The sequence below is a fragment of the Polypterus senegalus genome, chromosome 10 (assembly GCF_016835505.1).
Source record: "Polypterus senegalus isolate Bchr_013 chromosome 10, ASM1683550v1, whole genome shotgun sequence".
Classification (NCBI taxonomy): Eukaryota; Metazoa; Chordata; class Cladistia; order Polypteriformes; family Polypteridae; genus Polypterus; species Polypterus senegalus.
Window position 1 is genome coordinate 7,646,093 of NC_053163.1, and position 72,089 is coordinate 7,718,181.

At 41.4% G+C, this 72,089-nt stretch overlaps 3 protein-coding genes across 6 annotated transcripts in view; 2 read left to right on the forward strand and 1 right to left on the reverse strand.

Annotated features, from left to right (window-relative positions):
• The first annotated feature begins 2,813 nt into the window (after positions 1–2,813).
• LOC120536653 (gap junction alpha-2 protein-like) lies at positions 2,814–12,660 on the forward strand. 4 transcript variants are annotated; one of them, XM_039765082.1, is made up of 3 exons: positions 2,814–2,898; positions 6,595–7,012; positions 11,526–12,660. In XM_039765082.1, the coding sequence occupies exons 2-3, from the start codon at positions 6,649–6,651 to the stop codon at positions 11,885–11,887; spliced, it is 726 nt and encodes a 241-aa protein (XP_039621016.1). In that variant the 5' UTR covers positions 2,814–2,898; positions 6,595–6,648; the 3' UTR covers positions 11,888–12,660. The 4 variants fall into 4 exon arrangements, with proteins under 4 accessions (XP_039621016.1, XP_039621017.1, XP_039621018.1 ...); XM_039765083.1 differs by lacking the exon at positions 2,814–2,898 and adding an exon at positions 4,698–4,950; XM_039765084.1 differs by lacking the exon at positions 2,814–2,898 and adding an exon at positions 4,953–5,027.
• Positions 12,661–24,374: 11,714 nt separating this feature from the next.
• Positions 24,375–42,781, forward strand: LOC120536654 (perforin-1-like). Its single transcript, XM_039765086.1, has 3 exons — positions 24,375–24,385; positions 32,121–32,668; positions 41,075–42,781. Exons 2-3 carry the CDS (start codon positions 32,130–32,132, stop codon positions 42,252–42,254), a joined length of 1,719 nt encoding a protein of 572 aa, XP_039621020.1. The 5' UTR covers positions 24,375–24,385; positions 32,121–32,129; the 3' UTR covers positions 42,255–42,781.
• A 21,361-nt stretch (positions 42,782–64,142) lies between these two features.
• Positions 64,143–72,089, reverse strand: part of LOC120536175 (cardiotrophin-2-like) — a 9,791-nt gene continuing 1,844 nt past the window's right edge. Inside the window, exon 3 of the mRNA XM_039764501.1 lies at positions 64,143–67,187. Coding sequence (XP_039620435.1) covers positions 66,726–67,187 — 462 coding nt within the window. The 3' untranslated portion in view covers positions 64,143–66,725. The remainder of the gene's footprint in view (positions 67,188–72,089) is intronic.

A 72,089-nucleotide genomic window follows, 5' to 3' on the forward strand; every position in this document is an offset into this window, starting at 1 on the left:
CATAGCAGCAGGCCACGTCACTTACAGTTGAGAAGTGACTCTGTACAAATGGGGTGTATTGATGAGGGGGCTGAGACAGAGGAGAGGAGTCAGGTGGAGAACTTTGAGAACTGTCTGCAACTCAGCATGAGCAAATCCAAAGAACTGGTCATTGACTTTCACCAAACCAAAGAGCCTCTACGTCTGGTCACTAGTCAGGGTGTGCATGTGGAGCTGGTGCACTGCTACTGACACCTGGGGGTCTACGTCAATGGTAGGTTGTACTGGTCTCAAAACACAGAAAGGGCAGAGTGGACTGTTGTTCCTGAGCAGAGAGCTTCTTTTAATGTGGGCAGTCATGTGGTTTATGTTTCTACAACGCTGTGACAGCCAGTGTGTTGTGATGGACCAGTAACACCATTTCAAGAGAGGCCCACCGAATCAACATGCTAATTAACAGGCAGGCTCAGTTATTTGACACACTGTGGACCCCTCGTGTCTTCTGTATAGTGCCTTTCTGGTGTATGTAAGCATCTATCTATGTAATATTGTTATCCTGCAGGCTATACGAAAATTATCTATCTATCTAATATTGTTATCCTGCCGACTACACTAAAATTATCCATCAAATTTCTATCTGTCAATCTATCAATATCATTTTGCTATCCTGCCAACTACACTAAAATTATCTAACTAGCTAATCTATCTATATAATTTTGTTATCCTGCCGACTACACTAAAATTATCTGCCTACTGTACATATATAATTTTATCATGTTGACTACATTAAAATTATCTATCTATCTATCTATCTATTGTCAGGGATGCCAGGGGCAATGACCCAGCCGGGACGCCGTGAGGGACCGGATGTGGGTCTGCGCCCACCCTGGATCAAGTGGGGGCCGCCATCCTGGTTGCTTTGGGAGCCACGGGTTGAGGTCATGGAAGCCCCACCCTGTAGGGGCCCGTGGTCACCGTGGTCAATGCCTTGGGGACCTGATACCTCAGCACTTCCGCCACACCAGGAAGTGCTGAGGGGAAGATTAAGGAGGACACCCGGTGAGCTGCCGGGAGAACAGCCGGCACTTCCGCTACGCTGGGAAGTGGCCAACGGGGGAGTGTCGGAAACCACCTGGAACTCATCCGGGAGAGAATAAAAGGGGGCCGTCTCCCTTCATTCAGGGCAGGAGTCAGGTGGAAGCAGGACGAGGCAGAAGAGGTGTGGAGGCGGCCCGAAGAAAGGCATTTTGGGGCCAGGACTGTGTGTTGGGGTAATTGTGCACTAAATGGACTGGTTCTTAGTGACATTATATTTATAAATATTGTAAATAAATACATGTGGTGGTGATTAACAACATGTCCGCCTGTCTGTGTCCGGGTCGGCTCCACACTATCTATCTAATTTTGTTATCCTGCCGACTACACTAAAATTACCCGTCTGTATAATTTAGTTATCCTGTCGACTACACTAAAATTATCTAACTAGTTAAACTATCTATATAATTTTGTTATCCTGCCAACTACATTAAAATTATCTATCTATCTGTCTATCTATCTAAGAAATCTGGGGTGTACATAATGGAACAGATTTAGATTTTTGAGTCCTCCATTGTTTTCCAACATGCCGCCTAAATGCAGTAAGGTGTAGTGCTTAAGACTTTGGACCAACACACCTTGAGATTGTGGGTTCAAATCCACTACTAACACTGTGTGACCTTGAGCAGGTCACTTCGCCTGTCTGAGCCTTAGATTCAGAAGACAAGAAAAATGTAACAAATTGCTTGTCAGATGTCATTCGTGGCTTTGGATAAAGGCTTTAGCCAAGTACATATTATTCATGGTTTAGTTTTTCTGCTGTTATAATAACAACATTCATCCATACATGGGCTGTGATTTAATGATCTCCTGTTCTCCACTGTTTTTGTCTTCTTGAAGCAAGCTGCTATCATGCAGGCATCAAGATTATAACAGCCTATAATTATGCTTTCCATGCAGTGCACATAATGCCGTCGACAATTTCATAAAAATTGTATTAAAAACTACCATAAGATATGCATATTGTTTCTCTTGGGGGAGGCAAAATTGTGTCTCACTGCAGCCCCAGATCTCTGAGCTCCACTCCCGGCCAGTTCGCTGAATCGATCGTCTGGCATTTACTTGATGTATTGGCAAATCCACAAGGACGTATCTGTTACACGTCATGCTAACCCTGACCCTACGTGTACCCTTATGTACAGGTATACATAAGTGTGAATGATGTGTCCCTACTTGAATGTGACGTTCAGGGTGTCAAAGTGCGACGCCATGGAAGACCCGTCCACATAAAGGTTCCAGAGAGCACCTTCATTTATTTAGATCTGAGACAGGTTTCCTAAATATCTACAAATCGATGATAACGGAATTTTTTAAATACCATGACTTGACTATTTCTGCATATTCAATCACACTCAGGTTTGCTTGATTTATTCATCTCCAGCATACATTAAAAAAAAAATTATATTTTGTCTGCATAATAGGGACTTTTTCAAAGGCTAAAGAACCAATCTGATATGCAATTAACTCTTCACAGAATGAAATCTCGCCTTGCTGAACGCGGATAAGAGGAACCACACAACCCAGTAAAGTGCCATTAAAATACTAATAGTGGTACTGAAAAGAGTGCTGCATAGTATAATAGTGAATACATAAATATAAAAATGAATAAATAAAGATGGTGCAAAGCGCAAAACCCCAAACAACAGCCCACCCCCACATACACACACACACCCCACCAGCGTAAATGCCAACCAACAGTTCACAAAGCAACGTCCATATTAACCACAAACAAAAATGTTATTTTCAGTTCCTTATTGTCACGAACAATGAATGTTCACAAATCTGAGCGTTCGACTAGCGGGCCGACATGAAGGTGTTTGACAGGTGAGATGCGCGAATGCGTGGCGGGCTGAGGGGAGCTGCGTGGGAAGACGACGATGAGGGTCTCGCCTGGAACGGTCCTTGTTTTAAAACTTTGTTTCAGGAAAGTAGATAGTTGGAAATACCAGAATAAAGATGGTTGACTTCTTTAAAATATAACGGCAACGAAATTAAGTTATCCATTGAACTACTGAAATTGTTTAGTCGAAATTTTAAGAAGAAAATGGTGGCGCACACTTATAAGGTACAGGCAATATTTTATTTAACAGATTTTAATAGAGTCAGTCATTAAAAAGAGACTTGCAGAGCAAAACAAAACAAGAAAACACAATCGAAAACGCAATAATAATAATAATAATAATAATAATAATAATAATAATAATAATAATAATACTCTATAAATCTTATCACGGCACCGAGTTCATGGAGTCTTTTAGGGTTCCGCACACCCCCGGCTCCGTTTGCAGCCACCCGAAGCGGTTCGTCGTAAGAGGGTCGTGTTTGTGAAGTGGGAGAAAACGAAACTCCGAGGAAAGCATCGAGGGGAACCTGCGAAGGTCTGAAAACAGGACTCTAAAGACCGATCCTCATAATCATCATTATCATCTTCACCGTGGTCGTCAAATATATATATAGATATACAACGTTGACAAATATATCTACTGTAGTCTATACTACAAGCCTGTACTCCCTTAGTTTCACTTTTGCCAATATCAGACTTAAATTCAAGATCATATCAGAGCAGAATTTATTACGACCCCTTACTGAAAAGGTGCATGGGGGTGAACAGTTACTTAACCGAGGCAATTCTTTTTTCCCATAAAAATTGCTTATTTGCTTTCCATGTTACTACATTTCTTTACTCGGTCTTATTAAAGGTGTCTGGCGAGTTTTTTTTTTTGGTTTTAGCGCTTCCATCAACAGAATCTCGAAATTTCACGTAAGTGTTAGAAACTTCGATCTGCACTGCACCTGAAAAGACTGTCACCGCAAAATGCGATAAAGTTAAATAACTTCCAGGCCGACACAAAGCACAGACACCGGTGATGTGATAAAACGGCGCACACACATCAAATAATATGCAGAAGTGGCCGCCCTACCGGAAGACTGTTGTGTGATTAAATTTCCTGAATCTTGCGGCTTTTGTTTACTGATCCGCGATTCTTCATTTTTCCTTTGCCAGCATAAAAAAATAATTCTTTGAAACGGGCACCGCTAAAACACTTTTATGAAACCAAATAAAAAGTAAAACTTTTTTCAATTATTAACCTCTGAGCTATGATGATGCAAATAAATAAGTTTACTACACCTACTGAAAGAAATGCGCTGATTTGGGCTTAACGATTTTTTTTTATTTATACAAGACATCCAATTTAAGACAACGCAAACATTATAATAATTATAAAAATTATAACGAGAAGCAATGTGGGGCATGGTGACGTGGTGATAACGGAGAAACGGTCTGTCCAATATCATTTATTTACAGAACTTCAGACGCCATTTCTGTTGCTTTATTCTGTTACATAACGTTTTAAAAATATTTTAAAGACTTTTGAAATCACCAAATACGTTATAAAAATACCGATATAAGCAATAAAAACTAATATGAATATTTAAAAGAGAGTAGACGGCAAAATATGAGTTACACATAAATTGCTTACATCTTCAAATATGCCTGCCATCCAAAATCAAAATGAAAGTACAAGTCAAAGCATTGAAAACTGTCAACAACAGCACATGAAAACGTCCAGAAACGGCGGTAACGTGCGAGGCTGCTGTGGCTGTGCAAAAGGATGCTGCTCATGCCGGGTTCTTCTTGCGTGAGGTCTGCATGTTCTCTCCGTAACCACGTGGGTTTCATCCTGGTGCTTCGGTTTCCTCACACAGTCCAAAGACATGCAGGTCACGTGAACCGCTCTTCCTAAATAGGCCCGCGCGCCCGTGTGTGCGTTGTGTTTGCTCTGCGATGGACTGGCGTCCTGTTGTTTCTGCCCCGAGTCCATTGCTTGCTGGGACTGACTCCAATTGCCCCGTGATCCTGTTCAATATAAGCAGGTTTGGAAGATGGATGGATGGATAAAATCATTTAGCAAACTGGTCAATATAGTGCTGACATTGGCGTGGTCCCATGTGTGAGTGGGGGTTGAACACCTCCTTTCTTTGTAAATTAATGCAGCATCACGAGACATTAATGTTTATGAAAAATAAATAAATAAATAGTAATAATGATTATTGCTATTATACCATTATTATTATTATTATTATTGGTTGTTGTTTATTTACTTTTTAATTATTCCAATACTTTTGTATTTAAGCTAAACATTATCACGCTATACCTGATTTGTCGATGTCCTTAATTTACTTGATAAAAACTTGAACTTGCATTAATAATGCACCGAATCTCCATGTCCTCGCTTTGCAGTTCTGCATTTGGACTTTTTGAGTGTAACGCATTATGAGTTTCATCAGAGGTGTTTTCTGCCCTTCCTTCAGTAAGGGTGGGATGTCAAACAGCTCAGCCTGATTTTTTTTTTGTCCAAACTGCATTCAGCTAAAATGGATGAATGGATAGAAACAAAAGAAACTGTCCGAGCGCTGTCTGTGGCACCGGTGGCTCTCGCAAAGTCAAAATCCCTTTTCTGTGTGATGTTACGCTGAAGCTGCGTGCCTTCAAGGTGGAATTTCGAAAGGGAACGACACACAACCAACATAAGGTTCTGGATCACTTTTATGGTTACATATTAGGCTGTATCGCGAGAAATCCTCAATTTATCATATGCGTAATAATAGAGAAAGAAAGAAAAATAAAGAAAGTCCTGCACGGGCTTCACTATTTGGGGGCTGCTATTGAAACCTTTCGATATATAAAGGGTAATAATAAAAATATAATAAAAGGTGCCATTTTGCTTGACTTTCACGATATATAAAGGGCAAAGAGACTTAAGATCGAATTGTGTCCACCCATCTTTGAACTCCTTGGAGGGGGGCTTAGCACCTATGCTTCTTGGGTCAGACCCCCCAGTGCATACGTAGAGTATGAATTTTTTCCCCATGTTTTTTTCTCCAAAGATGTGAACGTTAAGGCGACTTACACTCGAGACAGAATTGTTCGCATTTCGTTTGCTTTTCCAATTAGCGCACATGTAGGTGAAGTGACTCGCTTGAGGTCGCACTGTGTCAGGTGGGGATTTGAACTTCCACGACTTCAGGGTTTGAAGTCCAAACCAATACTCCACACACGATGGCGGCGGTCAGTTCTCGCTTTCCTCCCTAGCCGCTTCGGATTAAACGGGATGTGTTGTTTCTTCCCTCAGCTCTCATGATGGATGACGACTGTAGGAGTCGCAAGGTGGCGCTGTCGCACCTGCGGATGACAATTTAGGCCAGGTTCACTAATTGAATGGACCATGTCTCCACCCGTTAATCATTTCCAACATTTAGAGGAAGACATCTTTGAGGTAGCCCCATAAAGACGTGTGTTCAAATTCCAAGTGTTACCTGGTCGGTGTTTTTGTGGTGGCAAAAGAAGATTTGCTGCTCCGTTTTGCACCAACTCTAATAATTATTATAATTAATCCTTCACTATGTTTTGCACCAGCTCTAATAATTATTATAATTAATCCTTCACTATGTTTTAAATCCTTTTATCAGGTCCTCTACCTAGTTTAAACTTTATTTTCCATGCCCGCCTTTTCACAGGTTCGGCTGATTCGGCTCGGAAAGGACTTCACTGCTACCCCTGCACCGCTCCAAATGGCCTCTCTTGGGTTAACAATGGGTCGGCTGTTTCAGCCTATCGTTATGCCGGCGATGCAGTGCCAGGGTCCATTCCTATGGTACGGGCTGGTTGGCTTACGCATGCTGGCCCTCTTCATCGCGGAAAGTACGTGGAGCTCCGTCAAGCAGGACTTCATCTGCAACCAGACACTGAGCGACTTCTGCCGGGGTCTTTGCTTCAACCACGTCTTCGCCTACTCCACCTACACGCTATGGAGCGCCTACTTTCTGGTCCTCTTGGGGGTCGTCGTTCTCCTGCTGGTGCTGACAAGCAAGACGGTGCGTCACAGGGACCAACAGAGGAAAGAGGGGGATCTGATCTTGGAAAACGGCAACAAAGGTTTGTGCTAAGAATCAAACTCTTTCATTTATGCTGCATTTTCACAAAATAATCGCAGTCATCAAGGGAGGCACGGTGGTGCAGTGGTTAGTGCTGCTGCTGCTTTATGCGTATGTCAGTTTAGATTCGAACTGCGCCTGCGCAGTGTTTCAAAAAACTAATCTAATTGTGATTGACTCTGTTAGGTGAGTGCAGGCGTGGGCCTCAGTGGTTTGAGGTTTCGTTCCTGCTTTGTCCAAAACGATACTGGGTTATGTTCAAAAATCCTGCGACTCTGAATTTTATTGGAAAAGGTTATGTTATAGAAATTCCAAAGCATATGGCACACTTTTACTCCGACAGCAAAAATGTATTTCTGCAGCACGTTTTCATACAAACGATGTCTCAAAGTGTATTAGTAGCTGACAAAGAAGCAGGTGCATAAAAAGAAAAACAAATTAAAATTAAATAAGATTAATGTATAAATCCATCCATCCATCCATTATCCAACCTGCTTAATGCTAACAACAGGGTCACGGGGGTCTGCTGGAGCCAAACCCAGCCAACACAAGGCGCAAGGCAGGAAACAAACCCCAGGCAGGGTGCCAGCCCACCACAGGGCACACACACACACACACACACACCAAGCACACACACACACACACCAAGCACACACTAGGGACAATTTAGAATTGACAATTCACCTAACCTGCATGTCTTTGGCCTGTGGGAGGAAACCCACACAGACACGGGGAGAACATGCAAACTCCACGCAGGGAGGTAGTGAACCTGGGTATCCTATCTGTGAGGCAGCAGCGCTACCCACTGCGCCACCGTGCCGCCCATAATGTATAAATATTATGCAAAATATAAATAAGAGAAATAGAACCCATAAATAATGACTTTTTGAGTCTCTGAATGATGATGCAATGGTAAAGTAATTTGGCCATGATAGATAGAAATCTGATAAGCTGGAGAGAAAAATAAAATTTATATCAACTTTGGCTGAATGAATGCCCAGACCCCAGACTGACAAAACATAAATGTTAAATGTTCTTAAGTTTTGTGTGTGTGTTTTTGACACAGAGGGTCTTGTGGCAGGTTGGGGGGCTTTTGTTCAAAATGCAGATGCAGATGCCACTTGTTTTTAAGATTAGGCACCTACTCCAAATTTTTAAGATTAGGGACCCTGGTATACCTGGCCTTACCCCCACGTACCTTAAGTTCAGGGTTTGTAGTAGGGGTAGGCCAGTCGAAAACAAACAGCAAGAAGGAGATGGCATCCGCTGTTTGAACAAGACCCAGTTGGGGTATTCGCTTTCATTCAAACATCACAAGTGACTGTGCAGGACTTTTGATCAGGTGGTGGTGGCACAGAACGTCGCTCAAAGAAGAACTGGAAAAGAAAATGGAGAAAAGGAAAGATTGTAGGGTAATTCATAATTCTATGCATATCTAGTTTATTAAGGGTAGAACTAACATGTAGCTACAAAAAGGCCAAATTTAAAAAATGGGGGCTTTTAGGATTATTTGGTTTAATGTTAGCCAGGGATATCTCAATTGGTAAATTATTCCAGATTTTTGGTGCATAACAGCAAATGATTGCCTAACCAATTCTTTTATGCTTGGCTCTTGGAAATAAGAAGCAGACCACCATTAGAAGATCTAAGGTATGTAGGGGAAGAGAAACTCCAAAATATAGGGAGGAGCCTGATTATATTAAGCTTTACAAACCCTTATTTTAAAATCAATTCGAAATGATGCCGGTAACCAGTGTAATGATGCTAGGCCTGGTGTGATGTGCTCCGATTTTCTCTTAGTAGTTGAGATTCTTGCTGCTCCATTCTGCATTAACTGTAATTGATTGATGTTTTTTACTTTTGTAGTCCTGTGTGGAGTGCATTACTGTAATCTTTATTGTTAATTTTAAAAACAAAAGTGGACAACTAATTTCACAGCATCTTGCAATGTTTAAAGAAGTCTAACTTTTGTAATGTTACTTAAATGGAAAAATGCAGTCCTAGTAATATGCTTAATGTGAGATTTAATGTTTAGGTCAAAGCCCATAATTACAACAATTTTTTTTTTTTCTTCCTTGACTTTTAATTCTCAGAGGTCAAGTTTATTTCTGATGCCCTCATTATTTCCATTTTTGCATTTCTATATTGGTCATTTAAAATTGTCATTCAGCATTTACTCTGTGCATTCACCTTTGACTTTGCCTTGCTGTTTGTTTTCATCTCTTCACTCTTTCCTTATTTTAACTTTTTATTGGCTTATTTGTATTTTTAAAACGTGATTACAAAGCAGCAGAGCAATATTCCTTTCTAGAATAATCTTTCAAAGGTTGGGCTCTGAATTGAATTGAAAATTGAATTATGACCTGGATCTTGCTCTTTTACAAACCACGGTTCTTTAATATGTTTTATTAATTTCTTGTAGAGCCATTCCTTGACAAGGCACCGTTTCGTGAAGAGTTCTTTGTGTATGAAGTTGGCTCTTTGGGATTTGAAAAGACTCCTTATATGTGGACAAAATGGAAATCTTTAATATTTTTTAGGTGACCTAGCACGATGCGGACAGATCAAGAAAACCTAAACTTGGCCAACTTCATCGTATCCAACAAGAGTCCCATTAAAACCATCAACATGTCGATGTTTCACAAATTGGTTATCCTCCAGCGTTTCTCAACTTTTAAGTATTTGCGACCTGAGTTTTCATAACAATTTTAATCGCCCCCCCCCAACATTTTTTTGAAATGTAGATGCATATTTTATTATACCTACTTAACTTTTATCGACATTTATCTAACTCGATATTTATTGTTCTAGTATCAGAATGTAGTTTAAGTTAATTTATTTTGGTTTCAACAGATGTTTTTTTCATATTTTTGATTCTTGTTTTCTTTTTTCACATCTTCGCACCCCACTTTTTGTTACTTCGCGCCCTCCTAGGGGGGCCCGTCCCACAGTTTGAGAACTACTGCTCTACTCCATGGCTATTTGTGAAAACTGTTACAAATTGAAATAAAAGGTTCATTCTGGAACCTTCATATGGATGATTCTTTTATGGTATCACTCTGAAGACCCACTTTGGCACCGGGAGGTTTGAGTCCCATGTCTGACGGTCATCACTTTGCATGTTCTCCTTCCCTATTGATATTCTGCTTTTCATTCCACATCTCTACAGATGGTTGATCCTAAATTAGCTCGGTGATTTACTCCTCATAAGGTGGACTCTCGATTTTCCGACCGCCCATTGTGTATTCAAACCTAACATTTGTACTTCGTATGTGTAATTCTTTACATTTACTGACATTAAATTTCATCGTCCACAAATCTGCCCAAGTCTGTCTGCTATCCAAGGCCTTCTGTAATGATATAATGGATTCCAAATTATCTGCTAATCCACTTATCTTTTAATAGTGCAGGCTCTAGTCCAGCCTCGTTTCCAATGCTACTTGCAACGGCTCGGGTCCCCACAACCCAAATTTGGATTAAGTTATCGATACGCTGAAACTGCGATCAGGTTACGCGGTGTTGAGTGTTCTTACCGCGAATCATTGGTGGCTCAGGCGTATTACTTACTTCACAGTACGTGACGGACTAAAGGTATTGATATAATTTGGGTTGTTGAGATCACGGACTCCACAGATTGTTTTTAGATTCACGATGATGAGGTTTGACTTTTTCTACCCTGAGAGATCTCACTATACAGTATCAGTCGTTTAACAACGATGTAAGCAGAGTATGTTCATTTGACGTTGACGTCCACAAGATTGCTGTGCTGTGGGTGTTCAAACTACCCATAAGCCAGAGGTGGGGTTTAATTTTTCGATCCTATTTTTGTAAAAAAAAATGACCTATTTGTATGGGATGTTGTGTGTTTTCAATAAAATCAATAAAATAAAAAATACCCATAAGCCACTGCGAACCTGTTGTATCGCGTCCGTTTCTAGCTGTAAGTTTCACATTGCTTTTACTTTATGATTTACCCCCTCATGGAGGTGTAACACAGGCTGCAGGCCCTGAAATGTGACATTCCCAAGCCTCCTATAGATCTTAAACCTCAGGATCACTGGATTAGACGACATCTGACATCTCTGGGTGCAAAGCAGGAGTCGGGCAAAGATGAGGGTGACGGTTTATCACTGGGCCACTTCTCGCACAACACACACGTCCAGTTTAACTTTGTCAAGCCACGTGATACACTCGACTAGGGGAAATGTTGGAAGAAAACTGGGATACCAGGAAGAAAATAACAGAAAACAAACGGACACTCAGGATTCTATGTCTGTTAAAATGGAAAGGTGCCGGGAACAAGGCTGTTATTCCCCGATAAAGAGTGACTTGTGTTAATGATTGCTCTGCAATAACTTACAAGGTTTGTCCTTCTGTCTTATGGAAACTTTCAATATCCATCTTCCTAACACTGTGCCTTAAGTTGAGAGCTGTAACCTCACTTGAACATGTCTCTTATTTCGCCGTGGACTGTGCACGTCTCTCATGTTGTTTCCTTAATTATTTTCCACCAGGTGCCGTCAACACTTCGGACCCAGCAGAAGCGTCGGACTCCATTTCGATTCAGGGGCCTCCGTGGTTTTTGCCCCGCTTGGCTGCCTGCCTCCTCCTGCTCTGCGGCGTTGAGATGTCCTTCTGTTTTCTCCTGTTTGTTATCCAGAGTCGGGCATTTCAGGCGGCCACCATGTCCTGCGTCACTCACGATCAGCAGTGTCCTGCGAAGGAAACGCACTGCGTCCTCCTGGGTCGGGCGGACAAGTTGACGGCCATCATCATCCTGGGGATGACATCTGTCGTCAATGTCACGTTCAGCCTGGGCTATTTCATGTATCGCTGCTGGAGCGCCGCCGGGTGCGGATTTAAAAGGCGAAGGTAATGTGGGCAATGTGAAAATGCACCTGCGCTTAAAAAAAGTCGATCTGATTTAAAAAGAAAAGTTATGGAAAGATTATGTAAGGTGATGGAGGATTTCACAACTAAAATTTTGTTTATCTCTGACTTCCACCAAAGAGAACAATAGATGGTACTTTTTTTATTTATTTCACCTGCACAAGCCCTGTATTTATTATTAATGGCCTAGTGGGCACCACGTTAGGTCTCTTCGGAGAAATCACATTGCTTAGGCGCCTCCTACTCAACTGCGCATGACTGCTTCTCAGTCGTGACGTCACTTGCTTCTCATTTACATGCAGTGAAGACCGGCCAGGTGGCTTCATAAAGAACGAAAAGACCACCTGTTATTAGTAGAAAGAAAGAAAATAACAAAGTTTACATTTTTAACAGTTGAACTGATACGAGTTTCTTACTTTCTTTACTCCGTTCAGCTCCAGTTTTAAAGCACAAAGCGTTTTTTTTTTTTTTTTTTTTTAACTACATAGCTAACGAAACTCATTTCGCGCACGAGCCTCCGACCCTACACAGTGAACACGGAACTTGACCCGAAAAATATCCTAACGTGATGGGGCTTCCGCAGTGTTAAATACAGCAAATGTAGCTGTTTTGAGCCTCTGGTTCTCTCTTTTTCACTTATAAAGTAACTTGTCCTACTTCCTCATCAGCAAAAGAGAAAAAAAGACTTCTGTATTTTATTGTCGTCTTGTATTTCCATTTGTGTACTGCTTTAAATAAAAGTACTAATTTTGATATAAACCTGTGCCGAGTGTGTGAGTAAATCAATCTTTTTATATAGCGCCTTTCAAGATGCGCACAAGGGTCCAATGCAAAACAGCACAATGAAAGACAATGTTGACGTACTAGGAAACAAAAAATACTAAAATGAATTCTGTAAATATGATTTAATATATCAATGTTCCTGCCTTGTGCCCTGTGATGGCTGGGATTGGCTCCAGCAGACCCCCATGACCCTGTGTTAGGCTATAGCGGGTTGGATACTGACTGACTGACAATATTTATCAAATTGAATTTTCCTTTGGGGATCAATAAAGTAGATTGAATGTAATTTAATTTATTCTTTTACTGTAATACTTCGCATTTTGACTTGCTTTACAATGTTTCAGTTTTGCAAAACGTAAAGTTGTACCTCTTTTTTTTATTATGAATTACTTTGCAGTAGTTGCAACATCCATCCATTATCCAACCCGCTATATCCTAACTACAGGGTCACGGGAGTCTGCTGGAGCCAATCCCAGCCAACAGGGCGGAAGGCAGGAAACAAACCCCGGGCAGGGCGCAAGCCTCCCGCAGGGCAAACACACACACACACACCCAGCACACACTTGGGACAATTTAGGATCACCAATGCACCTAACCTGCATATCTTTGGACTGTGGGAGGAATCCCACGCAGACACGGGGAGAACATGAAAACTCCACGCAGGGAGGACCCGGGAAGCGAACCCAGGACTCCTTACTGTGAGGCAGCAGCGCTACCCACCGTGCCACCCCCTCATAATGTATTTAATAATAACAATAATTATTAATTACATTTATATAGCACTTGTCTTGCTACTCAAGGTGCTTAGGCAGAGGAAAACCACTTCAGCCACTTGGACCAGATTGTACAAAACTCCAAAGGGGGATACCCCCATACCTCAGTCCCTTCTCCTTCTATGTAATAAAGATATAATAGAATGGTCAAAACTCCCGACTGAGAACGACTGATTAAGAACTTGTGTTCAATTTGGTTACCCTCTATTTTACCATGAGAGTGCTACTTTCGCCTGGTGTTCATACTGTAATAACGTCTGCCTTTCATTTCTGTTCTGCAACATTTGTCATAACTGAATAGCTTTGCACGTTCCTTCTTTTTCTTTCGGCTGCTCCCATTAGGGGTCGCCACAGCAGATTATCTTCTTCCATATCTTCCTGTCCTCATCATCTTCATGTCCTCTCTCACCACATCCATAAACCTTCTCTTAGGCCTTCCTATTTTCCTCTTCCCTATCAGCTCTATCCTTAGCACCCTTCTCCTAATATACCCCTCATCTCTTCTCTTCACATGTCCGAACCAAAGCAATCTCGCCTCTCTGGCTTTGTCTCCCAACCATCCAACTTGAGCGGACCCTCTCATGTCCTCATTTCTAATCCTGTCCATCCTCGTCACACCCAATGCAAATCTTAACATCTTTATCTCTGCCACCTCCCTCTCTGTCTCCTGTGCCACCGTCACCAATCCATCCATATATCACAGCTGGTCTCACTACCGTCCTGTAGACCTTCCCATTCACTCTTGCTGATACCCGTACCCGACTGTCACAAATCACTCCTGACACTCTTCTCCACCCATTTCACCCTGCCTGCACTCTCTTCTTCTCTTCTCTTCCACAATCCCCATTACTCAGTACTGTTTATCCCAAGTATTTTAAACTCATCCACCTTCGCCAACTCTACTCTTTGCATCCTCACCATTCCACTGACCTCCCTCTCATTCACACACATGTATTCTATCTTGGTGGTCCTACTGATCTTCATTCTTCTCCTCTCATATCTCCACCTCTCCAGGGTCTCCTCAACCTGCCCCCTACTCTCTCTACAGATCACAATGTCATCAGCAAACATCACAGTCCACGGGGACTCCTGTGTAATCTCGTCTGTCAACCTGTCCATCACCAGTGAAAATAATCCCACCTCCATGTTGAATGCATCCGTCACTCCCACCGCAAACCTCACCACAGTCACATTTCCCTCGTGCATATCCTGTACCACTCTTATGTACTTCTCTGCCACTCCTGACTTCCTCATACAATACCACAGCTCCTCTCAGTTACCCTGTCATTTGCTTTCTCCAGGTCCACAAAGACGCAATGCAACTCCCTCTGGCCTTCTCTAAACTTGTCCATCAACATCCTCGGAGTAAACATCACATCTGTGGTGCTCTTTCTTAGCATGAAACCACCCTGCTGCTCACTAATCATCAACTCACTTCTTAACTGAGCTTCCACTGCTCTTTTCCATAACTTCATGCTGTGGCTCACCAATTTTATCCCACTGTAGTCACTGCAGTCCTGCACATCCCCCCTATTCTTAAATATCAGCACCAGTCCACTTCTTCTCCACTCCTCATCATCCTCTCACTGTCCAATATTCCATTAAACAATCTGGTTAAAAACTCCACTGCCATCTCTCCTAAACACCTCCATGCTCCCACAGGTATGTCATCTGAACCAACGGCCTTTCCATTCTTCATCCTATTCCTTGCTGTCCTTACCTCCTCCTTGTTAATCTGTTGCACTTCCTAATTCACTATCTCCACATCATCCAACCTCTTCTCTCTCTCGTTCTCTTCATTCATCAGCCTCTCAAAGTACTCTTTCCATCTGCTCAACACACTCTCCTCTCTTGTGAGTACATTTCCATCTTTATCCTTCATCACCATAACCTGCTGCTCATCTTTCCCAGCTCGGCCCCTCTGTGTAGCCCACCAGTCCTTTTCTCCCTCCTTAGTGTCCAACCTCTCATACAACTCATTACACGCCTTTTCTTTAGCCTTCGCCACCTCTCTCTTCACCTTGCGTCTTATCTCCTTGTACTCTTGTCTACTTTCTTCATCTCTCTGACTGTTCCACTTCTTCTTTGCCAACCTCTTCCTCTGTATACTCTCCTGTATTTCCTCATTCCAGCACCAGGTTTCCTTTTCCTCCTTCCTATGTCCAGATGTCATGCCAAGCACCCTTCTTGCTGTCACCCTTACTACATCTGCTGTAGTTTCCCAGCTGTCTGGTGACTCTTCACTGCTACCCCAGTGCCTGTCTCGCCTTCTCCCTAAACTCAACCTTGAAGTCTTCCTTTTTCAACTTCCACCATTTCATCCTTGGCTGTGCCCTCATTCTCCTCCTCTTCTTGATCTTCCTACAGACCACCATCCTATGCTGCTTAACTACACTTTCCCCTGCCACCACTTTGCAGTCTTCAATCTCCTTCAGACCAACTCTTCTTCATAGGATGTCATCTACCTGTGTGCATCTTCCTCCACTCTTGTACATCACCCTTGTTCCTATCCTCTTCATAAAATATGTATTCACCACAGCCATGTCCATCCTTTTGGCAAAATCCATTATCTTCTGACCTTCTTCATTCCTCTCCTTGACACCATACCTACCCATCACCTCCTCGTCTGCACTGTTCCCTTCACCAACATGCCCATTGAAATCCGCTCCAATCACCATTTTCTGTCCCTTGGATACACTGTTCATCACTTCATCCAACTCACTCCAAAAATCTTCTTTCTCACCCATTGCACACGCAACTTGCGGTGCATTTGCACTAACAACATTCATCATCACACCTCCAATGTCCAGCTTCATCATCATCACTCTGTCTGACACTCTTTTCACCTCCAAACACTCTTGACATGCTGTTCCTTCAGAATAACTCCTACCCCATTTCTCCTCCCATCCACACCATGATAGAAAAATTTGAATCCACCTCCGATCCACCTGGCCTTACTCCCCTTCCATTTAGTCTCTTGCACACAATATATCAACCTTCCTTCTCTCCATCATATCTGCTAACTCTCTTCCCTTACCAATCATACTGCCAACATTCAAAGTTCCTACCCTCAGTTCCACTCTCTTTACTTTCTTTCTCTCCTCCTGCCTCCGGACACGTCTCCCCCCTCTTCTTCTTTGCATGTTCCATTTCATAAAAATGAGAGCGGCAGCCAGACGTGTTCAAGCAAAGACGGAATTTATCATACAGTGCATTTTTTTTTTGAGGCTGTGTTAATTGACAGTTGCAAATTGTGGAGTGTGTGTGTGTGTGTGTGTGTTCCCATTGATGGTCTACAGTAGAGTCCTCTCCAAGCCTGTTTCCGGTCTTTTGCCCAACTCTGGTTGAGAAAGCCATGAAATGGACTGAGCAGGTTCTAGAAACCTACCAAGTGATGCCTGTCTGTCCATTGATTGCTACGGTGCTCCCCCTGCCCTTTTTTTTAATTGATTTTATTGTAATCATTCTATACAGATCAGTTTTTACAAAAATAGGATTGAAAACAGATCAACCACCACCCATGCCCTTTTCTAACTCATTTATTATTACAAGTCTTTTAGGCCTGACAGCTTTCCATTGAAAGACAAAACTGCATGGCTAAAGTCATGTCAAGTATTCTGACATTTAAGACGCAGTGCTTCTTGGGATTGTTTACTGCTGAGAATGACTTGCGACAGCATTCCAGCTCAAATAGATAAGTGAGTACTGGGCGAGAGTGTCCCCAAGATCTGATAGGTTACTGCTTGGTCAGAAGATAGAAAGGATGGTTCCTTATTTAATTTTTTTTTTTATTTCTTTATTTTTTATTAATTTTATTACAATCCATACAAAGCAATCAAGATTTTACAAAAAGAAAAATTGAGTTAAGAACAGATCGATCCCCACCCCTGAGAGAGAGAGCAAGCCAAATAACGTTAAATTTAAGGCTTGTAAACATACCTAATTTAAAAAAAAATTCTCTGTGCTTTATGAACTTATTTTAAAATATTACTGATTAGATCCTGCCATGTTTTGAAAAAGGTCTGTACAGATCTTCTAACTGAGTATTTGATTTTTTCCAATTTCAAATAATATAACACATCGGTTTCCCACTGACTTAAAAGAGGAGAGTCTGGATTCTTCCAGTTTATCAGAATGAGTCTGCGTGCCAACAGTGTAGTGAATGCAATCACAATTTGTTTGTCTTTCTCCACTTTAAGCCCCTCTGGAAGAACCCCAAACACAGCTGTTAATGGGTTAGGAGGGATTGTGAGTCCAAGGCTGTCTGACAGGTAATTAAAAATGTTTGTCCAGAATAATGTTAATTTGGTGCAGGCCCAAAACATGTGACCTAGTGAGGCTGGGGCTTGGTTGCAACGTTCGCAGGTTGGATCATCACAGCCCTGGAAACATTTTGAGAGTTTTAGGCGAGACAGATGTGCTCGATATATAATTTTGAGTTGTATAATTGTATGCTTTGCGCATATGGAGCTCGAGTGAATTCTCTGCATTACTACTTTCCACTCTTTTTCTGATATATTAATTGAGAGATCTTTTTCCCAGTGTACTCTTGTTCTTTGAAAGGGAAGGATTGTAAAAGGATTTTATATATTGTAGAGATGGAGTCTAACTCCTTGAAATTGAGCAATAATTTTTCCAGCATGGTTGAGGGTGCAAGATGAGGAAAATCTGGAAGGTTCTGTTTAACAAAGTTCCTGATTTGAAGATAGTGAAAGAAATGTGTAGCTGGAATGTTAAATTTGGAATGTAATTGTTCATAGGAAGCAAAGACATTGTCTATATAAAGATCTCTAAGCAAGTTAATTCCAAATTTTTTCCAGATATTAAAAACTGCACGTTTGTGATGGTTGAAAGAGGTGGTTCTCTTGCAGAGGTGCCACAGATAGAAGCTTCTCCGTCTTAAAATGCTTTCTACATTGGTTCCAGATTCTAAGTGAGTGGAGCACAATTGGGTTATTAGTGTATTGCCGATAGCGTGTGTTTATTGGAGCACAGAGCAAGGAATACAAAGAAGTACTGCAGGATTTTACTTCTATTGCGGTCCAAGCCTGTGTATGTTCTTCTATTTGTGTCCAGGTTCTTATCGCCTGTATATTTGCTGCCCAGTAATAAAACTGGAAGTTAGGTAGAGCCATGCCGCCTTCTGCCTTTTGTCTTTGTAGGGTCGCTCTTTTGATGCGTGGATGTTTTGAATTCCAAATAAATGAGGTTATTGTTGAATCTAATTGCTTAAAGAATGATTTATTAATGTATATTGGAATGTTTTGAAATAAAAAAAGGAGCTTAGGAAGAATATTCATCTTAACAGTGTTAATTCTTCCAGCTAGTGTGAGATGAAGGGTTGACCATCTATGCAAGTCTTGTTTAATTTTTTCCATGCAGACTGCGAAATTTTGCTGATAAAGAGCTTTATGTTTACTTGTGATGTTTACCCCGAGGTATTTAAACTGTTCTGCAATGATAAAAGGTAGGGTGTCTAATCTAATATTATATGCTTGAGAATTCACTGGAAAGAATACACTTTTATTCAGATTAATTCTTTAATTTTAATTTTAACCATGAGGTGATGTCATATCTGGTGAATTCCAGTTTGGTTTAGGCAATTGATTTTTTTTCGCCTTTGCTTGCGTTCAAGCTCAGGCATTAAGAATACCTTTCAATTAATTGATCAGAATTGCTGTTTGATTTCTGTTTTCCAATAAAGCTATTTTATTACTCTCTCTCACAGTGATTACTGTGAAGACGAGACTCTGTCCAATTTGCGGTGGTCCACAGCTGGTATTTCATGGCCCTTTTGTGTCCTTTAAGGAATGGCTTTGTTCCTGCCACTCTCTCTGTCAAGCCTGCAGCACCAAGTCTCCTCTTCAGAGTACAAACTGACACTCTGCTTTAGTCAACCTGCGCTGTTAAGCTGTTGTGCTGTGAGGCGCCTGTGATCACGCAAGCTGGTGACCCTCCGTATCTTGTCTTCTGATTGGCTGGTGACTTTGGCTCTGCCAGCTCTCTTCCTGTCCGAGTCTCTTCCAGGTGCCTTTGGATTGTGTAGGACACGACTGGAGTCACCAACACTTTGACCAACACACTTCTTTAAATTAAAGGGCAACATCTCTAAGTACAATATTACTCTGTCTCATGTCATTTGTTAATTGCCGTTATCACTGGAATATCATCCAAGTAGTACATCAGAGGATGTAGTGACCCAGCGTGTTCCAACTCTGCTTTACGACAGACAGGAGCTTTTTAAGTAATCAACAGAAGGTTGGACACCTGTGCAAATTGTTTGCTTCAACTTACAAGGCTTCATTGACTTGAATTGTAGCAGAACATCTGGAGGTTGTAACCTATGTCGCAGATGGCTGGGGGGGGTTGCGAACCGGCCGAAGGAGGGCTCACGCCTCCTCCAGACCATGTGGGGGCAACCGCCTTGGTGCTTATGTGGACAGAGCTTTGAAACTCAACCCTGTAGGGGCCTGTGGTCTCCGCCAGGGGGCACCCCAATGCCTTGGGAGCCCTGGACCTCAGCACTTCCGCCACACCCGGAGGTGCTGGGGGGACGAAGAGCAGGGACACCCGGAGTGCTTCCGGGGATGCAGCTGGCACTTCCGTCACACTGGGGAGTGCCGGTGGAAGATTGCCAGGAAGCACCTGGAGCACATCTGGGTGAGTATAAAAGGGGCCGCCTCCCTTCATACAAGGACTTGAGTTCAGTGGAAGAAGGAGGCAAGGAGGAAGAGAAGTGAGGCATTTGTTTGGTGGCCTGGACTTTTGGGGACTTTGGGGTTGTGTGGCACATTTGTAAAATATGGATTGTGTAAATAAACATGTGTTGGGTGACATTGATGTGTCCGCCTATCTGTGTCCGGGCCGGCTGCCACACCTATGAGTTGCTCCCTGAAGAAGGACCCATTGGTAATACTGTGATATATATATTTTTTTTTCCGGTTGTTGCTATCCCAAAACTTTAAATTGAAACCTCTGGCAGTTTACTGCTTGCCGCTTCGCCATTACAGATCATTCATTGCATTTCATCTGACTAAATTTGAACAAAAGCTGAGATTTTCTAAAGTAGTCTTTTCACCAGTAGTGTAGCTCCCGTTCTTGAACTTCGGGGACTAAAATTAATTCAATTTGATTTGATTAAAGGGTGTAAAGCTTCGAGTGTCAGGAAGACGCAGCAACATTTGATTCAAAGATTACAGAAGGATCCCCGTGAAGCTTCACCGGTGTACTATAACATTTCCAGCACTTGCTAGATCTCTTGCTAAATCATTACGCTCACCCTGAGTGAATGGCTGCAGCTCATTGTTTGAACATGTTGAGGTCAATTAAATTCACACAAATGATCAGCAAAATAAAATGCCCATTCATTAGATAGACTTTAATCCCAAAGGGGAAATTCATATACTCCAGCAGCAGCATACTGATAAAAAACAATATTAAATTAAAGAGTGATAACAATGCAGGTATAGCAGACAATAACTTTGTATAATGTAAACGTTTACCCTCCGGGTGGAATTGAAGAGATGCATAGTGTGGGGTCTCCTCAGTCTGTCAGTGGAGCAGGATGGTGACAGCAGTCTGTCGCTGAAGCTGCTCCTCTGTCTGGAGATGATCCTGTTCAGTGGATGCAGTGGATTCTCCATGATTGACAGGAGTCTGCTCAGCGCCCGTTGCTCTGCCACGGATGTCAAACTGTCCAGCTCCGTGCTTACAATAGAGCCTGCCTTCTTCACAATTATAGACGACAAAAACATGAAAATTGACAGCTAAACATGTGTTTTGTGGAAAAATGTTAAGTGATGGAGAAAAATGGTTTTCAATTTTTAATGCAGTGCCCATAAATACATAACAATCAGATGCAACTAACAAAACAATTTTTCATTGCATACCACTGTTATTACTTTCTCGTAGGGAAAGTATTGGAATCGTCCAAAAATTCAATTTCGAGAAAAGCTTAAAAAGAATTAACCATGACCAATCATAATAAAATAATTTGTTTTTGCTGATGATTTCACCTTATTCTGGAACATGCCTTATCACTTTCTCGTATACGAATTAGAAGGGAAGTATAGTAATCGTCCAAAAATTCAATTTCAAGATTTTTATGAATCTCAATGTTTTAGACCTCCCTGAGTCAGAAAATACCATTTTTGGAATTATGTCTTTGTGTAAACTCGATAACTTGAGTACGCTTTCACTTCGGTCAACCAAATTTTGCATACAAGTATCGGGTACAAAACGTAGATTTCTATCAACTTTTCAGCTATTTCCGCTAACCAGCGTGTTGCTTTTTTATTCATGCAGCTGCAGATTCTGATTTATTCAACTTTACTGTTATAAGAATTGTTCATGAATCAGCGCTGATCCCTTTCTTATTTGCAATGGAGATGGACAGGCTGACAGATGAGATTAGACAGGAGTCCCCGTGGACTGTGAAGTTTGCTGATGACATTGTGATCTGTAGTGATAGCAGGGAGCAGGTTGAGAAGACCCTGGAGAGGTGGAGATATCCTCTAGAGAGGAGAGGAATGAAGGTCAGTAGGAACAAGACAGAATACACGTGTGTAAATGAGAAGGAGGTCAGTGGAATGGTGAGGATACAAGGAGTAGAGTTGGCGAAGGTGGATGAGTTTAAATACTTGGGATCAACAGTACAGAGTAATGGGGTTTGTGGAAGAGAAGAGAAGAAGAGAGTGCAGGCAGGGTGGAGTGGTGGAGAAGAGTGTCAGGAGTGATTTGTGACAGACAGGTATCAGTAAGAGTGAAAGGGAAGGTCTACAGGACGGTAGTGAGACCAGCTATGTTATATGGGTTGGAGACGGTGGCACAGGAAACGGAGCTGGCATTGGCAGAGTTAAAGATGCTAAGATTTACATTAGGTGTGACGAGGATGAACAGGATTAGAAATGAGGACATTAGGGAGTCGGCTCAGGTGGGACAGTTGGGAGACAAAGTCAGAGAGGCGAGATTGCGTTGGTTTGGACATATGTAGAGGAGAGATGAGGGGTATAACAGGAGAAGAATGCTAAGGATAGAGCTGTCAGGGCTAAGCGAAGGTTTATGGATGTGGTGAGAGAGGACATGAAGATGATGGGTGTGACGGGAGCAAGATAAGGAGGACAGAAAGATATGGAAGAAGATGATCTGCTGTGGCGACACCTAACGGGAGCAGCTGAAAGAAGAAGAAATTTTATAATAATTGTTCAATGTATTATTAATTTGATTTGATTTGTTATTGATGGTTCTTTAATGTACATAATATAAAATAATATAATCATTACTCCTCAAATATCCATCCGCATATCTGAGTATAAGAGAAAGTCGAGGGGAGGCCACTCCCAATTTTTTTATGACTGTGAAGAAGATGCCAATTCATCACTCGTATATACAAACTCAAGTAGGAATCACCAATTAACTTAACACACACAGGTATATGAAGATGTGTGAGGGACACTGGAGGTCTCAGAGAAAAACATACACAAGCACGGGGAGAACATGCAAACTACACACGGACGAGAAGCAAGTGTGAAATTCGAGCCTTGAACATCGGACACACAAGGCAGCTACGCAAAATGCCACTGTGCTGTTCATAACCGACAAATAGATGGAAGAAAAGTGTTGAATTATGGGGGATCTTTAGGGCTTCCTCCTCTTTTTAGGTCAATTTAATTTCAGCTTTGTCTCTTGTCAAGGAGCACGGTCTTCAGTAAAGGTCAAACTCCTTTCAGTGCAGGTTCTTCTTCATTCACGTCAGTGTCCTCCCACAGTCTGAAGACTTTTACTGCTGGGTTGATTGGCAGCATATGTATTTTTTTTTTCTTACGTTGTGATTGTTCACTTGGTGTGAGAACGTGTCAGTCCTTGATGACCTGATTTTCATTATCCGTGTCTTTTCTTGAATAACATGGTGGCACACTGCAGCACTTTCTTATGTCCCAGACTGAGGGGAAAGGGTTCAAATCCTGGATTGAGGAATATCTGAACCAGGGGTTGGCATTCCTGCTTTGCAGATCCAGTGTCCTGGTTTTTGAATCTCATGCCTGGTTGTTGCTGTTGGTGTGAATCTTTCACCTTCTCCCAGTACTTGAGTTTTAACTCCACGTTCCAGATTAGGGAGTTTGGAAGATGAATAGATGGATGGACTGATGGATGGATGGCGCTGTGGATTTTACTCCATAGACAAGAATACTTGGTGAAATGCCAACTTCAAATGAGTCCAGTTTGAGCAGGTGTGATGGTACCATGTGGTGGGATGGCACTCTACCTTGAGCAGAGAGATGTTGGGTTGGATGTGCTGCTTTCTTGAAGTCAATTGTGGAAAGGATGATTAGATAATAAAAATAGTAAAAATTCAGTTGTAGCCTTTGGTTTTCATTTCTGGGGGCTTTAGCTTTTTTTTTGTTTTTCTCCCTCTCTTTTGTTCTTGAAGATGTATAAAGTAAAACAAAAAAAAAAAAAAAATGAGCGTACAAATGGCACAGAAATGAGGCAAAATTCAACACCTGACCAATCATGTTGTTAAGCAAGTCTCCAAGATGGCCTGTCAGGCAAAGATTAGAAATGCAACACCTTGAGCTGTGAAACATTATGGCAGAAGCTGCTTTCCAGAAAATGCCCAAGGGTTTGAGCAAAATTGTGCCAATGCATTGGGAAGTCTGGGATAAAATTGAATAAGAGCTGGTGCCAAGTTTTACGCTGGTTTAGGTTTACTTGTGCCATTACTGGATGTATTCAGTTTACAGACACTAGCAGTAGCCTCTGTGCCCACAGACTTGGGTAATCACAAAAATGTTTATCTTTATCATGCTGGGAATCACTACCAATCCTTGCTAAATACATTGGTCTAGACAGAAGCAGATAATTAAACTGTATAAATAGATCTGACACGGTGCTGTACACCCTGCAGGTGATCAAACATCACAGCAACTGTAAGTACAATGCTTTTCTTCATCTATTTAAAGCGTGAGCAGTTGAAGACGGTTTAAGAATTAGGCTACATTTATAGACAGCCATAGTCAATCTCTAATTTACATAATCCAAAACAGGGTGAGTGAAGCCTTATCCTAGCGGCACAGAGCACAATGCAGGAAACATGGGGCCACCAGCTTTGAATTGCCAATCCACTTAACCTTTGAAGAGATGTGGGAGGACAAAACGAGCAAACACAACGAGAACGTGGAGACTCCGCACGGGCAACATGTGGGAAAAAGTACTAATCACTACACTGCCCTCATTTGTCAGTAAAAGAGAAGTAGGATGGTCTGTGGCTATTTTTCTTTTTTGCCTTATTTGCAGAGTGGGGGAAAAAAAATACCCGCACAGCAATGTTTTTAAATGAAAATAAAATTTAAAAAAATGTACTCGTTGGCAGCAACGTCGACTGTGGTGGTATTTTTTTTTTCCTCTAAATCAGCAGGCGCCTGGGATTCTTCCGCTTTAACCGAGCTTCGATTTGCGCTGGCTGCCCAATACACGCGCGCATGCGCACAATGCCGCCACTGTCTCCATTGGGATTGTCGGCAATCATTTTTGACTTTCTGGTCTATAGACGGCGCAGCGGTAGCGCTGCTGCCTCGCAGTTAGGAGACCCCGTGTCTGCGTGGGTTTCCTCCGGGCGCTCCGGTTTCCTCCCACAATCCAAAGACATTCAGGTTAGGTGGATTGGCGATTCTAAATTGGCCCTGGTGTTTGTGTGTGTCCTGCGGTGGGTTGGCACCTTGCCCAGGATTGGTTCCTGCCTTGTGCCCTGTGTTGGCTGGGATTGGCTCCAGCAGACCCCCGTGACCCTGTATTCGGATTCAGCGGGTTAGAAAATGGATGGATGGTCTATAGACGGCGCAGCGGTAGCGCTGCTGCCTCGCATTTAGGAGACTCGAGCTTAACAGATTTTTATATCTACAGTATCCGGGCCAAATTACCTTATCATTGCATCATCATTCAGAGACTCAAAAAAGTCATTCTGTATTTAAGGGTTCTATTTCTCTTAATTATTTATTTTTTGCATACTATTTATATGGGCGGCACGGTGGCGCAGTGGGTAGCGCTGCCGCCTCACAGATAGGATACCTGGGTTCACTACCTCCTTCCGTGGAGTTTGCATGTTCTCCCCGTGTCTGCCTGGGTTTCTTCCCACAATCTAAAGACATGCAGGTTAGGTGCACTGGTGATCTGAAATTGTGCTTAGTGGGTGTGCCCTGCGGTTGGCTGGCGCCCTGCCCGGGGTTTGTTTCCTGCCTTGCGCCCTGTGTTAGGATATAGCGGGTTGGATAATGGATGGATGGATCTATAGACGCCCAGCCATATCACTAACTACAAGTGAGCAGACTCTACTCAGCAGATGTTTAGGCAGTAAAAATATGAGCTCGAACAATGCTTTATACTGTATATACACAGCGAACGGTTTATGTATTTAAAAATAATGTGATAATTTCTGAAGGTATTCAGAGACGTCGAAAAGACTCCAAAATAGTGACATATTAATGCTATTATCTTAATCGATACTAATACAGTATTGCTTTTACTAGTTTCGTTTGTTTAGGAGTCGTTGAAAAATTAGAGTCAACTTGTGACCTCGCTGATTCTTTAATTGAAGTCCTTTATAGAATATAAAATCGACACAGGTCGTCCGATAACAAGATTCCGAAAAAAAAATACCAAAAATAATTATTTATTAAAATACAAATCTATTCCAGAAGGTGTTTACACCAAGGCTAGATGATGATGATCGTATATGTGATGTATCTGTGTGTGTGTGTGTGTTTGGGTTCCTTTAACAAAACAAGGAGAGAGAAAAACGAAAAATGAATTTAAAACTACTACTGTGTAATAAATGCAAATACTAAGAACATAATTTACCTATACCGTTCAATGATGTTGAGAACAAACTGCAATGAACATTATTATAATGTAACTACTAACAATGAATACAGTACTATTTGTACTCAAAACTTTATGCACATGTGACTGTCATTAAACACGCTTCAGAGTATGGACGCAAGTTAAACAAGACGCGCTATCGGTGAACTGTCTAGTTAAGCATACTGGTTGCAAATAACAAAACGTTTTAAACTACAGCTATCTGAACAGTAAATAATGAATGAATATGAACCAGCATACAACAAAACTTTTTAAGAATTATGTTGCTTACATATTGGTATATATACAGACGTTACTTTAACGTACTAAGCACTGCACTGCCCTCATTTTTCAGCAGAAGAGAAGTAGGATGGTTTGTGGCTATTTTCCTTCTTTGCCTTATTTGCAGAGTGGGGAAAAAATACCCGCACAGCAATGTTTTTAATTGAAAATAAAATTAAAAAAAATGTACTCGTAGGCAGCAACGTGGACTATAGTGGTATTTCTTCCTCTAAAACGTAACACTGCGGCTGCATTATACAGACAAAATTGTCCTCCACTTAAAGACGATTTAAGGAGACGCTCTTGGAATTTGATGAATGGGATACGAATGTTGATGAAGATGAGAAGCTGTTCAAAAATTTTATCGGGACGATTAGTTGCAGACAACTTAACGTCAGATTCTACAAGTCCACCGTTCTTACGGAGTTGGCTGATGCATATACTCTGAGTTAGGATTAGGGTAACTGAATTTGAATTTCGGGTCAGTGTGTGCGGGGGTTTATGGGGGTAGATTTTGCTCGCGGGGTAATCACGCACGTTTATGCATATCAGAAGTGGAATAGCGGCACGTGCAATGATCAAGGATTTGGAAGCCGGGAGCCAGTATCCAGAATAAGGTGAAATCCTCACTTAAAAACAAAATTATTTTATTATGATTAGTCACGGTTAATTCTTTTAAGCTTCCTAGTGAAACTTAAAATGAAAGTTCGTTCAGCTGTGGACGCTTAGTTATTTGACCTTGAAAATATATTTAGGGGCACTTTATTATGTGCCATCTGATGCCGAAACCAATGGGAGAAATTATTATTTATCTTATTATTATGCACAATGTGTATAGATTTGACAATTAAACATTCTATTACATTTTGTAAATTTTTTATCTTTCACCGTGCTATACGAACGTTGCTCATGCTTAAAACATGAAGATGCCAGAGTATGCGGTCCTTCAGAGCGATGTCATAGAGGAACCACTTTGGATTCCCAAAAGAACCATCACAGGAAGGTTCCAGAAACATCATTTTTTTAGAACTGTACTTAAGTTATATAAATAACAGAAATAGATAACAGATTTATACATCCCAATGGATTCGTCAGTTCGAAAGAATTCTTTCTAGTTTGAATCACACAGTCTAAACTCTTGATCTGTTATATCCTGCTACACTCTTAAAAACAACGGGTTCTTCAGAGAGAAGAAGAAGAAGAAATAATTAACAAGTTACCTGAATCTTTGGTCGGGGATCATGCAATGCTGTGTTATTCTGTTCCAGGAACACGTTTGGCGAAATTCAACTTTCCTGGAATGGAATTTGCCGGATTTACTTTAACTGAATTTCACACTACAGTAGTCCTGCTTTCTGACACAGACCCCAGGGGACGATTAAGTTGCACCTAACCTGAATTTATTTAGACTGAGTGAGGAAGGAAACTGGAGCAAACTCACTTAGACCCATGTGCAAACTGCATGCTGGGAGCACCCAGGGTGTGACCCCCAGATTTCTGTTACTAGGCTGCTGTGCTACGTCACCATTCTGAGTATGAGTTTCAACGCATTTACATTAACCGTGTCCTTAAAAAAATGATGAAAAACACCCTTTATTTGAGACTTTTTTTACACAGCATAGAGCGTGGAGGGTTAGTCCCTCCCACACCCAATTTAAACCCCGCCCACTTCCAAAACCGAAGACACTGGAATAGAAACCACGAGCGCATTAAACATTACCATCAAAACAAAACGGACAACTGAGGCCATCTAGAGGAGAACATACGCAAGTCGACAGATCAGGCCATCCTTTCTTTCAACAATTTCTTCGGCGTCACAGTTTCCCAGTTTAAATTAGTCAGTTTAAAACTGCATGTCTACAAAATACATAACTAATATACTATCCATCCATCCATTATCCAACCTGCTATTTCCTAACTACAGGGTCACGAGGGTCTGCTGGAGCCAATCCCAGCCAACACATTGCGCAAGGCAGGAAATCAACCCTGGGCAGGGCGCCAGCCCACCATAGCTAATATACTATATAATTGAATAAAAGAATTTAGAAAAAAAAAAAAAGAATAGTTGGTGGAATACCAGTTTTACTAAAAATAATAATAATATATTAATTTGGGGAAAACGTCTACAAAAATGCCATGTGAATTCCAGTTATTTAATGCTCCAATCAGAAGACCTCACCATGAAAAGGAGTGCAATGCTACTTACATTACCAACTCAGAAATAAGTGACATTACATTGCTTACAGTATTATAAGAATACAAAGCGGATCTTCTCATAGTAGATAAATACACTGAGATGCAACAGGGTGGAATTGCTGTCCAGCACTTTACGACAAGTCCACTGAATCAAAAAGCTCATTAAAAAGACAGACTCAGTTACGGGACACCTTCTGGTCTCGCTGGAGGTGGTGGTGAAGGAGAAAATGAAGGAAAAACTCAGTGCCATTATGAACAATGCTGCTCGTCCTCTCAGTGACACACCAACTCTGAGGACTTGTAGCCAGTTCAGCAGAAGTGTGTGTCGAGTAAGACCACTGGGACTTCTTCAGCACCATCGGCAACACGTCTTTATAGTGCCTCACATTGTTTTTATCTTTAGCCAAGTCAGACGTATTCAGTTGTTTAAGTAATTCTGATACGTGTGTATTTATTAATTTACTAACCACAGAAAGGTAATAGAATACACTTCAAAATATTTGATACTTCTCGCCCTATGTGTACCTTCAGTGCCTTTCCTCGGTATCCTCTTGACCGGTGCTCCCCATTTTGAGTGCATTCCCATAAAGCCTGTGCCTTAGACTGGCCAAGTCAAAGTCCTGATTTGAATCCCACTGAGATGTCACAAGTGTTGGGATTTGGAATGGACAGGACATGCAAGAAACCCCACGAAGATCTTGCAAATGAGAGAATATTTGGTGGCGGTCAAAAAAAATTTATCCATCTGATGTCAGAGGTTGGTGGGCAGTTATGCAAAATGTCTACAAGAAGTCATTTCTGCTGATAGGGGCGACACCAGCTTCTGAGGCCAAGGGTGGTCTTACTTTTTCCCCAGTAGACCATTACACCTATTGATATTATTGTTGAATAAATGATTGGAAAGGCACATTTTCATTCAAGCAGATCACCTTTATCTGTAGGCCCTGCTTGCAGAAATTTCAGATCTTGTCTGTGAGTCTAAGCCATCCACCTGTCAACTGGACCCCCTCCCTATAGTTCTGGTCAAAGCCTGCCTCCCCTCTCTGGTCCCTCTTATCTCTGCTTTAATCCACTCTTCTCTCACTACTGGTACTGTTCCTTCATCTTTTAAAACTGCTGCAATAAATCCAATACTGAAAAAACCGGGTGCCGATCCGACTTACTTCAGTAATTTTTGTCCTATTTCTAATCTACCCTTCATTTCCAAAACTCTTGAAAAAATAGTGGCTATTCAACTTCATTCTCATTTTATCTCAAAATAATCTCTACGAACAGTTCCAGTCTGGTTTTCGTCCCCTCCATAGTAAGGAAATGGCACTTATCAAAATGACTAATGACCCCCTTATGGCAGCTGATTCTGGTTTAATTCCTATTCTCATCCTCCTTGATCTGAGTGCGGCCTTTCACACTATTTGTCACACGACTCTTCTCAATAGATTATCTTCGATTGGCATTGCCCACAATCCACTAGATTGGTTCAGATCCATTATCTTCGATTGGCATTGCCCACACTCCACTAGACTGGTCCATTATCTTTGATTGGCATTACCCACACTCCAATAGACTGGTTCAGATCCATTATCTTTGATTGGCATTACCCACACTCCACTAGACTGGTTCAGATCCTACCTCTCAGGCCGCACTCAGTTTGTTCAGCTTCAAACTTTCACATCCCAACCCACCGCTGTTACTTCAGGTGGGCTCTGTCCTGGGCCCCTCCTTTTCATTATTGACCTCCTTCCCCTTTCATAAATAGAACATTAGCTTCCACTGTTCTGCTGATGACCCCCAGCTCTATCTCACTAGCAGACCTACTGCTTCCTTTCCACCCTCCTCACTTACTGATTGCATAGCAGAAATCAAGTCCTGTTTTTTTTTTCAAATTTTCTTAAATTAAATAACAAGTGACAACACTGAGGTTCTCCTCATTGGTACAAAGTCAACATTATCCAGAACTGATCATTTTTCCTTTGTTGTTGATAATTCCTCTGTCTCTTCTTCCCCACAGGTGTCATCCTTGACAGTACTTTAACCTTTCAGTCCCACATCAGTAACATCTCCCAGTCTCCATATCTTTACTTGTGTAACGTTAATTGTATTTGCCCCCCGTCCATCACTCCCCACACCACTGCTATCCTTCTTCATAGCCTTGTCACTTCTCGTCTCAATTATTTTAATTCCCTTTTCTTTGGTCTTTCTCGCAAATCTCTTTTTGAGCTTCAACTGGTCCAGAATTCAGCTGCCCGCCCTCATCATTACTAGGACCCCCCTCTATTCCCCATATCACTCCCATCATGCAGCAGCTTCATTGGCTTCCAGTTCAGTTCCGAATTCAATTCAAAATCCTTCTGTTAACTTTTAAGGCTCTCCACAACCTCACCCCTCCATATTGTCTGACCTCCTCCATGTTGCCACTCTCTCCTGTACCCTTAGATCCTCTTCCTCCATCCACTTGACTGTCCCCTTTGTCCATCTTACCACTATGGGGAGCAGAGCATTCAGTTGCTCTGGAACTCACTACCATCTGAGCTTAGAAATATTGAATCATTTTCACTTTTCAAATCTAAATTTAAAACTCATTTGTTTAAGACTGCTTTTTCTCTTTGATTCCAATTGCTCTGTCTGACTTTAATTTTTATATTTTACTTTTGTTTATAATCTGTGTTTTATCTATTGTTCAGTGTCCTTGAGTGTTTAGAAAGGCACCTACAAATGAATAAAATGTATTATTATTACTGTTTGCTTGCTCAGATATGCTGAAAAAGTGGACAGTTCTCATGGGGTGGGCTTACTCTTCCACATGACTGTATGAATGTATTTGGCTTTTCCAGTGTTTCCCTCATTAGGTAAGGTTCAAAAGTCTTCAATCACCACTAGTAGTAATGTCATAATTAGGCAGGAAATTCATCCATCCATTATCCAACCCGCTATATCCTAACTACGGGGCCACGGTGGTCTGCTGGAGCCAATCCCAGCCAACACAGGGCACAAGGCAGGAAACAAACCCCGGGCAGGGTGCCAGCCTACCACAGGGCACACACACCAAGTTCACACTAGAGACAGTTTAGGATTGCCAATCCACCTAACCTGCATGTCTTTAGACTGTGGGAGGAAACCCACGCAGACACGGGGAGAACATGCAAACTCCACACAGGGAGGACCCAGGAAGCGAACCCAGATAGGTCTCCTAACTGCGAGGCAGCAGCGCTACCCACTGTGCCACCATGCCGCCTAGGCAGTAAATCTGTCCCTTAATACAAATTAATTAGAAACGTATCATTTGAAATGCACACTCAAGTGTTTTCACTTTTTCTTGGTTTCATTTTTCAGAGTACATCTATGGCTTCCCAGACTCTTCTGATTTTTCTCTTTACTCTCCTAAACATCACATCTTCCCATCGTCTTATGGTTTCCGAGGCTTTGGGTTCTGGGGAAGAATGCACGAGGGCTGAATTTGTTCCTGGTCATAACCTTGCAGGAGAAGGGTTCGATGTTCTCACAATGGAGCACAAGAAGGCGTACGTCATCGACATGGAGGAATTCCTGCACCCAAATAAAACGTGCGTCCTCAAGAAAAACAACTTTTTGAATGGTAAAGAACAAAAGCTGCCCCTTTCAATGGTTGATTGGCGCACCATGCAAAAATGTAGTCATTCACTAACGAGTTCTGCCTATTCGTCCAGTGAGGCCCTGGCAAAGGAAACTGCAAGTAATATTCAAAATAACTGGACATTAGGACTGTCAGTGGAACATCCAAAGGCCGAGGGGTCTGTTCAGCTAGCTGGGAGACACTCTAAAATGAACAAGTACTTCTCAGACAAATCCAAACAAGACAAGATGACGTTCATCATTCAGAAGATATTCTGTGAGTATTACAGGTAAGCTGAACATGGATTTATTCATTTTCAATCCAAATGACTTTCACTAAAACACTGAGACTCAAACTGTTGGACCTGAGGGTCATTTCCAGAAAATACTGGGGAGTCAGGGGCCAGTACACCATGTGCTAGTTGTAATTAAGCTGAAACAGCTTTAACAACGAATGATCTTTCTTTCACATTAATTGCGAGTTCTCCACAAATGGTTATATTTTAGGTTGAAATAAACAAGTAATAAGAGGTGACACTGTCGACCGACGGTATGCTTGCTAATGACAGGCTTGGGTGAGCTGCACACGCTGGATAAGATGCTCATCAGTGAGTCTGTTGTACCTCTGGTTCTTAATGAAAATCCCAACTCACAGATGGAGGTAGATCCAAACATGATCAAAATGTATGTTGAGAGTCTTTTGCAATTGGCTATAGCATAGACCTAGAATTACTAGACGCCGCATGACCAGCAGAATCGTACATCAACGTCACCACCATATTGCGAGTGGCACTGCTGTGGATTGAGGTAATGGATAAAGATGCCTCAAGCTCAGGCTGAACAACCGTTTTGGTTATATTTGGCCATTAGAAAATCCTATTTACGAAAATCCCAGACAAACAAACTGTGATTGCCTTCACAAACACTATTGGCATGCAGACTTATTTTGCTAAACTGGGAGAATCCTAACTCTCCTCTTTTAAGTCGGTGGGTAACTGATGTTTTAAATTATTTGAAATTGGAAAAATTCAAATTCTCAGTTAGAGGATCTGTGCAGAACTTTTTCAAAACCTGGCAGGATCTGATCAATAATATTTTAGAATAAGTTCTTAAAGCACTGAGGAAATAGATTCTCTTCCCATTTTTTTTTTTTTTTTTTCCCTCAATTTATGTATTTTTACAAGCTTTAAGTTTTACTCCGTTGGCCATGCTCTCTTTCTCAGGGGTGGGGTTTGATTTGTTTTCAATCCTATTTTATGTAAAAATTGATCTATCTGTATGGAATGTTGTGTGATTTCAATAAAATCAATACAAAAAAAATCCCGTTTTATAATCTTAGCACTCAGGGTCAACTTACAATAGAATTAAACAGCATTAGTAAAATAAAAAGAGAGAATGATAAATTAAATAGCAGTCATTAGCAAACAAGCAAAGATAACTGGCAGTAACAGTGCAAAATTCACAATTGGTATGCCAGTTTGAAAAGAGAAGTTTTGAGGGCAGTTTTAAAATGTGTTATTGAATCGAGCAGACGGATATGAGAGGGAAGAGAATCTCTGAGTTGAGGAGCACCAGGAGAGACGCTCGAGCTCCAGAGCACTGAGTCTGACGTGTGGTACAGAAAGTCGACATGCAGAGGAGGATCTGAGTGAGCGAGAGGAGTGCCAGTCTGGAGGAGATCAGTGAGGTTGTGGAGAGCTTTAAATGTTCAGGGCAGGATTTTGTATTGTATTCTGTAGTTAACAGGGAGAGAGTGAAGTTGAGAGAGATTTGGTGTGATATCCATCCATCCATCCATTATCCAACCCGTTATATCCTAACTACAGGGTCACGGGGGTCTGCTGGAGCCAATCCCAGCCAACACAGGGCGCAAGACAGGAAACAAACCCCAGGCAGGACACCAGCCCACCACAGAATACGTGTGATATGTTCAGTGGATTTAGAACAGCAGATTATTATCCTGGCAGCAGAATTTTGAAGAAGTTGTAAGTGATGGATACATTTTTGTGGGATGCCATATAGAATAGCATTACAGTAATCTGTACGTGAGGTGACTCGGGTATTAACCGATATTTCAGTACTGTGTTGCGTAAGAACAGGACGAAGTCTAGAAATGTTTCAGAGATGGAACAAGGCAGTCCAAGAAAGGTTATTAATATGGGAGGAATTATTTAATAATAATAATTATTATTTAATAATTGTCATTATTAGTGTATAAATGGATATAAATAATTGCATTTAAACAATTCGCCAAAATCTGTTGTATGTAAACGATACTGTTTTAAACGTTATTGTTTTTTCACCAGAAAACCCTTTTTCCAAGTCTACCTGTATTAGTTTAAATGGCACTTTTGCCACTTGCAATATGGCGGATGCGCTGACGTATCGTGTCGGCTGGGCAACACAGCGAATGCGGCATCTACCTATATATGTCTATGGGCTCTAGGCACACTCTCTTCTGCATTCTGTCTCAGCCAGCTTCTTCACTTCTGGCACTGATATCATAGAGTTTTCCACCGATTGCTTCAAGATATGCCCAAACATACAGTAAACGATGTAATTCACGTTATTCAAACATTGTGCCAAATGTCTGGAGCTAAAAAGGAGAAGAGCTTCAAAGTATGTGTTTCAAGCTATATCCACAATTACGAAGGTAAGATCCGACGTATTAAAAACTTGTTCATACTATGAACTTACTGCTCTTGGGACAAATACAGGTGGTCCTCAGGTTACAACACAGTTCCATTCCTAAAACAGTGATATAACCCGAAATTTGGTGTAAGTCGAAACACACCCTAGTCACTTACCTATCCTAACATATTTGCAGAATCATAATCTAGAACATAAAAACACAACTAAGCCACAGAAAAAGGAAAGGACATTAATATACTGTACTGTACACTGTACTGTAGTAACAGAAAAAATGAGTGTAAAAAAAAATCCCTTACCTTTATTCCTTCTGATCTCTTTACAATGTCTAATTTCACTTCCATCGTGATGGCTTTCCTCTTCTTCGAATCATTTGAAGACTCTGATTTTCGTTTGGGAGCCATGATAAGAGCCACAATGTCGCCAAACAAAGCCACACAAACGCACAACCAACCTAGTTTGCCAATTCCCTCACTCATATGCCGCATAACTGCGTATTCTTCTGTTGAGCGCAACCAAACTAGTTCACCTACACAAGTACGACGCTAAAGGCGTAAGCCAAAACACTCATGTCTTAATTTTGTTGTGTTGTCAACTCCAAACATCGTATGTCGAGACGTTGTAACCCGAGGACCCCCTGCATGTGATTATATTAGGCTTCTTTAAAAAAAAATAATTTCAGTAATTAGTCATTAAACTTTATTCAGGAACAAGTGAATATGTACGAGGGTGAGTCAAAAAGTATCCACACTCTGACTGTAGAATTTACTGTATTTTAATCATCTTTCATAAAAGTCAAATACAGTAGAACCTCTGGTCACGAATGTTTCCAAACATGTACAAATCGGGTTACGATCAAAAAGTTTGCCAAACTTTCACATCTGTTCTCAATCACACGCTCTGGTGACGAACAAAAATACTGGCGGCCAGTTTCCCTTCCAGTTCGTATGCGCCAATGATTTACGCACATGTCCAGTCTCTCCTCATACATCGTTCTCGGTCAGACGTGCGTGCATTCACTGCGAACTCTGTGCTCTATTTCCTGTGCTTTTGCATCAATTTTGCAATTAACCATGGCCTCTAAGCAAGTGAAGAGTGGTAGTGTTGGTGAGAAGAAAGGTTCAAAGGAAATTGAAATACTATTAAAGAAAGAAATCATTGAAAAGTATGAGCGTGGCGTTCATGTTACTGATCTTCAAGAAGTCGAAATTCCTAAATCGAAATCTTCCTTTGCGGAGCCGGACTCTCCCTCAAAACTGTAACCTTCTCTCCACCCAGCTTCCTCCTCATTTCTTTCACACCAGAACTCAACTTATGCAAAGTTAGTTTTCTTGGTTGTTTTTGGTTAGTTTTTGTATAAATTAAGGATGTGCTTAAAACTCATAAAAAGTGTTTACAGCAAGCGGTTCATAAGGGACCAGCGCAAACTCTTACAGTGTTAGTTTCCTCTGTTGTTCAAGGTTTTCTCAGTGTTATTCAACGTTTTTACATTTAGTTTACTATTACACTGTGCATTCTATAGTATAATTAACTATTTTTGTGCTTAAAAATCTTTAAAACATATATTTACATGCAGATTGTATGGGCTGGAACTGATTAATTGTATTTACATACAATCTTATTGGGGAAATTACGTGTGACAAAATTAGGTCACCTCCAGAGATATGGAACGAATTATGGTCATGACCCGAGGTACCACTGTACATCATTTTTTGACATATTCTTCCTGCTTTTCATTACATTTTGTCCATCTGTCAACAAGTTTTCGAAAATCCAAGTCTTTAGAGTCCTGGTGCTTCCTGTCTTGCTATATGGTTGCGAGACATGGACGCTATCAGTTGACCTGAGATGAATACTGGACTCCTTCATGTGTGTCTCTCCGGAAAATCCTTGGGTACTGCTGGTTCGACTTTGTGTTGCTCATGGAGTCTCACATGAGGCACATGACCTGCATTGTGAGAGTGCAAAGAGGCAAGGTCAGAAAAATATTGCTACAATTAAAAAAAGGTACCGACAGGAATGAGCAGTATTATGGACCGAGATGGGCCAATTTCAAAATGCAGAGAGTCAAGAAAGACATTGATTGTCAAAATCCAAAACTCAAAAAGCAAGAAAACGTCGTCAAAATGACAAATCAAACATTTCAACCTCAAAGTGCCTTTTAGCTTCCTGCGTTGAAAGACAAATACAGTGGTACCTCGTACTTTGGAAGATTCTAACTTTGAAAGTTCCAGAGTTTGAATGCTAAATTTGAGAGAAGTTTGGTCTGAAGTTCAAGTTATGCTTCTACGTTTGAACTGCGTGCGCGGTGAAAAAATGCAGCAATAGATGGCGTCATCTGTTGTGCACCCAAGTCGTCTCTCACTCTCGCTGTGAACGCATCTCTTGCATTACTCTTGTGTCTTTTCAGTGCTTTTCTCACTTTATTTTTGGGTTATATATATATAACCTCTATTTATTAACTCTTTTCCTTTTCTCCCATTTTCTGAATATTTTTCCAAAAACTAAATTTTCTGAAAAGCATACAAAGCAACAGTTTTTTGCATATATCCATGTAAAATGTCTGTTGCTGCATGCAGTGCCGTATTTCAGTATGTTAGTCATCTCAGTGTCAGCAGGTGCATGGGGGTGGCGTCGGCAGATCAGCTGGGGACCAATCAGCACAACTGATGCCTGAACCTCACTTTCACTTTAGGTCTCGATCTCCAGATCACCTGCACCAAAACTGGAGTCCGACAAGTCAGAGTCCAATTCTAAATAATAAAACAGACATAAAACGTCATCCACTGAGTATTTTGCTTTTCGTATTTGCTTTGCTCTCTCGCCAGATATTGATGCCATTCTAGGCACTGTTTACGCTACTCACACACATGCAGGGATTCGACATTCCTCCTAGCAAGGACGTCCTACCTATAAAGTAATGGTGAGTTTTGTCAACGTTTACAGATGATTATCACCCTCTACCCATGGATGTCGACTTTAGTCATCATCTGCCCTTGTTTTGATTTGGGAAAATGGTTCAAGGGATTAAAACATTAAGTAGGCAAAAATCAGAGAGAAGAGGTCCGTTACTTAAATAAAATTTACTTATTCAATTATAACATATAAATACATATGAATGGGTTATAGAAATAAATATATATGCTTAAAGAGACAAACTTATACTTACAATAACATACATACATACAGTAACATACATCAAAAGACCCAGAGCCATCATCCTAGACCAGTAGACTGAGGGAGCCCGCATGTCAGTCTCGTCAGAGGATCAACCCCGTGTGCCTTTTATCAGATACCGGGCGGTTGCGCCTTTCCCCGCGGTTCAGCATCCAAAGAAACTGAGGGCGGAATCTTCCCTTATATACTAATTAGGTGTCCTTGCCCAAAAGCGGTCTACGTGGAAGCAGTGCATGCAGAAGTGATCAGTTTCAGCCTACCCCCTCCTTCCACGGGACACGGCGCTTTTTCCTTCTACTCGGCCTTGAGACTAGTGTCTGATACCAGAAGACACAGTAATATGCTTACATGTGAAAAAAGCCTCTCGAAGTGAAAAACAACTCCTTACATAGCCTTGGCTGTATCTTTAGAACATTCCTCTCCCAAAACATTAGTTTCTATAGCTGATTCTGCGCTGAAGCGACTAACGCCCATCTGCTTTCTTGATTCCCCCTCCCTCTCTTTATTTCACCTTTGCAGAGAAAAATTCTTCCATTACAGCCCTCAACCCTAATGTCAACAAAAGTCGACATCTGCCCTAAAAGAGTTAATCATGGCATCCAGAAAGAGTGTGGAAGCAACAAAGCCTAAGAGGAAGGTCGTAGTACCGATGACTGAGGTGAAAAAGGAATTCATTAAGAAGCATGTAAATGCAATTTTCACTTTAGTATACTGTAGTTACATAATTTATTTATTGCTGTCATGTTTTGATTTATCACTTAGGGTATTTAATTGTGTTATTTTTATCTTAAATTATGTGTATTAGCTGTTTACGTTTATCGAAATGGGTACTGTTTAGGGTCTGGGAACAGACTAATTCACTTTCCATTTTATTTAATGGGGAAGATTGATTTAAACTTTGAACAACTGACTGTTTCACAGGGTGGCACAGTGGCGCAGTGGGTAGTGCTGCTGCCTCACAGTTAAGAGACCTAGGTTTGCTTTCCGGGTCCTCCGTGCATGGAGTTTGTATGTTCTCCCCGTGTCTGCGTGGGTTTCCTCCCACAGTCCAAAGACATGCAGGTGAGGTGCATTGGCGATTCTAAATTGTCCCTGGTGTGTGGGTGTGTGTGTGCCCTGCGGTGGGCTGTCGCCCTGCCTGGGGTTTGTTTCTGCCTTAATAATAATACATTTTATTTATATAGCACCTTTCCCATGCTCAATTAACTCACAGAGTTTAAGAAAGAATGGCAGGGTATGCAGTATATAGCATTGTACTAAACCAGATAAATAAATAAGATTAAGACAGTGAATTCAGAGAAAGCCTAACAGACAACAAAACTGATGGTCTAGCACACACACACTCAGCTTACGTGAGCATCTTGACATGGAGGTCAACTGAGAGAAGGGTAACAAAGTCAAGTAGAGCTAAAAGTCTTCCTGAACAGATGAGTTTTGAGTTGTTTTTTAAAAGAGTTCATATAGTCAGCTGACCTGATTAATTTCAGTAGGTCATTCCAGAGTCTGGGCACTCGCTATACAGCTGAAGGCCTTGCTGTCAACCAGTGTGAGGCACAACAAGATGGCCAGAATCAGAGGACCTTAGTGGGCGGACAGGCACATAGTGATGGAGAAGGTCACTGATGTAGTTTGGCTCAAGGTTATTTAAGACTTTGTAGGTTATTAGTAGGATTTTATATTCAATTCTGTAAGACACAGGGAGCCAGTGAAGACGGAGCAGGATGAGTGTGATGTGCTCGCTGCTGCTGGTCCGTGTAAAGACTCTTGCAGCTGAGTTTTGAATAAGCTGGAGCTGCGATATAAGATTAGAAGGGGCACCTGCCAGTAGGGAATTATAATAATCGATACAGGATGTGATAAAAGCAGGGACAAGTTTCTCAGCGTTAGAAAAGAAGAGGAAGGAGCGAACACGGGATATGTTACGGAGGTGAAAGTAAGAAAGTTTCTAACTATGATTTATGTGGATGGAATCAGAAAGGGAGGAATCAAAAATGACACCGAGATTCTTTACAGTAGAGGCAGGTCTGATGAGATCACCGCCGAGATGGACTGGGAAGGAGCTCATTTTATTAAGTTGCACTTTAGTCCCAATTTGCAGGAGTTCAGTTTTGTTGCAATTGAATTTTCTAAAGAGTTCTGCTCCATCCAGGTTTTAATTTCACTAAGGCAGGTTGTGAGCTAAGAAAGCTCTGATGAAGTTCCACTTTTAACATTGAAGTAGAGTTGAGTATCGTCTGCATAAAAATGATAACCCAGTCCATAGCTATGAATAATATGGCCAAGGGGAAGCATATAAATACAAAAGAGGGCCGAGGACAGAGCCCTGAGGAATTCCTTGTGTGACTGGCACTGAGCTGGACCTGCTGTTGCCAAGACTAACAAACTCTTGCCTATCAGTCAGATAGGACTTGAACCACTGCCTTGTGCCCTGTGTTGGCTGGGATTGGCTCCAGCAGACCCCCGTGACCCTGTATTAGAATATAGAGGGTTGGACAATGAATTGACTGACTGACTGACTGACTGACAATTTCATAGTTCAAATGGCCCCTTGAAAAAAATTAAGTTCAAATTATGAGGCACTACTGTATAGGGAAATATTAGAATGCGATCTTCTATTCAATGTATGATACTGTGCATAGTAATCTTTAATACAAACAGTACGTTGACCTAATATGTCACATAACCAGCATTTTAACCACAGCAACCTTTAAACCCCAATTCTCAGTCCATGCAAAAAGGTGAACACAAATGGTGATAACCACATTATAGGAAAAACCAAAAATGGAATTCATTACTAAAATGTCTGTGACTAGAAGTTTCCATCTCTATCCTGAAGAGCTGTCATGTTTTGTTTGTCTCTCGATCTCTAGTTACAGGTTGGTTTCTGATCCCCCGCTTGATAAATATTTCTTAAATGATATTGAGAAGCTTCCTGAAATGTATGAGAAGAATGCCTACCAACGCCTCATCGACATTTATGGCACCCATTACACCACAGCAGTGAGTCTAGGAGGCAAAGTGGAAACAATTACATCCGTCAAAACCTGTGAAGTGTCCATGAACAGACTGAGTATTAAAGACATTGAGAACTGTCTAGAAGCAGAGGCCTCTGCTACTGTATTAACCAAAGTCAACATAAGCAGTAAATGGGAACATTGCAAAGCATTACACAAGAGTCTGAACAGAAGCGACAGCTTCAGCGATGAATTTTCTGATCGCAAGACATATGTCTATGGTGGCCACACCGGCACTGAAGATATTCTTTTCTCAAAAACCGACTCGGATGCAAGTGTCTACAAAGCCTGGCTGGAGTCCACCAAGTTAACGCCCGCTGTTGTTACATTCGCGCTAACACCATTGCACCATCTGATTCAAAATAATATCTTAAAGAAAGAAAATCTTCAGAAAGCCCTGAGCGAGTACTTCACAGAAGCGGCTTTATCCGCAAGCTGCACCAGAACATGCGAGGGAGACTCGAAACCGAGCAAGTCAGACAGATGCTCTTGTAAATGCTCTGGCAATAACATCCTAAATAACATGTGCTGTCCCACGCAGCGAGGCCTTGGCAATCTCACCGTGTTTAACTTATATGCCAAAGATTTATATGGTGACTTAAGAAGTCAATCAGATGCATATGTTAAGGTTTACTATGGGAAAATATATAAAAAAACTGAAATAATCAAAGACAACGATAATCCAAAATGGAATGAAACCTTCACGTTTGGTTATGTTAAACTCTCTATGGACTCTGAAATCAAACTGAAAGTCTATGATGATGGCCTCATTTATGATAACTTACTCGGTAAGTGCAACATCACAATAAGTAGTGGCACCCATGTAGAATCGTGCAGCTTCAAGCATGGGGTGCTGTATTTTTCTTACACCTTGGAGTGCGCCCCTAGCCTTGGAGGCCCAACGTGCAAAGAATATGCCCCGTCACCGATACAGTCAGATCTGGCAAAGAGGCAGCTCCCCAGAAGTTCTGTGCCCAACAAAGGGAGCTCTAGCACAATAAAGAGAGGGAATATGGGGGCATCAAAACTGGCCTAAGATTACAGGAGAACCTAAGAGAAGCTTCGCTTAAGTTCATGTCCTTCTGTTTGTTGTTTAGTCACATCTACAGCTGAACCCCCATCCTAAACCGAAGCCTAAAGAATACTCAGAAAAATGAAACAATAATGTCAATGGAAATATGGTGTACTTTGAAAAGCAATAATGAAAATAAGGATGGCTCATTGTAAACACATTAGGCTCATGGCGCGAGTCAACTCTGAATTGGGCGACAATCAATCTCGGGACACACCTGGACCAACGTATTGTCGACAACTAACCTTCTGTTCATGTCTAGCAGAAATGGAGAGAATGCACTAGCGTCGAACGGGCTAACGGACAAGCAGTCTTCAAACTTCTCTGTCTGTCTGTAGTGGGCAAGCTGCGGTGCTAACTACTGTGCCACCATACCACCGTACAGCGACCTTAAGTAATCACAAAAGAAAGGTTTTATTGACACCACTCCATTTTTTTTTAGTTTAAGTAAGATACAGGATGGAATATTTTCTAAAATAAATACATGTTGTGAAAAGATCAGACTCGACACACTTAAAAAAGGTTTGGGGCAGCCACCCATATATTATCCCTGGCTGCAATGGGTTCATTTTGAACAAGAAACGTCTTGTTTGGAGTCCAGATGTGAACTCCTGAGGGTTTGTAAAGATGGCAGTTTTGAGTAGTCAGACCGGAAGTGACGTTTTTGGGGGGAAGTTACGTTATTTTAGATGCCGAAGCCGGAAGTGACGTCCTCCTTGGTGCCAGAACTGGAAGTGACGTCTTCAATGCTGAGTCAGATAGGTTTTCACGGCTGGTCTGTAGAAATAACAGGAGAAGATTTAGTGCATCCTGCCACCCCCTGGCCTGGTGTGGGATTACCATCACTTGGTCCATGCAACGCCCTCCTACTCGCCCATGTGTGACAATGTATAATTTCAAATTAACACGCACACACACACACACAAAGATCAGTTAACCACCCCCATTAGCTTTGCACATAAAAAATCCATTGTCCTTTTTTATTGTAATTGAAGACACCAGGAACAAAGAGAGCAATTGGTGTGATGAACCTTCATACCTTTGTTGTCTTTATCAGCAGCCCCCCATCATCAACCCTGATCCTGATTAATCCAGTTCTTGGGCCGTAAATGTGTGTGTTTTCAGTGATTTCATTTTATTTTCTTTTACTTCTGGTTGCATTCAAATTGTCTTCACCACACCTCCGCTACGTCTCTTCTGAAAGTAACATCTCAGTTACAAACAAGTTAACGTTTCTTAAGGTTTTATACAAAAGTTAAACTGTAAAGTCTCATACAAATATTTTTGTCCATACTTTGCAGAAGACATCGTTCATGCATAGAATTTCTTAGACGGCCAGCAGGCACCAGCAGATCTTCTTTTTTGTGAAATGCTCCATTTCTATAGATTGAGGCTCAGCCGATGCCTCGTTGTCTTGTTCTCCTTAATGTGATTTGTGTTTAAGGAAGAGGCAGGGGTGAGTGGAAAGTCAGCCCAGGTCTCCTCCACATCGGCACTGAGCAGCTTTCCATAGCTTTGCTCAGAATGGCAGACCTGGGAGTTCCCCTGGACAAGCCTTCTCCAGAAGCCCGGGGTCTTGGTGGCCTCCGCAGGTCTAGAAGTAACTGGAGAGGTGTTTCCAGATTCACTTAAAAGTTCTCGTTTGTCGGAATAAACCTGAGGAAATCGGATTATGAAGAGCCATCCAGTGCTGGTGAGATGGAGATGGGAGAGAGGCATCAGAAACATGTCTACACTGCAAAAGCTTCAGATTTGTCTCTTCGGAGAAACTCCAAGCAAGTCCAGCACAACCAGTGCCCATAGAAGAGCTGGTAACCTTCAACACTGAACCTGTCCAAAAAGGCCTATCCAAAAAGTGAAGGTGCCAGTGCGATGCCATAGGAGAACCATTTTTGGTTCATATAAAGATCCATCCACTTGAGGATTCCGGAGAGAACCTTTTTATTTATTTAGATCTGTAACAGGTGCCATACAGTCAATATCCACATAAAAATGGAAACAGATGTGTGAAATTCCAAAGGGTCAGCACTGTAAAAGGACTCTTGCTCTGCACGCCCAGAAGCTCAGGCTATGTCCAGGTTAGTGTCCTGCAGTCTACCATCCATTATGTATCTCAGTTTAATCTTCTGTATTTAAGAAAGCTTTTCAAATCACAAAAAGACCAACATCATATGCAAAGAAACCCTTCCCAGAATGAAATGGTCCATGGTCAAGCAAAATTTTGACAAGGAACCACAGAACCCAAGAACAGCCAGCATGTTCGTGAGTGCACTTCACGAGGTTTCTGTGCCATGGACACACACCTTGAACTCTTGAGTACTTTGTCCCTTTCCATTACTGTGTGTATTTCTCGAATGGACAAGCCAAGGTGTGTGGGACCAGAGGGCCCATCAAACAAACTCAATAGAATTTCCTGATTCCCCAATACTGCTTGCAATTATAAACTATTTTTTGACTTCACGCTGCTTCTTCTGAATTCTTCAGTAGTGAGTTACAGTATATTCCTGTGTATTTTAAACCTATTTTTGCTGTTTTTCTTCAAAAAATATTTAGTATAGCTATAGCAATTTTAAATGATTTTCCTGTGTTTCTCAGGACCACAACAATGAGACTTTTATAGATTATTGTAAACGGTTCCTGTTTAATTTCCTTCATTGTTTTTCAACCTAACCTTGCAGGACATCCATACTTTACAGAAGCTCTGAAAAAAAAAACCTTGGGGGCTTCCTATGTTATAAATACATGAAACTTGTTTGTATGTACAAGATAATATTTCGTAGATAGGCAGCTGAAAATCCCAGCACATATCACCAAGTCCACTCTGAGACCTGACATAATAGTTTCTGAGGTTACAAAACAGCTCATTCTTCTGGAGCCAACTATACCTTGGAAGGAGAGGATGGAAAAGGCCCAGGAGAGGAAGATGGAAACGTACCATGACCTGCTGGAGGCCTGTCGTAGAAAAGGGTGGAGGACCGGGTGTATGCCAATGTAAATGGGTAGCCGAGGGTTTTTCAGGCAATTGCCTCAGCAACGCCTATGGAACGCTGAGAATCACTGGTGAAACAAGCAGAAGAGCCATCAACAACAGCGTGGAGGCTGCAGAGAGGGCCTCGAGATGGATCATGGCTGAAAGGGGGTGACGTATTGGGATCACCACCCAACACCACCTGGACACAGGCTGAGACTTGAGCAACCTCAGTCAGGTCACCTGGGAGAGGGTGCTACCATATGACTCCAGGAAACAAAACCGATGATGTGTCCAAGTCTGTGCATCAGTAGATGTCTAAGACGTTCACACGAGAAATTATCTTGTACAAACAAGTTAATATCTCATACATACAAGGTAAAATGACATTAAAAATGAGCAAAGTACAGTTCAGCATTAGTTATGAACATTAGAACAATCTACACAAGCACAGCCCAATCAGGTCAACAAAGCTCGCCAGTCCTATCCACTTAATTTTTGTAAAATAACATCAAGTCGAATGCTGAAGGTCCCTAAAGTCCTCCTATCCACCACACTACTTGGTCACTTATTATATGTGTCTGATGTGTCTGTGGTTCTCTATGAAGATAAACTTCCTAACTTTTGGGCGAAATTTCCCCTTAACAAGTTTCCAACTGTGTCCCCGTGTTCTTGATGAAGTCATTTCAAAGTCACAGTCTTGAGCCACTGAACTCATTTACTTCATAATTTTAAACACTCCATTCATATCACCTCTGAAAAGCCTCAGCTCTTTTAATCTTTCCTCATAACTCATCCCCTGGAATCAGCCTAGTCACACTTCTCTGGACCTTTTCTACTGCTGTTATGTCCTTATCATAGCCTGGAGACCAAACCTTACACACAGTACTCGAGATAAGGCCTCACCAGTGTGTCATAAAGTTTGTGCAGAACCTCCTTGGACTTTAACCCCACACATCAGGGTTCTATATAACCCAACCTTCTGAACGGCTTCTGAACACTGCCTGGCAGTTAATAGTGACAAGTCCACCACAACTCACAAGTCTTTCTAACAAGTTACAAGAACAGAAGTTGGTTGTTCCAAAAATCTGCAGCTACAGAAGGCACTTGAGAGCAAGCCCGAGACCACCAGTGGTGAACCTTCATACCTTTGTTCATTTATCTGCAAACCACACAAACGCCCACCCAAGACCAACTCCCACACACACAGACACACGCACTTCCACTCCTGAACCTGATTAATCCAGTTCTTGGGCCTTAAATGTGTATGTTTTCAGTGATTTAAATTTTATTTTAATTGCATTCAAATTGTCTTGCCCACACCTCCACTACACCTATTCTCATCTCGTTTCCTTAGGTTTTATACAAATGTTAAACACTAAAGTCTTATGCAAATATTTTTCTCCATACCGTGGAAAAGACATTGTCAATGATTAGAATTTCTTAGATAGCCAGCAGGCACCAGTAGATCTTCCTTACTGTGAAATGCTCCATTTCCTTAGATGAGATTGAGGCTCAGCCGATGCCTCGTCGTCTTCTTCTCCTTAATGTGTCTCATGTTTAAAGACCTCCACCGGTCTAGAAGTAACTGGAGAGGTGTTTCCAGATTCACTTAAGATTTCTTGTTTGCAGGAAAAATATCTGAGGAAGTCGGATTAGGAGGAGCCATCCAGTGGTGGCAAGATGGAGATGGGAGAGAGGCATCAGAAACATGTCTAGAATGCAAGAGCTTCAGATTTGTCTCCTTGGAGGAACTCCAAGCAAATCCAGCACAACCAGTACCCATAGAAGAGCTGGGAGCCTTCAACACTGAACCTGTCCAATAAGGCCTATCCACTCTTAAAAATGAAGGTGCCAGAGCGGTTCTTCAGAGCGATGCCATAGGAGAACCATTTTTGGTTCATAAAAAGATCCATCCACATGAAGGTTCTAGAGAGAACCTTTTATTCATGTAAATCTGTAATGGACACCACACAGCAAATAACCACAAACAAATATGTGAAATACCAATGGCTCACCACTGTAAAAGGACTCTTGCTGCATACGTCCAGAAACTCAGGCTATGTCCAGGTTTTGTTAATTTGTTAGTGTCCTGCAGCCTACCACACGAGACAATTGAGGGCACCCCCGGTGTCAGCTATTGGGATGAGTTTACAACTTAATTAATGTTTGTACAACAGTGCCATCTTCTGGTTAAATAGTGGGCAATGCCCTTCCTATCAGGGTCTAGCTAGGAACCTCCAGAGCTCCATTCAATTACATGTCAGTGATAAATGCCTGGTTACAATATGGTGAAGGTTAGGGTTAGGGGAGGTTTACACTCAAGTCAAGTAAACCATGTGACAAAAACCTGCAATCCAATTGGCTGGTCTGCAGCTGGATCCGACTCACTTCACTGTTGTCGAAATTATTTCAAATGGATTGCTATACAATAATCAAGCAGCAGTGAACATTGCAATAAATCGCCTACATTTTACACCAGCTTAATTGGGTTCCTAGTTGTCCATCCTTACATGTCGGTTTGTCTCTACTGAGAAACAAAACCAAATATTGCATGGGATAAACACTTACTTTCTCAGCAGTAAAAAGGATTTCACCAACGTTTGCTTTTAAAAAGATGAAATTCAGATTTGACACAGTTCACTTCTTTTAAAAAAAATAAGAACAGCAAGCTTCAGTGTCCAGCATTTTAATGTCAAAAGGAAGCACCTAGTCTTTAAATGACGGGTCAGTGATGACCTCCACTACGTCTATTCTCAAAATAACATTTCACTTACAAACAAGTTTAACGCTCCCTTAGGTTTTATACAAAAGTTAAGCTCAAAGTCTTATACAAATATTTTTGTCCATACTTTGAAGACATTGTCCATGCATAGAATTTCTCAGCTGGTCATCAGGCACCAGTAGATTCTCCTTATCGTGAAATGCTCCGTATCCTTAGAAGAGATTGAGGCTCAGCCGATGCCTTGTCTTCTTCTCCTTAATGTGACTCGTGTTTAAGGAAGAGGCAGGGGTGAATGGAAAGTCAGAAGACTCCTCCACATCGCCACTGAGCAGCTTCCCATAGCTTTGCTTAGGTTGGCAGACGTGGGATTTCCCCTGGACAAGCCTTCTCCAGAAGCCCTGGGTCTTGGTGGTCTCCGCAGGTCTAGAGGCAACTGGAGAGGTGTTTCCGGATTCACTTAAGAGTTCTCTCTTGCGGGAAAAGATCTGAGGAAATCGGAAGGCTGCCTTGGGGGAGACGTCCAGTGCTGGCGAGATGGAGATGGGAGAGAGGCATCGGAAACATGTCGACACGGCAAGAGCTTCAGATTCGTCACTTCGGAGGAACTCCAGGCAAGTCCAGCACAACCAGTGCCCACAGAAGAGCTGGTAGCCTTCGACACTGCACCTGTCCAGCAAGGCCCAGCAGGTCAGGCAACGAGAGTCGGTCTCTTCATCGCAGTCAGACTGGGAGATGGCCTGGTACTCCATGAATCAGGGGGTGGCAGTTTGGTGAGGTTACCTGATGGAGGGAAAGAAAAATACATTTTATTAAAATGATGGTCCACTCCTATCATGGTACTGTAATCAAGGTATACAACAAACATAGAATTCACTCTACTTCTTCTTGGTTGGTCATATTGTGTGCTCATCATCATTAAAAGGATGGACTCTCGGGCACAAGTGCTGTGTTTGCATGAGACTGCAGAGATGGAAAACTGGAGTTTGAATGCCCATTAAAGTGGGAACTGCCAATGTAAAATTCTAGGGGCCTAAAAAATGCTTCCTGAATTAGCTGATTTGTGACACAACATTGACCTTTCACTTCGTTTTAACAAAGCAATACAAAGAAATGAGGACCACTGACGGACATGTAAAAACTTTATTGCATTTGGAGGAACGGGGTTGACATTTGTAAGAAGGTAGTTTGATTTTAATTCACAGAAGAAGTTAGAGCTCATCTTCGGTTGGCTTTTGTGTTGAAGGAGTAACAAACCCACAGGTACTTCATGTTCATCTCAAACAATTTAACAAAATAGGAAGGAGAGATGTCACAAGTGAGAACTCCAGAAATTCTGGTAACATTAATGGAATTTTGTCAATTACTGCCCCTCACCCCCATAAACCCCCCACCAAACCCACTACCAGGCCCCCCACCTCCTCTAGTCATTGTACTCTTATGGGCTACCAGATCCCTTGCAGATTATCAGGTCTTTTCGGTGCCTCCTGGTCTGTAGGAGAGGGGTAAGAAGACAATGGAGGATTCAAGCGAGAACAAGCAAAGATCAGTTAAGCCTCGGCTGTTTGAATTTGTCAAATCTGAGGTAACAGTACCCGCCAGGCCTGTATGCTCATTCAAGATGGACTGGTCCTCGAACGAAACCCGGCGTCTAAAGCGACTATCGTCCAGCACAGTTCCGCTCACCCCTTTCCCTGACAGTCAATGTCATGCTGCCTGACTGAGCCCGTTCTGGTCAAAGGGGTAAGAACTGTGACAAATTCAGCAATTTCTGCCTCCCCCTACCCCCACCCTATTTTAGCACAAAAAACGAGACATCAGACAGACGAGCTTCTATTTTCTTTGTGAGGTTCAAAACGTGTGTGTTCCTCTTTCCTCGCATGCATTGTAATGCTGGCTGAACACTCATTGGTTCTCAACTCTCACATATAAACAGCCCACCTACCTCTGACCTAAGAGAAAAATCAAACCAGAGAGGTCCTGATTATCTCTCTGAGGCTGTGAAAGATCCCTGGGGTATCTTTCAAAAAAGTAGGATGTACTCCAATGTTCTGGCTAAAATGCCCACCACAGCCTGGTCACTTTGGACCCCTTAATCATACCGTGTCCCTTTACTGACTAATCCGCTCTCTCACCCCTTCACTTCCTGATAGCTAATGTGCAGGGAGTGTATCACTGAAAAAAGTATAACATTGATGTTGTTCATTCAACGCAAATTTTCTCTTTCAAGCAACTTAAGATTAGTCCTTTAGTGTTGCAGCTTGAAGTATTTGGTTTCAGATCTCAAAGTAAAAAAATCTGTTTGTACCAAAGTAAGTTATGGTGGAGGGAATAAACATACAAATCCTGTTTCAGTTAACCTAATATTTTAGGTTGTTCGTGTGCTGTGTTTGAGGGGCCGTTTGTATTTTCTTCCGGTCGAACTTTCCAGCGTGCTGGCTTTCCAATTACCAAAAAACAAGAACACTTTCCCGAGAGGAGTGGACGTGGCTTTACAGGTCTGATTATTTTCAGCAGCAGACTTTTATAATGGAGGAGTTCTGGTAAGTAACCCCGTTTCTCAACTGTTAATTTTAAGTATAAGAGCTCATAATAAAACACTTTCGAGAAAGCTGTAGAAACGCTTAATAATTTTTTGCTGTATATTTAAGATTTACACTGCAAAATGCTTGTATATTTGCACTACATTTTTAAATAAATGTAAAAAGTACAGAATTGGAATGTGTTATGTTCAAAATATTTCTAATAGCATAAAAACAGGTTACGACCAATAAACCATTTTAAATTGTAACAACTTAAAAAACAGATTTTTAGAGTGAATTGCACCCAATCACTTTAAATGATTTGCCTCAACTTAAAAACTGTGGGTTCAATAAGAAAAAGAATTCAGATTGAAAATATTAAGTGTGAATCATTACCTTCATTATTTTAAGTACTGGGGAAGAATGGCTGCCATCACACCTTCCTGGTGGCGGTCGAAGACTTCAGCGGACTACGCAAGAGATTTTAGGAGTTTTGTTCCACAAAGTAAGGAAATTGGAGCATAACTGAACAGTTAGCATGAAAACAGGGAAAGACATGCATTGGGTAGGCTCATCTGAATTGGGGGTTCTTTCATTTTATTTCAGTTAAATTTTCGAATAGGACATTTTTTTCAAGGAAGAATGAAACTTTGCTCTGTACACGTGACTCTACAACTACTACACTTCCACCACTTCTACATCCTATACAAAAAACTCTTATTTGTCACATTCGGTTATACATACGTGATGAAATGCTTAGTTGCTAATAAAATATTGCATTTGGTGATGCGATTTCGTCACATTGCAATAATCCCAGTTCACTTACTTGTGGCCTAATTGGATCGGTTATTTTTTAGCGAACGCTCATTTAATAAATAGATTTAAAATAAATAAATAAAATGTAAAAAGCTCTCATAGAACATCTGAGCGGCAGCAAGTGGGCATCGTTTTCCCGCCCTTGAATGGCGCGTAGTGTAAATACTGTAAGGGGATTACCGGAATGACGAAGGATTGTAAACAGAAATAAACCAAACCAGCGGGGCTGCTCGATGACCCGGAGACAGACCGGCTAATCCGCTACTTAAGAGTTAGATAAATAAATAAATAAATAAATAAATAAAATAAATAAATAAAGCAGAGCGTTAGAACTGGCAGCTTGTCCCGCGACGGCGGGTGTTGTCTGATGACTGACAAGTTCTTGGAGGCTGCGGGGTTTGGGATTTAAGATTATGGAGATGCCGCCTTCATTTACCAGACATTCAGTAAATCTGGCGAGACAGCAGATTACCAATCCAAATTGGATGCCTCGCTTTTGTCGCCAAGTCTTAAATGTACTCCGATAAAACACCTTTAATAAACAGAAGCTAATAATGGACTCGGCGTCCGCTCAGCTGTGATCACTGGTTTCGTGGTCTTTTTGCAGAACCCAGCGCATTTACTTGTGTTAAAAAAGCAAAAGTGTCAAGCCATTAACACACGAAACAGTACTCTTTATGAAATTTCAAACGCAAACATGAAGGTTTAATTCTTCATAAAACATTTTAACACACGCTCATCTTGGCATGGCAAAAAATGTCCAATGGACTTAAACTTCCAGCCCCCGATCTGCGAGCACTTCTTCCGTCCGTTCTAACAACGCTCCCCGACTGCATTCGCGAAAACTTCCCTTGCATCTCCAACACATATCTTAAAATAACGAAGCGGGGCTAAGTCCCCAATAAGTGTTAAAGCTATAGCGACGCCCTTGGAAAAGACTAAGATGAGACAAACTACAGAAGTTAAATGTAAGTATGACACTGACAAGAAAAAGAGAAAAAAAAGATTAGATTGTCTGAATATTTTCATGCTAAAGTCAGTCAGTGTCCAATCCGCTACATCCTAACACAGGGTCACGTGGGTCTGGTGGAGCCAATCCCAGCCAACACAGGGCGCAAGGCAGGAACAAATCCCGGGCAGGGTGCCAGCCCACCGCAGGGCACACACACCAAGCACAATTCAGGATCGCCAATGCACCTATACCTGCATGTCTTTGGACTGTGGGAGGAAACCGGAGCACCCGGAGGCAACCAGCGCAGGGAGGACCCGGGAACCGAACCGAAGCAGCAGCGCTACCACTGCCACCATGCCGCCCTTCATGTTAAAGTGACTTACAATATTGTATACATGAATAAATGGTGTCATTTATTACATTTTCAGAAAATGTCTTTTAAATTTTGTACTTATGCGATAACAAATATTTTATATGCAAATTCAAATAACTTCAAAAGTCTAGATTAAAAACACGTTTTTTTTGTTTTTTTTGTTTAATTTTTCGTACCGGTGTAATTATTACCAAGCCGTTTAATTTGACAGGTGCCGTCTGTTAGAGGCACGGGGACAAAAAAACCCCCAAATCCGAAAGCTGATGTTATTGCTGTTTGATTATGTTGGTAACTGTATGACTCCCCGCACCCCAGATGTCACACCACGGGTTCGAGTCCCGGGACGTCCCTGTGTGGACGCGCTTTGAGTAGTGAGAAAAGCGCTATGTAAATGTCATGAGAGTACTTCTTATTCTGGCGATTATACTTTTATAATTAATTATTTGTTGTTAAAAAATTAAGTCATTGTATTGAGCTGTTGATTTCTGCCCCGCAGATTATTTATCTCTTGACCGTTTATGGCCACCCACCTCAGTTGCAAGTCACTCCGTATTATTTTCGCACACACATCTCATCTCCGCCTTCTCTAAATGTCACATCCCTCTATAGTGACATGACGGATGCCTGAAAGTGGGAGGCCGGCCAGAAGTGGTGACCTGTGAAATTAAAAACCTCTGCCCACAGCTCTCTTTTGTCCATGGCGCTCCACTGTATCTAATGGCCGGAATGTGTCTTTTCACAGCAAACAGGCATTCGTCGTCATCTATTTGAACAAACAGATCTCCTTATAACAAAAAAAAGATAGCTGTGCCCTTTTCAGCCTCGTTCACTGACAACCACAAATCCCTCCACATATCCTTCCCGGATTTGTTGACGAAACTTCGTGGAGAAGATCCTGATAATCCCACGAGAGTCGCCTTTAGGACTGACCACGTCTCGCTGGATTTCCCTCCGACTTAACCATTCCTGCAAATCTGTTTCATTCTTTTTAAATTGTTGGTTTATGTTGATTGTAGATGTACATTACAAACTATCTCTACCTTTTCCAGTCCCGCTATATACAATCAGAGCTGGGTCGCGGTAGCCTGACCCCGCAATATAAGGCGCAAGTCAGGAACAAACCCCGGACGGGATACTTTGAATTCCCTTCTAAGCCTTCCCGTTTTAAATATTGTACCGCTATTTGTAATGATTAGACTATTCGTGTTTTTTAAGTTGTTAATAATTAACGCGTACTCACGCTAGTTCCCAGGAATCCAAAGAATGGGAGAGTCGCTTCCAGCAAGATTGGTGGTCTCACTCAAAAGCCGATGGGGGTGATTCTGTGTGTGTGTGTGTGTGTCGGGGGTCAGCTTTTTCACATTCCAATTGTCTCCGTATCTCAGACAGAATAAGCTCTGGGTAGTCAAGATTCAAGATTTATTCGTCACACACACACACACAGTTGTGAAGGTACAACGTGCAGTGAAATGTTAAGCTGCGGTCTGCTCCAACATCGTGCAAACAGAAAATAGAATAAATAAGAAAATAAGATAATGGTAATAAAATGAACGAAATTAAATACAATGAACTAAATTAATTGAATTCAAGAAAAAACTAGATTCAAATTAAAAAATGCCTTTTGTAATATGCCGTAAAAACAGTGAACATTTGTATCGTTAACGGGACGGCCCGTTAGGATTTTAAAGACGACCCTTATTAAAGATCTTAAAAGCTCCTGTTTGACTTTTTTTTTTAAGCACACACTGAGGGGTCTCACGTTTTACATTCGTTATTTTTCTAAACCTAATCATTTCAAACTTTACGGGATCGTGTCCTGGACGGAATGCCAGTCCCGGATTCACTTGCAAACGAAACATAGATCAAGATAAACAAGATAGTCGCATCTATTTTGAGCCCGCGGGGTCACGGAGAAAAGGAAAGCAAATGGAAAGAAAGACTGGAGCGTATATCTTAAATCCTAAAAGTGAACAAGCGCATCTCGGGTAAGTACAATGAAAAACACGCAGAAGGAAAGAAGACGCGCAAATCTCTACAAACAACACTGGAGCTGGGATGTGTCTAAGCACACGATCACCGTGTCCCCCCGTGCTAGTTTCAGAGTGGTGCATTTAGAGTGGTCGAATGTGCTCTGTGAAGCGCATGTGCAGTATAATATGAACGGCGCTATATATGTGTTAAACCTCGAATGGGGGACACTTTTTTGCCCGGTATAAAGTTGGTCAGATTTAACATTTCACTCAACTAAGTCGCGTCCAATCCGGACGGGAAAAAAAATCAGCAATCTTATATTGCAACATCTGCATCTTTTCATTAAATCCCAGAAATGTGATTGTCAGAGGCTGTTTACTATAGCATTTACGGTCATTACTAACAAATATAATTTAAATCATAAAGCACAGTTCAATAAACTTCAAACTGACAGAGAAATGTCGCAAAAGTCCCTGCGAAATAATCCCGCATACTCACACCGTGGTGACGCATCAAAAGAAGATGCTTACCTGAACAGTCAGACTTTGGAGAGGGTCTTTGGATGTCAGTGTTGTGCAATCGACGCAATAAATCGTTCGTTGTCAGAGCTCCCACACACCTTCTCATGAGTGTCGCCCAGCCCGCCACTCTTCTGCCCGCTCCGTTCCTTCCTTTAATTTTTTTTTTCCTCCCTGAAGAAAATCTGGCGCGCCGTCCGAAAGCGTCCTGATATGCAATCTGAGGTCATCTGCGTGGTCTTTTAAAGCCCCGTCCGTATCCTGAGCTCAGGGCTAATCTACAGTTTGACATTCCGCCCCTTCGACCCCCCCAAAACGCTCAGCTCCCATTTGTTTCGGATGATTGAGTTGTCAAGGCAACCGATTAAGAATTGAGAGCAATCCCTCATTATCACTTCAAAGGACGGCAGAGCGAGCTAGGGAGGGGGAGCCGTAAATAAAATGTCACTCTGGCGCTAATTGAGCAAAAATATTGGAACGAATGTTATCGGCAATGCTCGTGATTGAATCAGCGCCGGTCACTGCGCTCGTCTGCTCTCAGTAGACGGCCCGGGGATCCTCATCTCCTCCCACTGGACACACAGAGGTCAGCAAGAGCACAGCAAGAGCACGAAAGACAAGTGATGAAGAGTGTGCTGCCCCGACAGCAAAACGGGGAGGTGAGGGCTGGGGGGGGTGGGGGTGGTGGGGGGGTGATTTGGGGGTTGGTGGGTTTCAAGACGGATTCATAGCTCAGTCCATCGATCTTCGTTATAGCGCCTGCATGCACAGCCCTTGGCGCCTTGAGCGCAAACACGTTTACGTCGTTGCAATGTCTCATGTAACAAATGAAAAAATAAAATGAATAAAGTAAAGGAATAAACACCCGCAATCGGGAGATACAAGGAAATACCGCACTCTATGAGAAGTATCTTAATGAGCTATTAAAAAATAAAACACAAAGAACAACGAGATAGCCATGATATTAGCAAAAATTCAATCGTTCGTTCGTTCATATTATCTATTTATTTCATTACAAAAAAAGCCTGAAGACTAGATTTTTTCAGTATGAGTTAAAAAAAAAGATTAGAAATTGTTTAAAAATACAGTATACAGTACACACTAAGTACTGCAAACGGCTTCTGTTTGTTTCCACAGTTTAACATCCATCCATTTTCCAACCCGCTATGTACAGTATTAAACAAACGGTAACGATTAAGACTAAAGTTAGTCGATAACATTAATTGTTTGATCAATCGATCTATCGATAATTTTGTGGCCCTGCCAACTGAACTAAAATATCTATCTATCTATCTATCTATCTATCTATCTATCTATCTATCTATCTATCATTTCATTACACAAAAAGCCTGAGGACTACATTTGCTCAGTATGAATGAGTCAAAAAAAGATTAGAAATTGTTTAAAAATACAGTAATTACAGTACATACAATGCAACAATACTGCATATACTGCTTGTGTTTGTTTCCAAGTTTTACATGTACAGTATTAAACAAACGGTAAAGATTGGGACTAGATTAAAGTTAGTCGATAACATTGATTGTTTGATCAATCGACCTATCGATAATTGTGTGGTCCTGCCAACTGAACTAAAATATATTATATGGTGCCTTTTACTCAGTTGGTTAATATAATGCCTTATCTATCTATCTATCTATCTATCTATCTATCTATCTATCTATCTATCTATCTATCTATCTATTATATAGTGCCTTTCACGTGTATTTACGCTGCACATCCTCTCTCTGACACAACATTACTTGCAGCCCACTTATTATTATTATTATTATTATTATTATTATTATTTACGTATTTATTGATTGAGTTTCTTAAAATTCTTAATAAACTATAACGCCCTTTAAACCTGACTGTTGTCTTTCATATTCACTCAATTGGTTACTATTGTGCCATCTATCTATCTATCTATCTATCTATCTGTCTGTCTGTCCACTCATTTATCGATTAGCTTTGGCTCGCCGTTTCAAACGGGAATGACCTTATAAATTAAGTTAACGAAAGAGCCAATGAAAGAATGAAACAACTTGCAAACAAGAACGTTAAATATAAAATGCAGGACTCCGAAAGAATCGAAGAGCGCACCTGTTCTGGCTGCCGTCCTTTAACAATGACATCTAAATTCTTGTTCTAAAATGGGCTTTACTGATTGTGTGTCTACTTGTAGCTGCACTGCTTGACAAAAAAAAAAAATATTTCATTCTGGGCAGAGGTCTTTAAGTTGTTTCTCTGGATTTTGTAATGTATCCTATTTTGTGGGTTGAACAGAAATCTCTGCTGCCTCGAATCGTCCTACCAGGATGCTCGCAGATCAAAAGCCCGAAGTGAACTTTTGTGATTGTGTGTCGAGAGAGAGAGCTTTGGAAATCAGGAACTCGTTGGTGTTTCACAAATCTGTCAGCATCTGTTTATTGTTTACTTCGACCTTTTAGAAATAAATAAATAAAAGTGTTTTCTGAAACCTTAATGCTCAGGGTCTTCTTGAGAACCAAATATGGTTCCTCTAAGGCTTCGCTGCGAAAAGTCACTTTGGCACCTTGGTTTTTCGGAGCGTTGACAATATTAACATTTTTGATTAATGTGACATCCTCAAAGGTTTGTTAAGCTTCTTTCTATGGAGCCGAGCTTGGTGTTGAGTCGTCCAGCTGGAGTTTCCTATATCAAACCTGTTATCGAGTTTAAATTTTACAGTCAGAGATTTGTTCAAAGAGATCAGAAGCCCTTCCAAGAAATGCAGACTGTAGAGTGATGCCATTCCAATTAAAAAAAAAAAAAAAACAAAACAGAAATTGTATTATTAAAATAATAAAAATGGCTTTGCCTTTGACAAGGACATCTCAATACCCCAAGGAAGAAAGAAAAGTTTTACCGTTGTTTAAAACCGAGGTGCTAAGCGGCCTTTGTTGGGACATTTCCTGTTTCAATCAAGACAGCTTTGTGTATTCAGCGCAGTCTGCCGACGAATTTGTGAACGCTAACCTCGAGGGCTCCAAGAATCTTTAAAGTAATAGAGAAATAAAATCAAATACACACGCGACCTCATTAATCAAACGTTATAGATTTTCTCACATTTCCGACTGAGATAAAGAAATCAAAGATTTTAAACGTTTATCGAGATGAAATACTTTCAAGATTAAAGACCTCAAGCTGACGCGTCATTTAAATTTACATTTATTTGGGACTTTTATCTTGTCAGAGGAACAGCAGACAAATACATATAAGTGCAATACATTTGTAAATAAAACTGATTAGTAGTAAAAATGTAATTTATTGATGAATAAAAATGTTTCTTAAATACCTTTTTTTTTCTTTTACTGATAAATACTTCGAAGAATAACATTTGCAATAAGTAAAAAAAAATGCTCTTTTAATGTATTAGAATAAATAATACTTCAAACAACTCAGGTATTCACCTTATTAACAACAACAACAACAATAATAATAATAATAATAATAATAATTGTACATTGATTATGTTCAGGATTGCTGAGCCAGAAAGCAGTAAGGAGCGCAAACCCATTATTCAGTTATTAAAGTCATAACGGGACCCACCGTATCGCTAACATGCACGTTTTTGGATTTTGGGGAGAAACTGAATAATAATAATAATAATAATAATAATAATAATAATAATAATAGTGATGGAAGGCTCAGTATCATATTGTTAGAACTGCTATTTTACACCCCAATGTCCCGAATTTATTTTAAGTCCCGGTTTAGTTTGCACCCGCGCTTTTGTCAAGATTTTTTTTTTATAAACTGGCTTGTGTAATTCCTTCAAGCAGTGATTGTCAAACAACTAAGGATCCTTCTTCTTCTTCTTCTTTTCTTCTTCTTCTTCTTATATTTTATATGTGGCAGCCCCGTTCAGCTTCTGCTCTATTTAGGCCGGTCCACCGCAGGCTCCATTCGAGCACAAACACAGGTGGACGGTTTGAAATCCCCATACAATTAACCTGCAATGTAAGTCTTTGATGCTGTGGGGGTAAGCGGGAGGCGCAAGGTGAACATCAAGCTCCACAGCGACGCCGTGAGTCGTGATGTGACATTTTTATCGTTTCAGGAACTGATGACGACAAGAAAAACACACACGATAATATAGGAAACAGGTGGTGTGGCACAGTGACAAAAACAGAAAAGGCTGCTTCACGGTGTGACCCTGACGTCACTTTACCTATTGCTACTCTGAGTGCATGAAAGGATAGATTAACCGCAAACTGTAGGCAGCTTCTTGAGGCAGTGGAAAGATGCAGAATCGTCTACATTTTTACAAGGCACACTCTTTTTTCTTCAAATTTGGTTCCAGTTTCGAATTTTTGTCTACAGTGATTAAAGTGCTGAAAAAAATTAGCAACTGACCGAACGATATAAACGACGCTATAGGTAGATGTGAAAAACACTGTATAATAGATGGATAAACGTGAAGGGCACAAAATAATAAATAGATATACATGTCAAAGGCACTACATAACAGACAGATTGATAGATATGAAAGGCACTATATTATAGATGGATAGGTGTGAAGGGCACTATACAATAGATAGATAGATAGATAGATAGACGCTATATAGCGCCCGACCCTACACAGATTGGACACAGGAGGCACGTGTAAAATTAAATATATTTTTATTTTCTTCAGCTGTGAGACACGTCTTCCCCGTGTCCCACTAGCCCAACACAGTCCCATGCCCACAATAAACACTAATTTCTCCTCTTCTTCTCACTCCACCACTCCTCACCAAGCTTCGTCCTCCTTCCACCTGACTCTGAGTGGTGGTCACTGGCTCCCTTTATAGTTCACCCGAAAGTGCTCCAGGTGGGACCCAACAGGGGTGCACCCAACTCCAATTCCCAGGATGCCCTGCGGGAACCTGAGCCACTATTCCACCCTAGGTAGGTGGCCAACTAGCGTTCAGGGGAAAGTATTGCAATGTCCACGGCTGTACCTCCTGAATATACTGTGCAGGGGCAACCCGACTAGGTAAGGACACCAAGCCTCTGTCACAACAGATAGATAGAATTTGAAATGAATAGATAATATCTGAAAGGTACTGTATAGATAGATAGATAGATAGATAGATAGATAGATAGATAGATAGATAGATAGATAGATAGATAGATAGATAGATAGATAGATAGATAGATAGATAGATAGATAGATAGATAGATAGGCACCTTATTAACCAAATGAGTGAATATGAGAGACAACAGACAGGTTTAAAGGGCATGATAACAATAGATAGATCGATATATTAATTTTAGTATAGTTGGCAGGATCACAAAATTCCATAGATAGATAGATTGATTGATTGATCAATGTTATCGACAAACTTTAAGCTAATCGTACTCTTTATCATTTGTTTAATTCTGTATATGTTAAACCGTGTGGAAACAAACAGAAACCGTATGCAGTTGTTGTTGTACTGTAATTACAGTGAACAGTTTTAACTCTTTCTGATCTTTTTTTATTTAACTCATTCATAATAAACATAACTAGTGTACAGTCTTCTGTTGTGATGGAGCACCACCTCGCACCTAAAGCTGGTCCTGACTGCATTATGTTGTGTGTCTGTTCCCCTGAAGGCCCACGAGTCGTAAACTTGATCGATCAGCTTAGTATCCCCACTTGTTCCTTCAGTTACACTGCTTGCTATCCTGGTCAAAGGTCTTCAAGGGTCGTCCTGTGCACACCTAAGGATGGTGGAGGGACGATGGACATCAAAGCGTGTGACCACCTGAGGTGGCCGGGTGATTATGTTTTGCTGATGTCTCAGCCCATTGTGGTTGAGTGAGGCAGGCAGAAGAGAGAGGAGATGCACTGAGGCTCAGGGAGCAGTGAAGGAATAAACCTGATTATGACTCTGTGGTTCTATATTTGATTTTAACCCTTGTTAGATCTGTTTATTAATTAATTAATTGATTGATTGATTCCTGCACAAGTACTTGTTTTTTTTTAATCATGGATTATTTATTTATTTAAATAAATAAATGAACAGAAATAAATGAACTGCACTCCACTGTTTATTTAGACACTGCTTTCTGATTAAATAAAATTGCATTGTACACATTCATGCCCCATTCTTGTTGTTGTATGTCCTCATTGCACTTGTGCATCCCAGTCATTGCTATCGATGATCCCGGGTACAAGAAGATCCCAAGGCTGAATCACACCGGTGTGGGCCCAGATGAAATACGCAAAACGTACACTGATAACGTCCAGGCCTATATTTGAAATTAGATGTGTACATCTGGGAGACACGACACTAACTACTGCGCCAACATGCTCCCTCAACACTAACATGAAACAACAAGCTATTTGAACTGATTGGAGATTCAAAGACTCATCTATCATCAAGAACATTTTAAAGGCAAGTCGCACAGGACAATGGGACACTTTGGCAAATATCAGCAGGAAAAAGTCACATTTTTGGAGTTGCCCTGGTGATCCTCAGAGAAGTGTTTCGCTTTTGTTTGCGTTGGCTCAGATGACATTTGCTAGACATCCAGGCATCGAACTCACTGAGGCAGGCAGGTGGCCTTGCAATGCAGAAAATCCGCTCAGACGACAGCCAGGCTGGAAAAGCCAAGCCAAGGCCTGAGATATGCAAGAACAGGAAGACGTTTTAAACATTTTGACAAGCACACAGCACTCACCTCAACAAAGCCTGTCAATCCGATCAACATGACTTCTCCAAAATGGCATCAAGTCGAATCTGAGGGTCTCTAAACTCCTTCCCTCTGCTTGGTCATGTATCCCATGTTGTTTGTTTGTCCGTGTGAAGAAAAGCTTTCTAAAGTTTATGCAAAATTTATTAGTAAGTTCTGTCCCAGAATTCTTTCATTTTTTAATGAACAGCTGGAGCCCACAGTAATAATTCCTCTCATAATTTGAAACACTTCAGTCACGTCACCTCTTCATCTCTGTTTGGTTCACCTGAAAAGGTTCAGCATCTCCTCGTGGCTCTGGCCTCCCAGTCCTGAGATGAGCCGAGTTGCTCTCCTCTGGACCTTCTCTGGTGCTGCTCTGTCTGTTTTATAACATGGAGAGCAAAGGTGGGGCCGCACCGGTGGGCTATAGAAGTGAAGCTCAGCCGCCATCGACTCGACCCGTGAGCCACTGACAGGCTGCCATGCCAGAAAAAATAATTAAAACAGAAATACTTTTAGATGCGTTTTATTGTTTTCACCTTACTTTGTTATAAAAGAGAAAAAGAGACTTTTTATTATTTATATTATGTTATTTTTATATTTAATATAAATTATTAATCAAATATTGTTTATACTTTTGTATCACTTTAATTTTCTTAATAACACATATCTAATTTATTTTTTAAAATTACTGGTGATATATTTATTAAAAAAGGAAACATAAGTTACTTAAATAATTAACATATTTACACAGTGCAAATATTACAATATAAATACACATTAGGATAATAATACTGTACATGTCAAGGTGTTTGTGTATCTGTGAACCCATCCAATTGCTAGGTCTCTGTCATTCCAACAGATGGTGCATCACAAACTTTTGTAGTAATAATTTACAACACATTTGTCATTCCAGATGACACATCACAAACATCAACACTGCTTTTAAGAATCCCATATCAAATGGCATATAACAGAGGCATGTGCATTGTATTTGTCATTCCAACAGATGGTGTATCACAAACATTAAGGCACCATTTAAGAATCCCATTCCGAAAGGCATATAACAGAGTCATGTGCATTGCATTTTTCATTTCAACAGATTGCACATCACGGACATTAAGGCAGCTTTTTAAAATGCCACTCCAAATGGCATACAACAGGGGCATGTGCATTGCATTTTTCATTCCAACAGATGGAGCATCACAAACATTAACACTGCTGTTAAGAATCCCATTCCAAATGAAATATCACAGAGGCAGATGCATTGCATTTGTCAATCCAACAGATGGCGTGTCGCAAACATTAATGCCACGTTTAAGACACCCATTCCAAATGGCATATAGCAGGGACATGTGCCTTGCATTTGTCATTCCAACAGATGCAACATCACAAACATTAAGGCAACATCTAAGAATCCCATTCTGAATGGCATATAACAGTCATGTACATTGCATTTCTCATTCCAACAGATGGCACCTCACAAACTTTTGTAGTACTAAACCATATTGCATTTGTCATTCTAACAGATGGTACGTCACACATATTAATGCAGCTTCCAAGAATCACATACCAAAAAGTATATAGCAGAGACCTAATCCTGATACTCCTGATCCTGATGATTAATCCTGATACTCTGTATGTTCAATTCATCCTAATAACTATTCATAGTGGCTCTAAAATCCATACTGACCCCTACTCTCTCTTCTGTTTCTTTTTCCGGTTTCTTTGTGGTGGCCGCCTGCGCCACCACCACCAACTCAAAGCATCATGATGCTCCAACAATGATGGATGGATTAAAAGCCAGAAGTCTACGTGACCATCATCATCAAGTCCTTCCGTGAGAACCCTAAATCCAAGGAGGACTGTTTGATTTATGTTAGGTAGAATGTCCAGAGAGGACTGGGCAGTCTAATGGTCTGGTATCCCTACAGATTTTATTTTTTTCTCCAGCCGTCTGGAGTATTTTTTTTTTCTATCTCCCCTGGCCATTGGACTTTACTCTTATTCGATGTTAATTAATGTTGACTTATTTTATTTTCTTACTGTGTCTTTTATTTTTCTATTCTTTATTATGTAAAGCACTTTGAGCTACTTTTTGTATGAAAATGTGCTATATAAGTAAATTTTGTTGTTGTTGTTTAGACATATTATTGCATTTGCCACTCCAACAGATGGCACATCAAAAACATTTGTTGGAATGAATTTGATTACTACAAATGTTTGTCATGAACCATGTGTTGGAACGACAAATGCAATTCAATGCACCATGTGTTGGAATAACAAATGCAATGCATTTCATTGTTACATACATGCATTACAAAATATGTTTCAATAGATGGTGCACTGCAAACATTAATGCCGAGGTGTACATTCATTATTTAGATTTCAGCCTGTCTTACCTGGGGAGCACAGCTAATTCACAGACATGCAAATACTGATTTAAACATAACCAGATATTATCCAAATTGGTAATCACATTTAACATTGGCTTTATGGCTGACACAAAACTGTTCAAAAGATTTATACTAATACATTCACATAGTGCGAAATATATCTATTCCATAAGCAAGAATGATTTGGTGGCTTACCTATCAGTTTACTCTAACTGGTCAACTCCAGAAAGAAAGTGCTGCAGTCTGACCGGGTTGGGGCACACAGAGCTTCAAAAGACACACCCAGTAAAATCAAAGTCACATGCCAGTCTTTGGCTACATCCACAGTACTACATTTTTAATTTACAAAACGTTTTCACTTTTCGTCCAGACTACCCTGATATTTTTGACTCCCGAAAATGAGGAAAAATGCCCTCCAGAGTTTTATATTCCTGAAGATGTTAATTGAGCATTTCATTGTGGACAGGTGCAAAAGTAGACTTTAAAAAACGCAGACTCGAATTGTGCTGTGATTTGTTCAGGATTATTACAAAGCCCTCACCTGATTGGATCGTGCTCATTACAAGGTCTCCTTTTCTGATTGGTCACTTTTCAACAACCAACCAAACAAACAAACATACCTATTCCAACACAGCAGTCATGGAGGAGTTGCTTCCCACGGCTTGGTCGGAGATGGAGTTTGTTTTAAAACACCATTTTAAAATGAAAATGTAGTTTTGTGGACAAAGTCTTTAAGATATGGAAGGAAAATGTGAGTTCCTGGAAAAAAACTCCAAAGGAAGATCATGCACACGTGTAAGTACACTTTTTTCTTCTTTTTTATAATTTAAAGCTTCATTACACTGCTGGAATTAAAATGCATTTATATACTTACTATACAGCAGTCACACATACGACCACTCCAGAGAAGCAGGACCAAGTCACACAAGACCATTAGAGTCATTTGTTATTTCTGCATGTGCAATGCTAACGAATGCTAGAACTAATCATATCTAAAATACAGAATAAATTGATACTCTTCATTAATAATCATTTTGGGTACCTGAATTGGGGCGAAAAGATGGGATTGTCCCAGTAAAGGGGACTTCTTGGTTACTAACTAATTGACATTCCATCAAATTTGTCTGCTGATGGTGATAAAGAACAAACTCTGAAATCAGCACCAGTCATTAACGTTCACAACGCCGTGACCAAAACCCGCCACTCAATTCACAATTCTCCGTCCAGCTTGAAGCGTGACCGTTCGCCGCCTGAGGACATTTTCCACTTCTTCACAATGTACGTATATCGTTAAAGTCAGCTAACCTGACAGGAAGTTGGATTGGTCAGATTCTGCGTCTGTATGGAGCAGAACTAACATGATTGGTGATTAACGGTAATGCACTGATCTCCAATTCATTTACAACGAAAGGTACATTATAACGTCAGAATAATTTAACCGAATGAGAAAGTCACGTCTAAAATACGGGGATGAATGAATAAGTTGGTACGCCTAAATTGTGGGCAATATACGGGACTGTGTCTGGAAAGATGGAACATCTGACCACCCTAATTAACGGTCACTCTGTCATATCCACCTCTTCCCCATATTTCTTTAAATTAATTTGTATGGACTGCAATACTTTGGCTTCATTTAGTCTACAATGCAAGTCACCAAACACTGAAAATATAATCTTACTGACTCATCATGATCATCCTTGGTGCTACAGCCATCTGGAAATCCACTTCTCCTATGTTTTTTGACTTCCACCCTCACTCTCCACCTCCTTGAAAGTACCATCACCTTGTTGTGGTGAGGCGTGTGCTCATAACATCTGAAGAGCTACGCCGGTGGGTGCAGAAACTCCTAGTAGGGACATCCAAACCGGACAGGTCTTTAGTGGTGGATCAGACATAGCGTTTGGTAGGTTGGGTGTGAAACTAACAACCCCACCTTGCAACAGAATCCTACCTGCTGATTCTACATGAACTTAACTAACACTTCAATGCACCTGAAGACAAAGTATCAGCACATTTACTTCTCAAGGACAATGCAAAACCAAAGCACTTTCTCCTGAGGTTACAAAAATGCCTTGGAGAAACCATTAATCAGTAGTAATAAATGTAATCAGAGTGCTATCTGACTGTTTAGAACAATCAAATCAAGCCACGCTGACTGCAGTCACCTCTCTGACCTGCCAGCCCAGACTCAAACAGGCCAACCCGCACAACTCCAAAGAAACATCTCAAATGCTCAAATATGCTGGCCAATGCCGTCCAAGTGTTTAAAATAAATATAGCGACCTCTGCTGTCAAGCCCAGGGATCGCATTCTCTCACAGTGGTGAAATGACGTGGTTTCACCAAATTCAAATTGTAGAAGAACAATGAAAGTTATGGTGGTACCTCAAATCTTGCAAGCACCACAAGGCACATATCATTCTTCTGCCACACTTCAGGCGTCAATGTTATCCCCTTGAAGAACGGAGAACACTAACTGCTGTATAAACACAGCAAAACTAAATGTTCAGTTCAGTTCAATGAGCAATGTCCAAACTAAGCTGTCGGGAAAGTGGTCTTCAGCAGCTGGAAATCCCGAACTGTCCTATCAATCCACAGCTTCAGCTCTTTGCAGAACACATAGCCACGGATTTTCCTCTGAAATTCGGAGACATTGAAAGAGGTGGAGCTAATGGTGTCTGCCACCACTGGGACCTGGAATCCCATGTTCGTCATGATCTCACTGATGTTGCTTTTCAGCCCTTGGAGATGAGTGTGGTGATGTTCTAATGCGTCCTTCAGATCCTTGGCAGCAGGGTTCAGCTGTGACTGGTCATCCATCACCAGCTGCAGGAACTCAATGTATACGCTGTACGCTCTGATGTTAGAAGAAAGTCGCTCTTCGACTGCCATTGATCGCCAAGCCAGGAAACCGATGGCCACCGTTGGTAGGACAGCAAGCTGAAGATCAGGTGCGGAAAATCCGGGGTCGCTGAACGGGCTACCTTGGTACTGGAGCTGAAAAAGGGTAGCAGAGTCAAATATGAGCGTATTGTCTTAGGACAATTCATTCATTCATAAAGTTCAAGAGGTAAATAAATAAATAAAATAAATACATTTTATTTACACAAAGGCGCCTTTCTAAGCACTAAAGGACACCGAACAAACAAATAAATAAAAAGCACATTATAAACAGAACTTAAAGTACCAGAAAATGCAGAAAATATAAAAATTCAAAACAAAGCCATTGTAATCATTTGGAACAGATGGGTATAGAAAAGAATCCCTTCTTCAAAATATTCCCCTTTTGTTTGCTTTACAGCCTTAAATGAAAACACACAAACTAATATTTCTTCCCAGCTTTACTTACTCAATGCCATCTCTAACATCCGAATGAAAGATCTCACAGCTACAGTTAAGAAAAATTAAAAGAAATTAAAAACAAGAAATCCTGAGATGAATAAATGACCCCCCCCCCACTCCTAAACTCAATCAAGTATCAGTGCCCACCATTTCCATTGTGGTTACTGGTCTCCTCCCACCTGTGATCAGTTGTAATGAGCGTGATTAGTGAAGCTGTTCCTGGTCCATTCATTCCCTTGCTAGGAAGTGCAACTGACAGCAAACAGCTGACTATGGGTGGTGAGCCACTTTCAGAAGATCTCAGGGATAGAGTTGTGGACAAACATAGGGCAGAAGATGGAGACAAAACATCTCAAAGGCTTTATCAATCCCAAGGAGCTCAGTAAAGTCCATCATAAAGAAGTGTTTGGTGCTACTAGGACCCTCCCTGGATCCTCCAAACTGGATGGAAGAGCAAGAAGAACACTGGTTATTGAGGATACCAAGAGGCCAATGGCCACTTTGAAGGAGTTACAGGATTTGATGGCAAAGAGCGGTCATTAATGGTGTGCAGGTGACAACAATTTCAGAAGCGCTCCACGATTGTGGCTTGTTTGGGAGGGTCTCAAGGAAAAAGCCACTTCTCAAGAAAGATGACATTAAGGCTTGTTTGAGCTTTGCCACCTTGAAGATTCTGATGCCAAGTGGAAAAAGGTCTTATGGTCAGAGGAGACCAAAATCAAACTATCTGGCCTCCATACCAAACGGTACACCAACGCAGCTCACCATCCACAACACACCATACCTACAATCAAGCATGGAGGGGGCAGCATCCTGTTGTGGGGCTCTCATTAGGGAAGAAGGAAAAATGGACGAGGCAAAATACCATCAAATTCTTGAGGAAAACCTGCTCTCCTCTGCCAGAAAGTTGAAGATGGGCAGAATGTTCACCTTTTGACACGACAACGACCCGAAGCACACAGCAAAACCGACCACATGGTGGCTGAGGGATAAAAAAGTGAATGTCCTGGTGTGGCCAGTCAGAGGCGAGACCGAAATCACAGTGAAAATCTGTGGAAAGATCTGAAGATAGCAGACCACCAACGCTCACCGTCCAATGTGACCGAACTTGAACAGTTAAACTGTAAAGAAGAGTGGGGGACAAATATTGAGAGGGCTCAATCTAGGTGTGCAAAGCTGATAGAGAAGACTCGAGGCTGTCATTAAAGCAAAAGGGAGGGTCAACAAAATGACAATGACATTGGGGGTCCTTTATTAATCTCAGGAGGTCTTGTATTTGATTTTTTATAATTCTTCTGAACTGTAGCTGTGAGATCTTTTACTTGGATGTTAAGAGGTTTCGTTGAGTAAGTCAAGCTGGGAAGAAATATTAGTTTGTGTGTGTTTTCATTTAAGGCTGTAAAGCAAACTAAATGAATGGGAATATTTCGAAGGGGGGATTCTTTTCTGCACCCACTGTAAGTTTTCATTTGAAAGTTGAGAATGATTCCCTATTTCTGAGCTCAGTAGGTAATGAGTTCCACAGCTTGGAAGCAGAACGGCCGAATGTTCTGCTCCCCATGGTGGTTAGATGGGTGAGAGGGATGATCAGGTGGATCTAAGGTTAAGGGAGGGAATGGCAACATGAAGAAGGTCGGACAGATATGGAGGGGTGAGGTTATGAATGGCCTTAAATGTTAACAGAAGAATTTTAAAATTAGTTCAAAAAACTTAATCAGGGGCCAGTGAAGCTGCTGCAAGACTGGAGTAATATGGCGAATAGATGGGGTTCGAGTAATGATGTGGGCAGCAGAATTCTGGACCAGCTGAAGCTTATGGAGAGATTTATTAGAGAGACCAAAGAGGAGTCCAGACGAGAAGTAACAAGATTGTGAACAAGAATGGCAGTGGTATGGGGAGTGAGGGAGGGGTGAATGCGATTTAATGTTACAGAGATGGAAGTAAGCAGACCGGGTGACATTATTAATGTGAGATTGGTAAGATCGAGGACTATCAAGGATGACACCCAGACTCTTGACCTGAGGTGACGGGGAAACAAAAGAGTTATCAATAACAAGTGATGCTTTTGTACCAATAAGGAGAACGCTCAGTTTTGTCACTGTTTAATTTAAGAAAATTTGAAGAAAACCAGGAATTAATTTCAGCAATGCAGTCAATAAGTGAAGATGGTGGGAAAGAATAGGTGGATTTACTCACAAGGTAGAGCTGGGTGTCATCAGAATAACAGTGGAAATGAATGATATATTTACAAAAGATATTGGGCGGAGTGGTGCCTCTGATGCTAGGAAGGTTGTCAGTTCGAATCCCGTAAATGCCACAAGGGACTCTGCACTGTTGGGTCCTTAATCTGCAATTGCTCCATCCCAGGTATGACATTAATCTTCATCCAGCCCCGCATGAAGGCCCTCCAACCTGCAGGGAAAAACCTGGGGGTTGGTGGCAGAATTGGCACACCAGCTACCATAAAAAACCTCACGCCGGTTCCACTCCATCTGAACTAGTGTGGTGCTGAGGTGTCACCTGTTGCATGGCTGCGCCCAGGTCCTAATCTGGATCCTGAGTTGGTTTCTCATGTGGTGGGTGCTACAATCAGCGCCTGCTCCTAACCTCTACAAAAGATATTGCAGAGGGGAAGAAGGTAAATGATAAAAAGAAAAGGCCCCCCAGGACAGAGCCCACCCGGGGGGCCCACCTGAAGTAACAGCAGAAGTTTTAAGCTGAATGAACTGAGTGCGGCCTGAGAGGTAGAAATGTGGGTAATGCCAATCAAAGATAATCTATTAAAGAGAGTAGGATTTAGGCCTACATCTTAACACAAAAAAAAAAAAAGATGGACATTCTCCTAATGTTTGTCATAAATATGTCATCTTGAGTCAAGCACGTTTAACGCAGCTACTGCCCATTAAGTTGAAATTCCATCATCCGCTAAACTAAAATGTCAGCTCCCACCCACAGCTCTCCTGAAATAACTAACTTTGGAATTTCCACTGTAAGGTGATCCTTAATGACATCTTTCTCCAAAAAAAATGAGTCACAAAGATAAAGGGGGCTTGGCGATCCCAGGCTTTCATCTTTGTCTGGCGGAAACATTCTCTTTTAAATGTTGGAAAGAAAGAAGATAACTTCCCTCAGCGTCACTTACCATTTTTTAGAATTGAGAATAACGTGCGTCTATTAACTCTTTGAGGGCTGAATATTTTTTTCCAAAAAACTCAGTTTTCTGAAAAGCACACAAAGCGATGGTTTCACGCATAAATCAACATCGTTGTTATGTGCTGTGGCTGCTGATGGCGCATGTTCGGCATGTCTGGCGGCAGTGAGGGCACCTAGATGGTCGGCAGGAATGGACGGTGCGCTGGCTGCCTGGCTGTCTGTGGGTGGCGGTGGTGGTCGCAGTGTGACGCAATATAGTTTGTACCTTTTGTTATCATAAGTGGTGGTCCTCCCAGGCGAACTCTGCTGTAGGCGCATCAGCTACGCAAACGTGTTCAGCACCACGATCAGCTGGCGACCGATCAGCTGATGCCGGTACCTCACTTTCGTTTTCGAAATCCATCTCCAGGTCACTTGACAAGTCAGACTACAACACTGACCTGTGAGACAGACGGGCTATTTGCCACATTACCTTGCCACTTAATTAATATTCCTGACTTGTACCCAGTGTTGATGAAACAGGCTTCAGACACTATGTGACCCAAACTTGGAAAGAGGTGTACAGTATACAGTATGTTATATTACACACGCTGTTCCCCACCCACGCAGTAGTGAAAAGGACACAAAGAGGTGTCACTAGCTAAGCGAATGCCAAGTGCACTCAGAAACGTGGCCAGAGGTAGAGGTAGAGCGACTCAAACGGAGGCTGGCGTGTGAGTGAGGAGGGTCTCGCCCAGCTCCCCACTCCTGTCTCGGATTAGCACAAATAAATCGCTCCTGCAAATGAACTATGATACGCAATGCGATGACAGAAGTCGCAAAATCAACCGGAATGTTCAGGCAAATTATAGAAAAAAAAACTAAAACATCTAAATCTGGTAAGTAGTTCTCTCGTGAAAAGCGGACAGACATACAGATGTTGGATTTTATATAAAGAGATTATTATATTATCCATCCATCCATTTTCTTACCCGCTAAATCCAAACACTGGGTCCCGGGGGTCTGCTGGAGCCAATCTCAGCCAACACAGGGCACAAGGCAGGAAACAATCCTGGGCAGGGTGCCAACCCACCGCAGGACACACACACACACCCACACACCCAGCACACACTTGGGCCAATTTAGAATCGCCAATCCACCTAACCTGCATGTCTGTGGACTGTGGGAGGAAACCGGAGTGCCCGGAGGAAACCCACGCATACACGGGGAGAACATGCAAACTCCACGCAGGGAGGACCCGGGAAACAAACCCGGGTCTCCTAACTGCGAGGCAGCAGCGCTACCACTGCGCCACCGTGCCGCCCATATTATATTATATTATATTATATTATATTATATTATATTATATTATATTATATTATATTATATTATGATGTGATTACAAAAACATGAACAGTTCTGTGC

Coding starts and splice junctions, on each gene's coding strand:
- LOC120536653 (XM_039765081.1), top strand. CDS start 6,303: ATGTCTCCACCCGTTAATCATTTCCAACATTTAGAGGAAGACATCTTT. Junction 6,354..6,594: donor TAGAGGAAGACATCTTTGAG/GTAGCCCCATAA, acceptor GCCTTTTCACAG/GTTCGGCTGATTCGGCTCGG. Junction 7,013..11,525: donor CTTGGAAAACGGCAACAAAG/GTTTGTGCTAAG, acceptor ATTTTCCACCAG/GTGCCGTCAACACTTCGGAC.
- LOC120536654 (XM_039765086.1), top strand. CDS start 32,130: ATGGCTTCCCAGACTCTTCTGATTTTTCTCTTTACTCTCCTAAACATC. Junction 32,669..41,074: donor ATATTCTGTGAGTATTACAG/GTAAGCTGAACA, acceptor CTCGATCTCTAG/TTACAGGTTGGTTTCTGATC.